This window comes from Cannabis sativa, chromosome 1, assembly GCF_029168945.1.
Source record: "Cannabis sativa cultivar Pink pepper isolate KNU-18-1 chromosome 1, ASM2916894v1, whole genome shotgun sequence".
NCBI lineage: Eukaryota > Viridiplantae > Streptophyta > Magnoliopsida > Rosales > Cannabaceae > Cannabis > Cannabis sativa.
The window spans coordinates 56,980,072-57,052,160 of NC_083601.1; the positions used below are offsets into that span (position 1 = coordinate 56,980,072).

Below are 72,089 nucleotides of genomic sequence, written 5' to 3' on the forward strand. Positions count from 1 at the left end.
TAGAATAATTTTTCCAGAATTTATTTTTATTTTATTTAAAAGCATTTTTTCGAAACTAGTATTCTTAAATACTTCAATTTTTCGAAATGCAATATATATTTATAGAAAATTAAATTTGAGTTGTAAATTAATTTAAATTAATTTTGTAACAACTTAAATTGAATATTTTTCTAAATATTTATTGGAAATTATTACTAAGATGGAAATATTCATTTTATTTTCATATCCATCTAAGTATAATTTATAAATATTAAATTAAAATTTATATTTAGAATTTTTCATTTTAAATTAGAAATTTTAATTAAATAAATATATATTTAAAATAAATTGATTAAAATAAATATTAGAAGAAAATACATTTTTTTTTTAAAAAATAATGAGCTTTAATATTATTAGGACATTCGATCTCCATTGTTGGTCTTACAATAGTTAAATGTTTTCAATATAACCTCGAGACACTAGACTTCGTCCCCCTTATGGATGGTTATTCGTTGAACGCATTTAACACCGTAACATCTTATTTGATAAGTGTTTTGTAAGTTTTCGTCTCTATTAGACTCTCCCCTACGGTGACTACTTAGAGATAAACTTATAAAACATAAAACAATGGTGGAAGCTCATAAAATGAGAATAACCTTGACTCTCGCCTACCGGGACAACGTTGGATTCTTATTTTGACCGAATAAAAGGTTGCTAGAATGGTTTGCATTTTAGATGAGCTGACAACTCTATTCAATGAATGATACTTTGACTCTCGCCTACTGGGACACTGTATCAGTTTGTTGGAAACCTTAGAAATTATTTAAGATGTGCCTGTTTTGTGTTTTCACATGTCTTTGTTATTTGCTATATGTTTGATAATTTTTGAATTGTGTATGAATTTATATTGAACCATGTTATTTTCTGTTATTCAATTGTAGTTTAATTTCGAATCTTCATTGTTGGTCTAACATGCTTTGTTGTTTTAATGGGACAAATCCCGAATGGATTTTCACCATTAGACATACATAATTGTGTTAGATCTCGAAAGATAAATATTGTAAATGCAGCATCTAGCTGTTCATCAATTGATGACACCTTAGACTAGTATTCACAATATGAAACAAGAAGATTGTATAAATAAGATTACTTTGTATCTCGCTAATCGAAGCATCGTTGGATTCTTATTTAAAAACAAAATTATCCTAATTCCTCTTAACTTATTCATTTCGAATTAGCTTAATACCATATCATTGGATGAATGGTCTATAAATCATTTCATGTCATTCTATTTTCTCTTAAGAAATTTAATGACGCAGATGATTATATTCCCGGAATTCTATCCCAAAATGATATAAATCCTCAATCTTAGAATCTCCTACTTGTATGGGAAAATCTGACTTAGAGTTAAAATTAGTAGTGGTGGTCCAAGAAAGAATTACTCATTATATTTGGTATAAATTTAAGTTTGACTTTAATTTTAGATTCCAAACAGAAATTTTCTTATATTTCTAATTCCAGAATACAATACAGTTACACTTTCACAAGTGTTTAATAACAATTTTTCTATTAATGGATTCAAAAACTGTATGTTAAAGTATGGATATGAATTTAATATTCTGTGACCACGATCCACTTAGACTATTCTAAGAACTCTTTGATGTAACTAAACTTAAGTCATCAAAAGACACAACCACACATTTTTAATCTATGACATTTGTATCTTGATCATAGTGGTTTTGACAAGATTAATCTCTGCAAAGAGTTAATATGCCTATATCCACTGAAAGTAGTTCATCTCATTCGCAGATGAATGTACGTTCAGGGGTGGATATGAGTTTTTCGTTGTATTCTTAAAACGATCACTCTAGATTTTACCTTATGCAAAAGAAATTTGAAATGTTTGAAATTTCATGAATTTCTAGCAATGGTGATAAACCATTAAGGTAAGTGGTTAAAGATCTTGCGAACTGATAGGGGTGGAGAAATAGTTAGTAGATATGCAGTTCAAAGATCATTAAATTGATTTTTGAATTATATTCAAACTTACCTCCCTAAAAATTTCGATTTGCATATTGATGATTAGTTACTAGTCGTTGCCTAAATCCTTCTATGGTAATACAATTTCAGAATGATGCAATGGTTGGGTACTTAGTGTAAATCATTACTAGATTCATGGATGACCTAATCAAAATCTTAAGAAAAGCTTGAACTGTTAACCATGGTTTGTTAAGCTATTCTAAGTGATTAGGGGTGGACCATCCCATAGTTAATAGATAAGAAAGTGTTTGTTTAAACAAATACTACTTTTCTAAGAAAATGACTAAGTCTGAAAATAAAGTAGAAAATAAAGGAGATATTTTCTTGATTCCAAAAGTGTTCTATTATCTTATTTAACATATGATGATCCCACTGCCTCTGTTGTCTTGTCACAACCGAAGAGATTAGTACCATTTAGTTTTCTTAGACATAATTCACGGTACCTTGTCGTAGTGGGAGAGTTTCAAGGAACTTCACTTCTTATAACTTGGAAGACACTAGTGATTAAAATCCATTGTGAGTTTAAACAAGTAATGGATTGTCAAGATAAGAAACTAAGAAGAAAAGCCAATAGAACTATGGTTTAATCCATTCACATGGAGTAACCTAAACTTTCTATTACAAGGACATAAAAGGAAATTTCGTGTATAAGTCTATTCAATGGACTTAACAAAACTTCTTATTCCTAGTATTATAGGTTTGAGTTTAACTAAACCTATGGCTTATGGTATACCTGGTAATTACTTACTCTAATGCAAGCAACTTACTTTAGTAAGATGCTGAAGCATTTTCTTTCTTATGGTAATCTATAGAAGCTTCTCGACTTCAAGGCATAGATTTTATTTATCTAAGGAAAAGTCTCAACTATTCCAGAAAAGATAAAGCCATGAAAGAATTTCCTAAATCAACAGTGAGAGGTCTTAGATATGCTTTAGTATGCCTTAGACCAGACATCTACTGTTGAGTGGGAGTAATGAGTAGGTATCAGATTAATCCAGGAGAAGAACATTGGAAGACAATCAAGTAAATCTTAAGATTAAGAAGAGGAACTATATGTTAGTCAATAAGAGTGTGTTTAAAACTCTTAGACTACACCACATGAGATTTCGAGACTTGTCTTTGTGCAAGAAAGTCTGCTGATAAGATGGTGATTACTCTAGGGGTGGAGTAGTGATTTTGGAGAAGTGTAAAAACCTATCTGAAATCTCTAGGTCTACCAGAGAGTGACTGTAACACCCTAACTAGCATAGGCGTATTACGTGATTTTTAAACATACTGTGCAGCTCGTTGCTAATCAACGAGGTTTATGGAAATCGTGAATAATTAAAATTTTTGGTTTTTAATTAAACTCATAAAATATTTATACAAAAATACTCGGGATCCCGATTACAAAACACTTTACAAAAGTTTACTGACTAAACAAAATACTTGTCGCCAAGCGACTAATTACAAAAAGCACTGTTGTCCCGAGGATCGTACGCTCCAGGCCTAACCGCCCCGACATGTACAATCTTCACCGGCTCGCTCTCACGGTTCTTCAGCCTTGGCCTTGCCCTTACCTACACATAAATATAGCATTGTGAGTCGACAGACTCAGTAAGAAAAGCATAAATCATAAACATACATAAATCCCGGGTTATGATCAGACGCCCATACCCCTGACCATAACCCTAACTACCGTGTCCCACACGATACTGAGTCCCGAACGTTCATAAGACGGTACTATTGACAAGTAACAGCCTATACTCGGTACACTGGTCATACTCCAACTGCTAGTCATACTCTAGCCTGTACCGATGTGTTACAGTATCAGCCTATACTCGGTTCACTGGTCATACTCCAGCTGCTAGTCATACTCTAGCCTAACCGATGTGATACGGTCACATAGTACTGTACCACCAACCCTAGTATCAGCTTATACTCGATATACTGGTCGTACTCCAGTTGCTAGTCATACTCTAGCCTAACCGATGTGATATGGTCAGATGGTACGAAGCCAACATACATATCTAATGTAATCTAACAGGCTTCCTAACATGCACGCTAAACATGTACTAATCTTACCTCAATTCCGAATTCAGGTGTGCCGGTCAACCTGACTGGAACGAACTGCACGGCGGTTTATAGGCTCCTAAACCATAACAATCACAACACTAATAAGTGATACGCTAAATCACTTCCCGGGGACTTAAACTAGAAACTAAAAGTTTCCCTATCGATAAAAAGCATGGCAATACCCCAAATAACATAAAAACGAGAAAATCTAGGGTTCCTAAAAATTTCCCAACCGGCAGACCGGTTGCACAACCGGAATTCCGGTTCTGGAAATTCCTGAACCCCTTCTGGAATTCCAGATGCACAACCGGAATTCCGGTTCCTCGCAGGAAACTTTCAAAAATTCATACTTTAATATCCCAGAAAATAAATAATATTTAAATGGACATATTTTATTAAATATGTAATTACTTGGAAAATGAAGTAGGATTATGATCTTACTTAGATGAATTTTTGAGAAATTATTTAATGAAATACGTTATTTTGGGCCCGGTAATTGTGGAAATTTAGCTATGTGGTTAGCAATGTCACGACATTAAATGAAAGAATTATTTTAAGAATATCCCGGATTAAGTCAGAATTTTATTAGAATGTCGGATTGGGGAATTAGTAAAATTACCAAAATGCCCCTAGGTTATAATTTTAGTTTAAGTTTTTTTTTAAGGGTAAATTAGTCATTTTTTTTCTTTCTTTGTTTTGACTTCTTGACTTTTCATTTGTTGGTGGCTGATTTGTTAGTAAAAGAAAAAAAAAAAAAAAAAAAAGAGAGATACCTTATTTAAGTTGCTTCCAAGGCAAGGAAGCAAGCAAAAACACAACTCCAAGCTTCTTTTCTTCTTCTCCTTCTGCCGATTCTTGTAGCAGCTGGAACCAAGGGAAAACTCATTTCTTTTTCTTCAATTTCTTGAGCTAAACCTAACCCTAGAAGCTAGCTAAGTGGAGGTATGGTTTCTACTCTTTTCTTGGTTGGTTTTTATGAGTTTAGTTTAGGTTTTGGTGAGGGTTTTCATGTAATTCAGAGCTGGGGTATAAACTGTAGTTAGGGTAGGTTCTTAGGGTGATTTGAAACTTGTGTGAATGAAGATTGAGTGAGATTAAGGGCTGTGCAATTATATAGGTGTTGAAAGAGATGTTTTTATGCAAATTATCAAGTGAGATGTTGATTTTGAGTTAAATGGTGAATTGTGATTAAATGATGTGTTGAATGTATTGTATTTGGTATATTGAACTGTTCTGGAAGTGCAAATTAGGTATGAAATGGTTTTGGTTCGAGCTGGAGGAGAAAAACCAGAGTTTTTCTGGTCTGGCAGCAACCGGTCGACCGGTTGGTTCTGCTATATCAGAACCGGTCGACCGGTTACAGCAGGGGAAAAATTCTCGGGTTTTTCTCTGATCCGTGTTTAGCTCGGGGTTGAACCTAGTACCTGCCTTTGAGTAATTTTGAGTTATTTGAATTATTATATTGATGGTGAAGGCTAAGTCTAATCGGTTTAGAATTAGGGTTTTAATCCGGAATATTATGTTAAGGTATTTATTGTGTTTCAATTGTCGTGACATAGGACCGGGATTGCCTAGCTTGTTTTTCCACCCAGGTCGGCCATATTCTTGACTTCTGAATTAAGGTAAGAAAAGTGGTAAGCACCGTATGTGGTTAAAAATCGATGAATGAATGGAGGTGACCTTAATTATTATTATGATGTTGACTAAAGCTTATTAAGCCTAGGTTATTACCTAGGGTTGGAAACGGTTATTACCGTTATGAGTAATTACTCTTGAAACCGCGGTTAGGTTTCTTACTTATCGTTTGCGTTATCGGGCAACGATAGTGACATATTCAGCTCGTATGTAACGAGTGGTAAAAGTGGTACTTTATTAAGTACCAGGAATGTATGATGTTTAAGGAAATGCTTATTATTATCGAATAGTGAGTAAACATAATAGCATGAGAATAAGTTGATAATCATTTTCTTTCAATTATTGTTTTAATCACTTTCTTGCTGAGTCTCTGTGACTCACTGGTGCTTTATGGTGCAGGTAAAGGAAAAGCTAAAGTCGAACAACCATGAGTTATGGTCACAGCAGCAATGTACATACCAGCCGCAGGCAGCCCAGTTTACAGGATGCTCTATTTTGATTGTATTTTGGAAAATGTAAAGCTTATGTTGTAAAATACTTTGAAACCAGTTTGTAAATATTTTGAAAACAGGGGGACCCCATAAATCATGTTACTTATCTGTTGTTAAACACTTTAAAGGTTGAGTTTTAACTATCAAAATTTTAATTACCCACACTTTTAGTATAATTACATCTTATATAATTATTGGTATTTTAAATAAAATGCACACACGTGGCGTCCCTGTTGGACAGGGCGTTACAACATGGTATCAGAGCGCCAAGGTTTTTAGATCCTGAAGACTGGTTTGATATGTACATTGGTTGCAAGGACCTGATCGACTCATGGTTTAGTAAGTTTTAAGTTAAAAGATAGCTTGTTAATTTTCTGATTACCTGGTTATTTGAATTATGTCGATATCAGAATGTTGTGGGAAGGATTATAATATATGGAAATACTTATCAGTATTGTTATTACTTGGAATGTGATCGCAGGTGTATAGTTATGCACCCAAGGCGGACTGGTAGGGGTGCCCGCGAGCTAGCTGGGCTCGGGGCTGCCGGTGAGGGTGAGAACCCTTTACCACCACCTAATTGGGAACAGTTATATGCTGCTATGCAAGAAACTATTCGGCAGCAGGGTGAGCAAATCAGAGAATTAAGAGAGCAGCGAGCTCAGCCTGCTCTAAATCGAATCTCGATCCTCCGGCACCCCTAGTAGTGCCACCGGATGCAGGGAATCGTTTGGAACCATTATATGAGCGGTTCAGGAAGCAGAACCCGCCAGTGTTTGAGGGTGGTGCTGATCCACTCAAAGCGGAGCAATGGATGAGTCTGATAACATCCATTTTTGATTTTATGCGAGTTGAAGATAATGACCGGGTCAGGTGTGCTACCTATATGCTACGAGATGATGCCCGTATTTGGTGGGAGATTGTATCTCAGGGCCATGATCTGAATAATATGACCTGGGAAACTTTTCGGGCCTTATTTTTTGAGAAGTATTATAATGAGTCTATTAAGGCAGCAAAGGCAGAAGAGTTTATACGGTTAACTCAGGGTAGTATGACTGTGACAGAGTATGCTACTAAGTTTGATCGACTGGCAAAGTTTGCCTCAGATGAGGTGGCTACTGAAGCTGCTAGGAAAGCAAATTTTATACGGGGGCTGGATGAACACATCGCCCGGGATGTGATTGTTGCTTCTAAACAACCGGGGGTTGCCCGAACTTATGCTCAGATAGTTGAGTTGGCTTTAGTTTCTGAGGGTGCAGAGGCTCAGATACGAAAGAAAAATATTGCCGAAGAGATTCATGGAAACAAACGGCAGTGTGCCGGTTCGGGTAGGGGTACCGATCTTGGTGACCGCAGAAAAGACCTAGTGAGACATGAGCAGCAGGCCCAAACAAAAGATTCCAGGGTAACCAAGGTTTCCGTCGTAGTGGGAATGAAAACTGGCGGACTTTTCCTGAATGTCCGAGGTGTAAAAAGCATCACCTGGGCGAGTGTCAGGCTAGGGCCTGTTTCCACTGTGGAATGGTGGGTCACATGAAGAGAAATTGTCCACAATTGCTACGGTTAGAGCAAAAGAAGGATGATACACCCGCTCCTGCCCGAGTGTTTGCCCTGACTCAAGCTGAGGCTGATGCTGGTCCTTCTGCGTGACAGTCGGCTTTTATTCCGGTACTTTATTGATCGTATTAATTGATTACGGTGCGACGCATTCTTATATTTCAAGTAGAATAATTGAGCAAATGAATAAACCTAGTGATGTGCTTTCTAGAGGTTTTGGAAACTTGTTGCCTACTGGGGAGTTGGTTATCTCCAGCAGGTGGGTTCGATCCCTTCCAGTGTTTGTGGAAGGAAGAGAGTTATCGATTGATGCGATAGAATTAAATCTGGAGGATTTTGATGTTATTTTGGGGATGGATTGGCTTGCTAAATACAACGCCACCATTGATTGTAAAAGGAAGATGGTAACTTTTCGGCTGAGGGCGAGGACCCTTTTGTATTTGTGGGTAAGATGCAAGGATCTCGGATTCCCTTAATTTCGGCCACTTAAGGCAAGGGATTTGTTGTGTGAGGGGTGCATTGGTTTCTTGGCAAGTGTTATAGATATTTCCAGGGAACCACTAGCGGGACCGGAGCATGTCCCAGTGGTTCGAGAATTTCTGGATGTGTTTCCAGAAGAGTTACCAGGGTTGCCACCAAAACGTGAAATTGATTTTGAGATTGATTTAATACCAGGAGCTGAGCCTGTATCGAAAGCTCCCTATAGGATGGCACCTGCAGAGCTGAAAGAGTTAAAAGTTCAGTTACAGGGAATGATGGATTTAAAATTTACTAGACCTAGTACTTCACCTTGGGGTGCACCAGTTTTGTTTGTGAAAAAGAAAGATGGAACATTACGAATGTGTATAGATTATCGGGAGTTAAATAAATTAACAGTGAAGAACAAGTACCCTTTGCCAAGAATAGATGATTTATTTGATCAGTTGCAGGGTAAAACTGTCTTTTCTAAAATTGATCTTCGATCTGGTTATCACCAACTGAGGATTCGGGAGGAGGATATTCCCAAGACAGCTTTTCGGACCCGGTATGGTCATTATGAATTCCTGGTAATGTCCTTCGGATTAACAAATGCCCCGGCAGCATTTATGGACTTGATGAACCGAGTGTTCAAAGATTTTCTGGATGATTTTGTTATTGTCTTTATCGATGATATTCTAATTTATTCAGACTCGGAAGAGACTCACGAAAGACATCTTCGAATGGTATTACAACGTCTCAGGGAGCATAAGTTGTATGCCAAGTTTAAGAAATGTGAATTCTGGTTACCTCAGGTGAGTTTCTTGGGGCATGTGGTGAGTAAAGATGGTATTTTAGTGGATCCAGTAAAGATTGAAGCAGTGCGTGACTGGCCTCGACCTAAGTCAGCAACTGAAGTTAGAAGTTTCCTGGGGTTAGCAGGGTATTACCGAAGATTTGTTGAGGGCTTTGCAAAGATTTCTACGCCTTTAACTGAGTTGACCCGAAAGAATTGTAAGTTTGTTTGGACTGACAAGTGTGAAGGTAGTTTCCAGGAATTGAAGCAAAGGTTGATTACCGCTCCTGTGCTAACCTTACCAAAAGGTGACGAAAAGTTTGTGATTTATTGTGATGCGTCCAAACAAGGGTTAGGTTGTGTTCTTATGCAGTCAGGGAAAGTGATTGCTTATGCATCCAGGCAATTGAAGGAGTATGAACAACGATATCCTACCCATGATATTGAATTAGCAGCGGTTGTCTTTGCATTAAAAGTTTGGCGTCACTATCTGTATGGTGAAAAGTGTGAAATTTATACAGATCACAAAAGCCTCAAGTACTTTTTCACTCAGAAGGATTTAAATATGAGGCAACGACGATGGTTAGAACTGGTCAAAGATTATGACTGCGAGATTCTCTACCACCCTGGTAAAGCAAATGTGGTAGCGGATGCTCTAAGTCGGAAAGGACCAGGGCAAGTTTGTGAACTAAAGGAAATTTCAGCCAAGTTGGCTGAGGATATGACGAGAGCGGGAATTGAATTTGTAATTGGAAAACTTGCTAATATCACCATACAATCTAATCTGTTGGAAAGAATTAGAGTAGCCCAACAAGGTGACCTTGAGCTACAGGGACATAAGGAGAAGTTAGAGGCTGGATTGACAAGAGACTTTTCATTCTTATCTGATGGGTTGTTGCGATATAAAAACAGAATCTGTGTACCGGTTGATAAAGAAATCAGACAAGAGATTCTTGATGAATCTCATACCACACCGTACTCCTTACACCCGGGAACAACCAAGATGTATCATGATGTGAAAGCTTTATACTGGTGGCCGGGTATGAAGAGGGATATTGTTGAATATGTGTCAAAATGCTTAACCTGTCAACAAATTAAAGCAGAACATCAAAGGCCGGCAGGTTTGCTTCAACCTCTAAAGATTCCTGAATGGAAATGGGAGGACATCACCATGGATTTTGTGGCAGGATTGCCCAGAACAGTAGGGTATTATGATTCTATTTGGGTGATAGTGGATCGATATACGAAGTCTGCTCACTTTCTCCCGGTGAGGACAACGTATACAGTGGATCAATATGCTGATTTGTATATTAAAGAGATAGTTCGACTTCATGGTGCCCCAAAATCGATAGTTTCAGATCGAGATCCAAAATTTACATCCATATTCTGGGAAAGTTTACAGCAAGCAATGGGTACTAAGTTGAAATTCAGTACAGCTTTTCATCCTCAAACTGATGGTCAATCTGAAAGAACTATCCAGATACTTGAGGATATGTTGAGGGCATGTATAATGGACTTTGAAGGTTCTTGGAACAAGTACCTACCTCTGATTGAGTTTTCTTATAACAATAGTTATCAGAGTACCATTGGCATGGCTCCGTATGAGATGCTTTATGGAAGGAAATGTCGATCACCTATTCACTGGGATGAGGCTGGTGAACGTAGGTACCTTGGACCTGAAGCTGTCCAAAGAACGAGCGAGGCTATTGAAAAGATTCGAGCTCGTATGCTTGCTTCCCAAAGTAGACAGAAAAGCTACGCAGATCCAAAGCGTAGAGATGTTGAATTCCAAGTTGGGGATTTTGTTTTTCTTCGGGTGTCTCCAATGAAAGGAATTCGAAGGTTCGGGAAGAAGGGAAAGTTGAGTCCCAGATTTATTGGTCCATTTGAGATTCTTGAGAAAGTAGGTCAGGTAGCTTATCGGTTGGCTCTACCTCCTGCTTTATCTGGGGTTCATAACGTGTTTCATGTCTCGATGCTTCGGAAATATGTATCTGATACAACTCATATTTTAAGTTATGAAGACATTGAGCTTCAAACCGACCTGTCATATGAAGAACAACCAGTACAGATCTTAGACAAGAAAGAAAAAGTGTTGCGAAACAAGACTATTTCACTAGTCAAAGTGTTGTGGCAGAACAGCAAAGTTGAAGAAGCGACTTGGGAATTAGAGTCGCAGATGCGGGAGTTGTATCCCGAACTTTTCAGGTAAATTTCGAGGACGAAATTCCTATAAGTGGGGGATAGTTGTAATATCCCAGAAAATAAATAATATTTAAATGGACATATTTTATTAAATATGTAATTACTTGGAAAATGAAGTAGGATTATGATCTTACTTAGATGAATTTTTGAGAAATTATTTAATGAAATACGTTATTTTGGGCCCGGTAATTGTGGAAATTTAGCTATGTGGTTAGCAATGTCACGACATTAAATGAAAGAATTATTTTAAGAATATCCCGGATTAAGTCAGAATTTTATTAGAATGTCGGATTGGGGAATTAGTAAAATTACCAAAATGCCCCTAGGTTATAATTTTAGTTTAAGTTTTTTTTTAAGGGTAAATTAGTCATTTTTTTTCTTTCTTTGTTTTGACTTCTTGACTTTTCATTTGTTGGTGGCTGATTTGTTAGTAAAAGAAAAAAAAAAAAAAAAAAAAGAGAGAGATACCTTATTTAAGTTGCTTCCAAGGCAAGGAAGCAAGCAAAAACACAACTCCAAGCTTCTTTTCTTCTTCTCCTTCTGCCGATTCTTGTAGCAGCTGGAACCAAGGGAAAACTCATTTCTTTTTCTTCAATTTCTTGAGCTAAACCTAACCCTAGAAGCTAGCTAAGTGGAGGTATGGTTTCTACTCTTTTCTTGGTTGGTTTTTATGAGTTTAGTTTAGGTTTTGGTGAGGGTTTTCATGTAATTCAGAGCTGGGGTATAAACTGTAGTTAGGGTAGGTTCTTAGGGTGATTTGAAACTTGTGTGAATGAAGATTGAGTGAGATTAAGGGCTGTGCAATTATATAGGTGTTGAAAGAGATGTTTTTTATGCAAATTATCAAGTGAGATGTTGATTTTGAGTTAAATGGTGAATTGTGATTAAATGATGTGTTGAATGTATTGTATTTGGTATATTGAACTGTTCTGGAAGTGCAAATTAGGTATGAAATGGTTTTGGTTCGAGCTGGAGGAGAAAAACCAGAGTTTTTCTGGTCTGGCAGCAACCGGTCGACCGGTTGGTTCTGCTATATCGAACCTGGTCGACCGGTTACGGCGGGGAAAAATTCTCGGGTTTTTCTCTGATCCGTGTTTAGCTCGGGGTTGAACCTAGTACCTGCCTTTGAGTAATTTTGAGTTATTTGAATTATTATATTGATGGTGAAGGCTAAGTCTAATCGGTTTAGAATTAGGGTTTTAATCCGGAATATTATGTTAAGGTATTTATTGTGTTTCAATTGTCGTGACATAGGACCGGGATTGCCTAGCTTGTTTTTCCACCCAGGTCGGCCATATTCTTGACTTCTGAATTAAGGTAAGAAAAGTGGTAAGCACCGTATGTGGTTAAAAATCGATGAATGAATGGAGGTGACCTTAATTATTATTATGATGTTGACTAAAGCTTATTAAGCCTAGGTTATTACCTAGGGTTGGAAACGGTTATTACCGTTATGAGTAATTACTCTTGAAACCGCGGTTAGGTTTCTTACTTATCGTTTGCGTTATCGGGCAACGATAGTGACATATTCAGCTCGTATGTAACGAGTGGTAAAAGTGGTACTTTATTAAGTACCAGGAATGTATGATGTTTAAGGAAATGCTTATTATTATCGAATAGTGAGTAAACATAATAGCATGAGAATAAGTTGATAATCATTTTCTTTCAATTATTGTTTTAATCACTTTCTTGCTGAGTCTCTGTGACTCACTGGTGCTTTATGGTGCAGGTAAAGGAAAAGCTAAAGTCGAACAACCATGAGTTATGGTCACAGCAGCAATGTACATACCAGCCGCAGGCAGCCCAGTTTACAGGATGCTCTATTTTGATTGTATTTTGGAAAATGTAAAGCTTATGTTGTAAAATACTTTGAAACCAGTTTGTAAATATTTTGAAAACAGGGGGACCCCATAAATCATGTTACTTATCTGTTGTTAAACACTTTAAAGGTTGAGTTTTAACTATCAAAATTTTAATTACCCACACTTTTAGTATAATTACATCTTATATAATTATTGGTATTTTAAATAAAATGCACACACGTGGCGTCCCTGTTGGACAGGGCGTTACACATACTATGCTCAAATCAATTCCAAACCACACCAAAACTTCCAGACCTGTTCTAAATACCCCAAAGAACAATACCAAAGCATCAAAACAGCCCAGAACACATAGATACTAAAAATGCCATGTGAGCTCCAAGCTTTGAGTTTCAAACTCAAACTTGGCTAAAGCTCACCTACAAGCATCAAAACTAGAAATCAAACTACATATTCATTCATAATAAAGCTGCAGAAACCATTCTCAAACATAACCAAACTTTACAGCAACTATCTTCACCTTTTCTCTTTGAAAAACCAAAGCTTTTGAACCAAAAATTCTCAAACTAAAACAAGGGTAACTAGCATGTATTTCAACCTATCTAATCCAATCAATTCAAGCATTTTAATCCAAGAAATAACAACAACAACTAACAGCAGCAACCACATCAAAAACCATGCATGCATTACTCATCTTTTCATAATTTTCAACAAACTAAAAGAAGAAATGATTAGAAGCTAACCTAGCTTGATTAGAACACCAAAAAGAGTTGAAATCACAAGGAAAATCCAAGAACCCTTGCTGCACAATGAGGCCGAAAGAGAGAGAGAGAGGCTAGAGAGGAAATGGTTTGATTTTCTTGATTTTTTTCTAACTTTTGAAAATAAAAGATAAATGAAATATTTAACTCTTTTATTCAGCCAACACATATCATTTAAAATTATATACTTTCATCACAAAATGTCCACTAAAGGACAAAACATGAATGGGGCAAAATGACCATTTTGCCCCTTCACACTAAAATAGCATAAAGAGCACTAAAGGGGGTATTTTTTGGGAAAATCTAAATTCCCGGCCAATCCCGACATTCCTAATGTCCCAATAACCGTCCCACAATACTAACATACTAAGTTATGATTTTACTGAGCCAAACACCGAGTTCCATGTTACCGGGCACCAGAAATGCAAAATTATGAAAATTACTAAATGACATAAAATGCATTTCAGAATTTAATAATAACAGCATAAATAATTATTTAAATATCTATAAATAATTTTTCCTTAATTAAATATAATTAACTGCTAATTTCCAAATTAAACTAAGCGGTCTTTACAGGGACTGAATGTTAAAGTTGCAGGAAAGGTACTTATTCAGTCTAAGGAAAATTCTATACAATTGTGGCACCGTTCCAACCTGTCTTAACTACTAGTGTTAATTTCCTGATTAACCAAAAGTAGTTGCCAAAGGTATAGAATCCGGTATCCCAAGAGAGTAGACATATAGAGAGGAATTTCACATTATCAATGATTTTGTGATTAAGGAAGAGTAATGGTGGAGAAAAGGTTGTGTTTAATTCAACCTGTCAGATCCTATTACGAGGAGTATACTACTACTACACTTGATTTGTATATCAAGGTGTTGAGATTATTTGAAATGCACATTTTATTTTATATTAGTGCAAGTGGGAGTTTGTTGGGTTTTATGCCCTAAATAAAACTCATTTCAATATAATCAGATTTACTTATTAATAAAGATCAGAAATAACATTTAATGTTGCATGGTTCACATGATTTATTTCATGATTATTTACATAATGTATGAATTCTATTTAAGTCCAGAACATATCAATTTGTTAATGATTATAGTGTTGTCAACACAGTGGAATATAATCTTAATTATATGTTCGAAAGTTTATTCCCTGATTTGTCAGTTCACTGGATTTAGACTAACATGATAATCAACGATAGGTATTCTTACACATTGGATAAGTGTTATGTCCTTTCCAGGACATTGGCAAAGTTTACCAGCATCGGATGTATGGAGTATACATCGGAAGGGACCGATATTGAACTTTGATTAGATATATTAAAATTTACCGTAATATCTATTCAATTCAATATCACCTGTTGATCCTAGATCAAATGATCTTAATCCTGATATGTTTAGGTTCGATCTCAAGAGTATTATACATGTTCTTTGATTTGTTAGTTAAGCCTACTTTTGGGTCAGGGTGATACGTACATTTTGGGAACATGATAGTATGATTGAGTGGGAGCGCTAACATAAATATGAAATCTATAACTTCTATAGGGATTTAGAAGTGAAACGATGATATCCTTCGAGCTTGGCTAAACAAAGATAAATGGTGGAGATCTCATTTCACTTCGCTGAAATATTATTTATGTGAAGCTAAGTGTTTTAAGGATAAAATACATTGAAGGTGTAACGGTAATTTAGTGTCTATTCAATGTAGATCATCTATTAGAGGATGATTGATCAAATTAGGATTATAACAATGGATAACTAATGACGTATCTATATCGTGGAACATATAGAGTGTTCTATATACTGAGAGTGAAATTCTAAGTTCTATGCGTGGATTCAACGAAGAATTAATAAGTCAGTGAATTTAAGATATAAATTCTTGATCTGCTTATTGGAAGCTCGGTTATATAGACCCATGGTCCCCATACTAGTTGAGACCATACTGCTTGTAAGACTCAATCAATTGATTTTGATTAATCAATTATAATTCTAAAGTTAGACTATGTCTACTTTATGAATTTTCACTAAGCAAGGGCGAAATTGTAAAGAAAAGAGATTCTAGGTTTATTTATTAATTAAGAGACTTTATATGTCTAATTAATAAATATATTAAATGACAATATTATTTAATAATTAATTTTTAGTTATTAAATAATTGGAATTGGCATTTAAATGGTTGAATTTGAAAATTGGCATTTTTGAGAAAATTAGATACAAGAATGATAAAACAGTAAAATTACATAAGTGAGGCCCATTATCCAAAGCCCATGGCCGGCAACACTTATAGGGTTTTATCATTTATTTTTTAATTATTTTAATGCCAAATAATTCTAACTTAAACCTAGGTGGTTACCTATAAATAGATAGTGATGGCTCTCATTTACACTTAATTCTGTCAGATGAAAACTGAGCCTCCTATTCCTTTCTCTATAGGTCGAATCACTTCTCTCTTCTTTTCTTCTCTAAATTTCGAAATCCTTGAGTGAATGAGTGAGTGCCCACACACATCAAGTGGTATCTCAATCATAGTGTGTAAGACTATAGAAAATCAACGAACAAGAAGGAGAATCAGGATCAAAGGAAGGAGAGAAAGAGATCTAGGTTCAGATCTTGGTGATGCTCTGCTACAGAAAGGAATCAAGGGCTAGAGATCTGAACGGAAGGAGTCATTATATTCCGCTGCACCCAATGTAAGGTTTCCTAAACTTTATATGTGTTTATTTCATTGTTTTAGAATTCATATTAGGATGTTAATGAAACATACTTGTTAGTAAATCTAGATCCTGGTAAAATATATCCAACACAAACTTCCATAACCCCTAGAGTTCCGGAAACTTGGGGTAAATGTTAAAGTTGGATACAACTCAATCACTTTAGGGCCGATAGCAGGCCCAACCAAGATAATGGGCCAGATCCATTAGCAAAGTCAACTCTTCCGAATGACAGACATACGACTCGTCCAGGCGAGATAATCCTCCAATACAACAAGAATCCGGAAGACATCATTTGAAGCGTCCGATAAAGTAGTTAGCAGAAGTCTGGATATCTAGCTCTGTGTCACATCTATTAATTACAAGATCCCACGATGTCAGAACTTAACTTCTAAGATCTCGTCCAAGGGTCATATCTCCCAATATGGAAAGATAGTAATTGACAATCAAATAATTAATGTGTCTTTATTCTCCACAAAAGTAAGATACGTTTTTGACAACTATCAACATGATGTGACATCCACATGAGCATACAGTCGATACCTCATGGGTCAGGCTCCACCAGATGGGCCCAAGTCAATATACTATTTGTATTTACCCCATCAATGGGCAAAGTCTAACGAATAAGAACCCTTGTACTATTAATATAAGAACATCTATTCAAGCAAAGAGTTAGAATCTCATTCCTCAATTGCTCAAGTTAAATTTAGGGTTCAAACACTTGTAAAAATTATAAAACTTTTCTAGTCGTAATATTGACATGTGGACTAAGACGTTAACGCTCCAATGCATAAATAGTGTTATTTTTTTTTTTTTTTATTATTTATCAATTTCTTTAGCTTTCACATTTATTTTATTGATTTTTGAAAAAAACAATAAATATAATAATTTATATGATTTTGAGAGCACGTAACAATGACTTATGGGATTAGAAAATTCAATATGTTAACAGCTTAATTCAAAGTGTGAAATTTGTAGTACTAACAAGAATTCATAGTACGCATACTCTGAAAATAAGAGATAAAGACAAAGATCACTTTGAGAATATTTGGAATTGTTGTAATAGAGAGGGTGGAAGCAAAAGGCTTACAAGAGGTTTCACTTGTAATTACTTATGTATATAATTGTTTCAAAAGTAATACAATCATCTTTTTTTTTTGTTAAGAAAAAGAAAAAATTACACCAAATAGTTTTCTCAAGGCTGCCCTGAGTTAATTTGAGCTCTAAAAAAAAATTTAAGCTCTTTTTATAATTATAAATAATATTTTTAAAAATTATTAAAAATATATGTATATTTATTATTATTCTTTTTATTTTGGTTCCTAATAAAAGTGAGTCCAAAACGTAGACCTAGTCCGATTTAGCCTAAAGTAGAGCCTGAGTTTTCTACGTAGAAATATTTATAAGAGCAAAATTATTTTTAAAGAGTTTTCTTAACACGAGTTAGTTAGGTTAGCCTACTTAAAATTTGTATTAAACATCTTTTCTTTAAGGATATGCTATAAATTTTTCAAAAAAAAAAAAAAAAATTATTTGAGTTTTGGTGTAGTTGTTTTGATTGATGACACAAGTAATTTGACAGATTACAGCTTTATTATTCTGACTAATTTAAAAGCTTAAAATAACATAAATATCAACCTCATCCTACTATTATAAATGAGATATTCCTTCAAAATAAAAATAATAAATAGGATAGTTTTTACTCAAATAAGTGACTCACTCTATAGGTGAAGACAATTAAATAGTGGCTTCTTTATTTATTATTATTATTATTTGAAAAGATTAAATATTGGCATGTATAAATATCTTATTCTATTTGTTTTGGAAAAAAAAAAAAATCTCTTCTATAGTTCTATTTCACCTAGTCATTTGATAAGAGATAATGATAGGTGACCTACCTTGCCTTGCCATGTGGCATGAGATGATTTAAGGGCATGGGCCAATGGCAGTATGATATATATATAAATATATTTTTGGGTAAATGGCGGCAAAACTTCTAATACTTTCGTTTTAGTTTCATTAAACCCCCACAACCCAAATTTCTACGGGTAAACCCCCAATACTCGGGTTCTGTTAGCAATTTAACACTTCCGTCCAAATTTAGTTGTTAACTGCCAGGTTGGATTGTCTACGTGGACACAATATACACGTAGCACAATTTTATTGGTCCACCTAAAAAATTATTTAAAAAAATTAATTTAAAATTAAAAAAAAATTAAAAATTAAAAATTAAATATATTTTTTTTCTTTCTTTTTTTTTCCCTTTCTTTCTTTTTCTTTTTCTTTCTTTTTTTTCTTTTTTCTTTTTCTTTCGTCTGAAACGAACCCTCTCTCTCTCTACATCACTCTCGCTCTATCACTCTCTCTCTCTCTCTCTCTCGATCTCCTCTCTCTCGATCTCCCCTCTCTTTCTCGTTTTCAATCTAGGGTTTTCGAAACCCCCTTGGGCGGCCACCGCAGTTCTCCACCCTCACGAGCCCCGCCTGACACCAAGGAGGAGATCGACAGATCTCCGATCTCACGAGCCCCACATCGACAGAACCCCACACCTCACGAGCCTCGTGTTCAGTAAGCCCTCTCTCTTTGATGTGTTTAGATCTGGATGTGGGGTTTTATTTGAATCTGAAAAAGAGGTTTCGGTGATGGTTTTGGTGTGTATATGTGGTTTTGGTGGTGTGGGCATTAGGGTTGTGGTGGGCAGATGTGGGCAGTGGTCTAGGCGGAGGAAGGGTGGTTGTGGTGTGGGCGGTGGTCTGGGCAGAGTGATAGAGCGAGAGTGATGGCTGAGAGAGAGAGGTGGGGATCGAGTGCTGAGAGAGAGGGGGATCGAGAAAGACAGTTTGCAAGAAAGAAAAGAAAAAAAAAAAAAGAAAGAAAGGAAAAAAATATTTAATTTTTTATTTATAATTTTTTTCTAATTTTAAATTAATTTTTTTTTATTTTTTTAAATAATTTTTTAGGTGGACCAATAAAATTGTGCCACGTGTATATTGTGTCCACGTGGACAATCGAACCTGGCAGTTAACAGCTAAATTTGGACGGAAGTGTTAAATTGCTAACAGAACCCGAGTATTGGGAGTTTACCTGTAAAAATTTGAGTTGTGGGGTTTAATGAAACTAAAACGAAAGTATTAAGAGTTTTGCTGCCATTTAGTCTTTTTTTTTTTTTTTTAGAGGGTGGCAATTTAATTAAGCACAACTTGTAAAAGAAAAACTAGCCAATTAACAAAAGAAATAGTGTTAAAAAAATAATTATGCCAAGTTTTAACATTTAAAAATACAAAATCCTTAAACATCAACTTAAGCCAAATATTTATAATTTTATAGGAATGTGACACTGAGTACATTGGCCGTGGCCCGATTCTTTCCAAGAAAATTCATATATTCATTGGGGAGTGTAAGTGGAGGTGTATCGGATAAGACCAATGACGTGTCTCCTTCTTAAGGATTGATGTTGATTGCCGCGTGGGCCCCATCTCAACCTTTTTGTCTCCCATCATTCCCACGCACCGCCAAACGTGGCACTCACTAGTCACTATCATTTCTCAAGCAAAGAAGGGAAAAAAGTGCACTAGCCAAATGACAATTTTATCCTCAACTCAACAAACCTTCCTACCCAATCCTAGGGGCAAAACCAGGTGACTTCAATCCGCTTTTCTGAATGGGCCACAAAATTAAGCTCATCTTCACCCCAATCCAAATCAACCAGCCACCTTTTGCTGACTCTCCTTGCTTTTCATTCGTAAATTGTCGTTTTCCTAAATAATTATTAGTGGCGTTCTTGTAATTTAATAATAAAGAAGGGCTATTTTTGTTAGGACACTGTATATATATACCCATTGATATTTCTCAACCTTATCTACTTTAACATCATCAGCTGGAATATCTTCATCTTCAACCTCAAGGTTCGTTCTTTCTCACATTCGTTCGCTCAGATCTCATAATCCCATTTGTAAAGACGAGATTTTAACAATGTTTTTTTATTTTTTGTATGTATATATGTAACAGAGTTTTGATTGAATGGCAATGGAAGTAATTTCTGGAAGATCGTCTTCTTCTACTTTGAATCCCAACGCTCCGATGTTCGTTCCCTTGGCTTATCGGACGGTGGAAGACTTCTCCGACGAGTGGTGGGTCCTCGTTCAGTCCAATCCTTGGTTCCAAGACTACTGGCTCCAGGAGCGCTTCTGTGATCCACAAACTGAGTCTTCCTTCCTTGATATTTACGATCCCGACCTCTCTGAATTCGATGCCCTATTCGATTACGAAGGTAAAAAAAACTGTAATAAACAACTCCAATCACCACAATTGAGTTGAATCGTTCCGATCTAACACGGTTTGCTTTTTAATCGTTGCAGATGAGAAAGTAGAGGGTGATGCAGATACTACGACGGACTTGATCAGTTTGGGAGCAGGGAAATGGCGGAAGGGCCGTGCTCCGGTGGAAGCTCCGAGGTACATCGAGAAAGCACCGAAGTTTGTGAAGCCGAAAATGAGTCCAAGGACGATTCAACAGCCGAGGTAGATTCGAGTCAATGTTCGACTCAGTGAGTTCGGTCGCGATTTCCTAACTTATCTGCAGTTTTTCTTTTTTTCTTTTCGTAATGTAAATCTTTCTTGTACAGAGTAATGACTTTAGTAGTTGGTACTCGTCGTAGTCCTAGTTTTTAATTTTACGACCGTTCTTGTAATTGCGACCTTTTATTGTGGAATAAATAGAAAAACAAATTTACAGAGTAAGAAAAATGGATAATATTTTAATGATGATGGAATATAAGGTTTCATTACATTAAAAATTTCATATGTAATCCAAGATTGTGCAAAATCCTAATGCTAGTTTATATTAATAACTCATAAGAGTCGTTTAGCTTCACTGGGTCTCTGGCTCTGCCTCCCAAGCTGTAGCAGACTTGCCAATCTTTTGAAGAGCTTTAATCACTTCTTCTGTAGTAACATTGCCCGTAACAATGACTTTGTTAAGCTGTTTATCAACGTCATATGTCTCAATGTCTGAAATAAACAAGAACAAGAAGTTGAAAACCCCAATTCAAGAAAAATGAATTAGAATCTAATTGCTCTTATAGAGTACTAACCTTGAATTTTCTTAATGGCCTTCAATATCTTCTTGATGCAATCAACACAATGTAAACCCACCTTCACTTCGACCACCTAATGTTTTTATTGAAAGGAAGGAAATTAAGCATATTAATTAGTGAAACTGACCACAAAAGCAGTGTGCACAAGAGTTTACTTACGTTAGGCATTGGTGAACTTAGAAGGAAGAGCTATCGTTTATTAGTAAAGAGAAGAGGGAAGAAGTGTTATTTTGAGGCTTATTAACTTCTTTTAGCTTCATAGTGAAACCGAACCTACATATAAACCAACAGTGGTGGGTGAAGAAAGGTATTGGATTCTTTACGCGGTGGAGGATAGCTAACTTTTTTTTTTTTTTTTGTCTTTATTGTTAAGTTGCTTTATTCTTGATTGACTTTATACGATAGAGCTAGCTTCCACTAACAGGGTCGGCACAAATCATTACCCCGCCGTTTCATGCTGCGTAAAAAGCTTTGTATATTATTGGTTTATAAATCAATTTCGGTGAAAAATGGTATATGAACTTTAGCAAAAGAAAATAGGCTACAATCACCAATGTAAGGCTTTGTTAAAGGTTCACAATAGGTGGAAGAACAGACACCGTCAAAGGATCTTTCTGAGAATTATTATCAGAATATTATATGATATCCATGATTCTAAATTTTGTACGGACGTGGTTTATTTATGGCAATTTGGGAAAGAGAGAGATGAGAGGCTCATCAACTCACCTTTGGTCCCAATTGAAGGGTTCAATTTCTTCAATTATCTATCCCACATATATAATCTCCATGAAAGGAATGATGAGAGACATAATTACTCTAAATCAGCTCTTTTAAGGCTCGGGTTAAGCAGATTTTGTGATTAGTAGCAACGGACAATATATCAGTTGCTCTAGTAGGAAAATAAAGAGAGTATGAGTAACCACAAAAATCTAGTGATGTGCTACGTTGGAAAACCACTTAAATTTTATAATTTGTAACATTCAACCTCATAAATTTATTTTTGATGTAAGTGCTACAGTGAATAACTTATGAGTACACAAATATACACGAAGTTGTTATAGTGCCAATTTTTCACTTGAAAAATACGAGAGCAAACTCATATAAGATTGACACGTGGATCAGTTCCCGATGGTAAATGTGTGTTATTTGATAACTATTGTGGACATTGTCCCACATAGAATAAATGGTAGAGAATTGAGCCATATATAAGAACATGGGCTACTCCACTCATTGCCAATTGGTTTTGAGATGGAACTCCATGATTCTCAACATGGTATCAGAGCGTGATCATATCCGATCCGCACCTATACAGATAGTGACCGTGTCCACTCTGATACGATTCAAGATTGATGAGCAAAAAATAGCAGTCAATGATAAGCAGGACCTAAAGGATTTGATACTGATTGCGCATATACACATTATATGTGATGACCAAGTAGATCTCTCCTGCGACTAGTAAAAATCATTTCTCTACATAGGATTGGTCCAAAGGACTAAAGTGTTTGACAACTTGTCAGGAACTCGCATGTTTCACAGTATCAACACATAGAATGTCCATTTATGCGATCAAAGGTAAACGCAGATATCCAAACAAAGGGCTCGAAGACCACCGTACGAGTACAAACACCCTAGAGCATGCGAGCTCTTGTGTTGGAATATGAACAAGCAACTCGTGACTTACCAAGTCACATACGTTGCTATACTATATACAAGAATGGATTAAAACGTTCTTCATTTACTCTTTGAACATTTACTTCAATTAAAGTTGTTATTTAATATAAAAACGGCTCAGAAACCAATTAATTATATAAATCTAAATGACATTTGCTTTCTATGTAAAAGAGTGATCTAAATCAAATAAACCAATTAAAAAATTTTGTAACAGTGGACTAAGCAAACCAAACTCTGATTGAACTACTATAATCCTCTTATGTTCTTTTTATTTTATGCTTTTATTTCATCTGTTTAGTAGCCAATTCAGTACACACACATTTTTAGTTGAGTGTTCTTATTTGCATTGAATACTCACATAAATTTAATGTTGTCTAAATTCTTCTGACAACATTTGGAGCCGTTTATGAGAAACACATATATTTGATGATTTCTAGAGGAGAATCAACATAGCTACGGATCAGACAAATGTGAACAACAATATTATATCTTTCGACGTTGAGACTCTTAATGTTCCTATCCATGGTGGAGGAGCAGCATCTAGCGGAGGAACATCCCCTGGTGGAGGAACAATGTCTAAAGGAGGAACAACTCTTGTTGAAGCTACACCATTTGCTAATTTTAAATTAAGCACCATCAACTATATTCGTTAGGTTTAAAAAAAACTTTTATTTGAAATCTACACCTATAAAAGTCAATCTAAAGTTCAAAAGTTCAAGAATCAAAATCAAAATTACATAGTGTATGTGTAGTATAGTAATAGTAAGTAAGAAAGATTGTGATTGTATTAGTGTGTCATGTGACTACTACACACTATACAATACACAACATATTATACTATTAAAGTTCATACCATAGTCCATAATATTACTACATATTCATAGTTATAATGTTCAAATTAAAAATATACTTATATATTTAATGTCCATATAATTATTTATAAAATAAATACATGGATTGGTGCCTCGGCTCCTCAATATTAAAACATGAATTTGAAACGTTCCTTGGAGCTTAGGCTTTGACTCCTCTTCTTTTTTTCATGATATTATCTGTATTCCAAACAGGACCAGCCCTAGGCTAAGGCGGATTAGGCCCGCGCCTAGGGCTCACTTTTATTAGGGGTCCAAATAAAAAAAAATTAACTTTTAATAATAAATATATATTTTTTTTTAATAATTTTTAAAAATATTATTTATTGTTATAAAAAGTGTCCAAAAAAATTATTTTTTAGGACCCAAATTAACTTAGAGTCGGCCCTAATTCTAAAGTTTCGCATCTTTCATAATCAAAATCAATAATCAAAGAATTAAAACCTTAAGTAGCTATATTTAAAAAATATTTACTTAATTAATACTTATTTCTTACTATTAAATTCCAAGTTGATTGCACTGATAAATTGGAGTTGCCTAAGGTAGTGGGCGAAGCAATGGCGGTTAAAATCAAACAAATGACAATACCTAATAATACATTAATGCATATTTTAATATTTATACATATGCAATATCTATATATAAAGGAGAGGAATAGAACGATGACATAACACTCTATAATCGATCTCTCCAAAGTTATTTTTTTTCTCTCATTAATTCTCTCATTTTTAATATTTTATTAGAGCATAAATTTAATATTTTACTATTATTTTAATAAATTTTTTATAAAAAATATCTAGCATAAACTAATTATGTTTTTTAAAAAAACTATGTATATAATACTATACGTTATTATTATTATTATTATCATGTTTTTTTAAATAAATAAATTTATATATTTATATCACAATTAATAAAAAATAATAACTACTTTTAAAATAAATAAATTATAAAAACATATATTTTTTTAAAATATCATTCATCAAAAAATTACTCACATTATAATTAATATATATCATATATTTCTCTAATTCTTTTCACCGCCATATATATATATATACTAGCAAAAAGTTATGTACGAGCCACGTATACTAAATTTTATACTAGATTTTTTTTACGTTATTTAAAAGTGATACAATTAAAAATTAAAAAAAATATAATAATTAGTTATTAGGTGAAATTATTATTATGTGTATCTAAATACTATCATTTATAATTTTTGACAATTAAAAGTAAATACCGGATGCAATATATTAGTGTACACTGTATTCTTTGTGGAGTTCTTATCTTGTTGTGCAGTAGTGACTGGTCAAATCAAAACTCTAACAATAAATGTTGTTTTTGCTCTTGATAAAACTATATATAAGTGAAAAGCTTATTGGGGTAATTTAATATTTGGCCTATACTTTTTTAATCATTGCAAAACTTAAATCTTATAAAAAACTGAGTTTGTTTAAACGGAAAGCCACTATTTTAAAACAAGGATGTGGTAGAGAAATAGGGGAAGTAGAAACTTGATGATGAGTGTGCTTTATTTTTATAGTGTGAAAAGTTAATGACTTGTATAATTATTAATGAAACTAATAATAAGGAGTTAATTACTTTTGTTTAAAAGGAAAATTAAACAACTGGGAAGATGCAGATTAACAGTGCTACTAATCGACCGTATGAGTTTGACTAATAATATAGTATTCTTTTGATATTTGAGGGTTTCTATTGAAAAGACCGAAATTGATTGAACATAAGAGAAGTTTGGTCACAAAAGCCTCAGAAAAGTAATACTAATAAGGAGACATAATAAGAGACAAAGGAAGAGTGATGATGTGGATTTCTAGTCTTGGTCCTATATGTCAAAACAAAACAAGGTATCAATGACTTCTGCATCAATTATTTCTATCCAAACAAAAAGAAGAGTTTCCTGTTTTCCAATCTCATTAGCAGATTAAAAACTTAAAACCCTAAGTACAGTACCTGTTTTCCAATGAGTGAATATACATAAAACTTCAAAGTGAGCAGTGCAAACTCCAAATCTAATGAATTGAGTAACATTTTGTTCTTGAAAATTAGTGATGCATTAGGGGTATTGAATATAGTCATATAAATAAAGAGCAGAGAAAAATCCAATTCGATTAAAAAAACATCAACGAAGATTTCTCACTAACCATACTTCTCAATCATATATGGAGAAGAGATTGTACATGTAAATTTTTTACAAAGCTTCCAAATGCCCAAATCGACTCTACTGCCGATCGCAGATCTTCCATCTTCAATCGACTCATCCATATGGCCAAATTACTCTATCAGCCCAAATGGCAAGTTATACTTGGAGACTGAGGGGCCAACAATGGCTACGGGGTTTTTTCATGAGCACAATTAGTATATCTAGTCTTAAAACATAAATCCATTGTTTCATGTGAGCAACACATAATTCAATGCCATTACGAGAAATAGTTGAAATAGAACTCGAAAAATTCAATTTAAAACTTTGTGTTTGTAAACATGAAACACTAATCAAGTTTCTACTAAAATTTAGAATAAACAAAATATTGTCTAATAACAAAAATTTATTCTGAAACTTGAGGCGAGCTTTTCCTCTAGCTTGGACCGATACTAATTCACCATTACCAACCTTGAGCTTCAACTCCCCTGAATTTAAGTAATCCCAAGTTTCAATCAGCTGCAATGAAGAGCAAACATAGTTAGTAGATCCAGAATCAACAATCCAAATAGATTTGTCATTCTCTAAAATATATGATTCAAAAACAAAAGTGTTACTTTTGTTCTTATGGTTTAGAAGTCTGGAACATCTTGCTTTAAAATGTCCCTTCTCTCCACAATGAGAACATAGAAGAATACGTCTGCTTAGTTGTTCCTTGTTTGTCTCTATTACTAGTTCAATTTGAATTCTAGCTTTCATAATTGAACTCAAAGTTGCAGCATTGTCAGAGAAATCATTCTCAATATCTTCAGCTTTCCTTTTGCCCTTATCTGTAATACTAGAGTGGGCCCTCCTTGCAAGTGACAATGTCCTTTCATAAGCACGCAGTTCAGCGTCCAACTTATCCATGTTGGATAAGTTCCAATTGTTGATCATATAAGATACAACAATTTTTTTATACTCAGGTGATAGGCTGTTGAGAATAAATTGAACCCATTGCTCTTTTGATAGGATAATTCCCAACACTTCTGCTTTCTGAAATTTCAAGTTCATCAAAAGTAAGTGTGTGAAGTGATACTCTAACCAGGAGTCATCTTCACACTATGGAGTTCATTTGCAAAGGCATATAATAGTTGAGGATTGGGGTGAGAGTTGTTCATTTTGACACTTCAAATATCAATAAACAGAAATAAATTACTTGGTTCAAATAAATTCATACACAAATTCAGAAAATAACAAGTAAAGAAAATATGTTTGCAAAATACCAAAAATAAAACATATTCAATTATTTTTTAAGGTTTCCAACAAACTGATACAATGTCCCGTTTAGGCGAGAGTCAAAGATATCATTCATTGAATAGAGTAGCCAGCTCATCAAAAATGAATAGTACCATTCTAGTAACCTTTTATTCGATCATAAAGAGAATCCAACGTTGTCCCGTTTAGGCGAGAGTCAAGGTCATTCCTATTTCATGAGCTTCTACTATTGTTTCATACTTTGTAAGCTCTACTCTTAATTAGCAGTTACTATTGGGGGTGATCTTTACTAAGAATAAAAGACTCACAATAATACTTATCTTTCGAGATTCTATGACGTTAAATTGCTAATGAATGAACATCTATTAGGGATGAATCTCATTAAAACAAGAACTATGTAGGACCAATAATAGAGATCGAATGTCCTTATGATTAAAGCTCATTATTTAAAAAATATATTTTTAATTAATCATTTATTTTAATATATATATTTTAATAATAAAAATTACTTAATTTAAGTTGGTCTAAAATTAATTTTTCATTGTGATTTAATTTTCAAGTTAAATTTCGAAAATCTAAATATATATATATATAATATATATAATTTCAAAATTTAATTTAAAATATAATAAAACAAATACCTGAAAATATTTAATTTAAGTTGTTATAAAATAAATAATATTTCAACTTAAATAATTTTTAAAAATTTAATTAAATAAAAAATTAAGTATCTTGAACTAATCACCTTAATTTGAATAATATCCAAATTTAAGTTGATCTAAAATTAATAAATTTTTAACTTAAATATATTTTCAAAGAATATCTAAATAACTAATTTTCTAAAAAAAAATCTAATTAGTTATAACTTTTTTTTTAATTAAGTACATCAAAATACATATAGTTTATCTTGAATTAAGTTCATTAAACTAAGTGTGTTTTTCTTAAATTAATTTTAAAATAATCCGATGAAAAATAAATTTCATGTATTTTGAAAATTAATTATGTTGCTAATCAATTTTATTAGGTTAAACTAATATAATTAACCTATTACAATTATTCAAATAAGGCAAATGAGCCTTCACTGTTGGGGTTATTCATGTGAGGGAGGGTTGGGTTCAGTGTATTGTACCCACTACAAATAGCCCCCTAACTCTCACACAAGGCCCAAAAGAGAGAAATTTAACCTTAATTAAATAATTATTATTCATTGAATAAACCCAGTACTAATTGGGCTTAAATAAAACTATCAAAAGTGATATTTTTATTTTAGCAATCTAGTCCATTTCTTTTTCAAAAAAAAAAAAAAAAATCTAGTCCATTTTAATTATTAAAATTAAATGGGTTCATTATATACATCTAGGCCCAAAGCAAATATATAGGCACAGATACACACAATGATATGAATTATGCTATCGTGTTACTAGATTTACACACAAATGAAAGAAGATTATAAAATTTACATATTACAAATTATTTATTTGATCTATTGGCAATTGGACTATGGTTAAAATCAGATTATTGGATTTGTCAACAAGTTAACCATAACAATTTAGATCAAACAATACTAAATTTTATAAAATAAGTTTGAATAAAAAATAAATAAAATATACATGTAACAACATTGGATAGTTGGTTAATTATATGATTTATTTACTTTAAATTAAATAAATAATTAATTAAATTTTGAAAATCCAAAATAAACAAATATTTATTTCAAAAAATTATTAAATAATTAATTTAAAATTAAACCTATAATTGAAAAATTAGGTTTATAACAAACTTAAATATAAACTAACTTAAAATTATCAAAATTATCAACTAACTTTTATGTTATTTTTCAAATTTAAATTAAATGTCTAATAAAATAAAATGATAAATAAATATCATTTATTTGATTTTATAATTTAATTTAAATAAAATAAAAAACTTTTGAAAAATTGATAAATATCTGGTTATTTTCAAAATAATGTAGATTATTTTATAAAAATATATCATATTTTTAAATTTCAAATAAGGTCATTTTATAAAAAAAATTTATTGAAACATCTAAAATATAAAATGCCTGACCTTAAATTTAAAAATAAGATAAAATAATTAAATTTTAAAATTAAAATAACTAATTAAGCAAAAAATGTAAAAATGATCATTTTTCAAGTTTAAAATATACTAATATCTATAATTAATAAACAAAAAAAATTAATTTTTAACCTGATAATTAGATTTGAGATTTAAAAAATAAAAATCTACATAAAAAATTACACAAAAAATCAAAAAATAAATTACATGAAAAAATATGAAAAAAAAAAATGAAAAATTTGAAAAATTTAAAATATTTTGGATCGATTTGGTGCGAATAACATGCAATACATACCATCCGCACGCGTGCACCAAGAAGGCTGGCCGAGAAACCTCGACGTTGGAGGCTACATACAGTATTTCCGTGCGTGCAACGTCATCAGACAAGCTCGATCGAACTTTCTTGAACAAAAAAATTATATATCCTATGCAATATATTTGCATCCATGGCATTATATTTACATTATATAAATATACATATATTCTTATATATAAGATAAAATTATAGTAGGGATGCTACTTTTTTTCCTACCGTTAGAGGGACATCGATGTTTTTGATATTTCAAAAAGTTATAATTTAATATTTACATAACATTGTACATTATAGTATGTAGTAGGCAGATATCTCATCATTTTTCAAAAATTCTAAATATAAGATGTTTAAAATAAAGTTTAAAGATTCAATTGAACTCGTGTTGTCTCTTTTTGCATGCATGCTTACAATTGAATGTTTGAATTTTGTTATTGATACTATAAATTATTTTAAATATTTTTGAAAATAAGTTTTTTTTTTTTTTTGAAAGAACTTTTTGTTCATTAAGTAGAAAAAGTGATGGGAACAACAGGGGGCATTCCCTCCCCTTGATACAAAACATCAAGAAAACTAGACAATCTAGCGTTCTTTGCAACACCATCAGCAACAATATTTAAACTACGACTTATAAAAATAAACCTGCTAACTAACAGCTTCCTAGATAGATTAATAACTGAAAAAAACAGACTTGCACATTTCCAATCAGGACATCCCTCATTTGCCGAAAGAGAATTCACAGCAATCTTAGAATCCGAGAGAATGAGGATTTTCATCTTCTTTTCTGCAACAGCCCACTGCAGAGCCATCTCTATGGCTTTAAATTCTGCTTCCAAGGAACATGAAGCTGTGGTTTTCCTAGCCTTCACGAGCCAATTCCCCTCAGTCATGTTGATGATGATTGCTGCAACACCAGTCTCTCCCTTGTCCCATGAAGCATCGGTGAAAACAACATAATCAACTTGCTCATGATGCATACAAGTGGGAGCATCAGGATACACCGTAGCCTCAAGGCTAGGAGTGGGGACTAGAGATTCCTTTGCTGAATCCATTATCAACACTTTAAAATCAGTTAAGGCCTTGCCAACATTCCATAGAGCTTGAGTTGGATTACCTGTGGCATTACGAATGCAGGAAGCATTCCTCTGATTCCATATTTCATTGCACAAGCAACCGAAGAAGAAGACAAGATCAATCCTACAGGAGTCAGGGAAGATTGATATTAAATTTTCCAGAAAAATTACCATTGATTCCCCTGGAATGTTATCATTCCTCAGTGGATACTGACTTCCCATCCACATAGCCTTAGTGAAGCTACAACTTCGAAATAGGTGGAGAGCCGATTCTCCTTCCTTTCCACATAAACTACAATCTTTGATTGGGATAAAAGGCAACTTGTTCTTGGTCGGAATTGCTTCGTTTAAGATACGCCAAAGGAAAATCGAGATCCTTGGATGTATTCTTCCATCCCAAATCCATTTCCAAATTCGTTGGCCAGGTTCAAATCGCCATTTTTGATCCACAACATACGCCGACTTAACTGAGAATTTTCCATTGCGATTTTCCTTCCAGAACATTTGGTCAGGGAAAGGGCTTGGAATTCTCGGTATATTAAGAATTCGTTCCCCCAATTCATGACCGAATATCTGGATAATCACTTCTTCATTCCACCTGTTCCCCAGAGACACATCTGCTAACGTTTTAATTGTGTACCTTCTTTCTCCAAGCAGCTGCATCAGATCAAGAAACTCTCTGTATTCCATCCAGGGTATCCACGGTTGCTTCCAGAAGTTAATTGATTCTCCCGAAGCAGCAGTTGCCATGGAGCCTTGGAGTAACACTTCCCTTGAGCCTAAAACACTTTTCCAAAGAGGGGAGTCATTGGATTTCTGGTTTACACACCAGAAGCTGTCGTGCTTGCAATACTTTTCCAGCATACATGTAACCCACGGTCTCTCCATTTTACTTCCAAGGCACCAAGCCAGTTTTGTCATGAGCGCCTTGTTCATGTCTTCGCACCTTCTCAACCCCAGCCCCCCCATAGACTTTGGAGTACAAATCTTATCCCAGGCTCTATACGCCATGTATCTATCCTTTTCTACACTTCCTTTCCACCAATACTTCCTCATTAAAGAATCTAAGTCTCGACAAGTGGATATAGGAACCTTCTGAGTGGACATGGCATAAATTGGGATGGAGGCCGCAACTGACTTGATGAGAGTTAACCTTCCAGCATAGGATAGCGATTTCATCCTCCAACCCTCCAGCTTTGATCTCATACTATCCTTGAGCCTATTATAATCTTCTGCTTTTCTCCTTTTGAAAATGAATGGATTTCCTAAATGTTTCTCTTCTCCACTGACTTGATTAATATTAAGGATGTTGAGGATATTATTTTTCAAGCCAGCATTGGTATTCTTAGAGAAAAGAATCCCAGACTTTGGTTTGCTACAAGTCTGACCCGACCAACTCTCATAATCGGATAGGTACTTGAGAAGGTTCCTTGCATTTGTTTCATTTGCTCTAGCGAAAAGGATAGTATCGTCTGCGAACATTAGATGAGAAATCGAGGGGCTAGACTGTGCAATCTTGATTCCTTGAATGTAACCTTCCTCTTCCGCCTGAGTAATCATTTTGGATAGCACGTCTTGACAAAGGAGAAACAGGAATGGCGAAATCGGATCCCCTTGTCTCAACCCTCGTTGAGGATACAACTTCTTTAGAGGACAGCCATTCAACAGAACAGAGTAGGAGACACTAGTCACGCAAGCCATAAGGAGCCTAATACTCTTGCCATTAAAACCATTCTTACTTAGTACTTTTTGGATGAAACTCCATTCCATCTTGTCATATGCTTTGTGCATATCCAGCTTTATTGCCATAAGACCTCCCCTGCCTCTTTTCGCCTTGATTTTGTGAACTAGCTCTTGGGTAAGGATTGAAGATTCGGCAATCCATCTGCCTGGGATGAAGGCCGATTGGAACGGGGAAACCAACTCCTCCATGAGAGGTCGCATCCTATTTGAAAGGATCTTTGCTATTACCTTATAAGAAAAGTTGCATAAGCTAATTGGGCGATATTGATCAACACCCAACGCAAATTCAACTTTTGGAATAAGGCACACAAAGGTATTATTGATTCTTGGATCAATCACCCCCGTCTCGAAGGCTTCTTGAACCGAGGAGCACAGACAAGGGCCGACAATGTCCCAGAATTTTCTGAAAAAACATCCCGAAAATCCATCCGGTCCCGGGGCTTTGAGAGGGTGAAGGCTGAATACTGCACTTTTAATCTCCTCGACACTAGGAGTTCTTGACAATTCCTCATTTTCAGAATGGGATATGCTCTTCACCTCTAGATTTTCCAACTTATCATCGAATACCGGTCTCGTTGAAGTGTACAATTCTGTGAAGTGAGCATTTATGACCTTGCCAATATTCATCTTGTCCTTCCAAATTCTTCCCTCTTTATCTTTGATGGCCCAAATGCTATTCCTTCTTCTTCTGATGTTAGTCGCAGTATGGAAAAATTTTGTATTCCGATCTCCCAAAGCTAGCCAAGTTTCCCTTGATCGTTGTCTCCACATGCTTTCTTGTTTAGACCACGAGATTATCAATTGATCTTGAATGAGAGCTTCTTCTCTTTTCAGGTCAGTCGAGATGGGCTGTTGTTGGATCCATTCTAACCTTTTTTCCATTGCTTTGATGTCTGTGTCTGTTACTCCTTGAATCTTTTTCTTCCATCCTTGGAGCGCTTTTCTCGTATTACTGACATTTCGAACTAGAGCTGTTGTGGCTTCAGTACTTGGACAGCACCAAGCCCTTTCAATTTCTCCCCTACACGAGCTTTCCCAGGACCATGCTTCATAAAATCGGAAGGGAATGAAACCTTTGGTAGCAAACAAGTGAGTATCCAGAATGATAGGAGCATGGTCCGAAATAGTGATAGGTAGATTAAGGACCCCTGAGTAATCATAATTATTCATCCAGTCTCCCGAACAGAGCGCTCTATCCAATCTTTCCCTAATTAAACCACCATGAAATCTCTTGTTTTGCCATGTGAATTTGTTACCGATAAAACGAAGATCTACGCATCCCGTATTATCTTGAAAATTCCTCAGCCAACGTAAATCTGTCACAGTAACCTTAGACCCCCCAACTTTCTCTTCCTTACTTCCAATACAATTTAGATCACCCAAAATAACCCACGGCAAGTGGAAGTGGTTTGCCTCAGTCTCAAGATAATTCCAGAAATTCTCTTTATCTCGAACATAAGGCGTTCCATAAACCGCCACCAGCTTCCAAAGAAATTGGGTATTCATATCACAAACTGTTGCTTCAAAGTATCCATCAACCGCATAATTCACATGAAGATTTATATTTTTATTCCATAACAAACAAGAACCTCCAGCCAAACCTCTTGCACTCATACAAACCGCACCAGTAAATCCCAAATTTTGAGCCAAGTTCTCCATCCTTTCCTTACTAACTTTCGTTTCCATAAGAAAAATACAATCAACATTGTATTTTCTAGCCCAAACCTTTAAGGCTTGGGTTGTCGGGTCTCTTGCGAGTCCCCGACAATTCCAAGATAGGCACTTCATGGGGCTGGTGGGGGCTTGATAAGGGCCGCCTCCTCGCCCGGAATAAAATTTTGTGTGCTCTCTACTTGGACTTCTATAAGATTCAGTGATTCAATCAAATTCCTTTGAGCCTCCTCCGATGTCAACTCTCCTTTTTTACTAGTAATTTTAGCAGCGGGTGCCGATTTCAACCTAGAACTTTTCCTTCTCTTCTTTTCATTTTTTGTGGATGAGGAAGTTCCCCCTGATCCCATTTTGAAAGGAGTATCTAAGGATTGGGAAAAGCTAGGAAGATTTGGTATCTCCTGAGAAAACTCCATAGTATTTTCGGGAGTATGTTGGACGTATGGAACTAAGGTCAAACTAGCTTTTCTTTTTCTTTGCTGGGGACAAGGGTGGATTAATTCAGTAACATCAACTGGGTCATGAAACAGGGTTGGTGTGGGCTCAAACTTGTCTACTTGGGCAGGACCCATTAATTCTTCCACTAACCCAATTTCTTCAGCATATATGGGCCAAGGAAAGTGAGTGGGCTCTGGATGTTTATGGGGTTGCCTAGAGCTACACACTTCAACATGGGCCTTATCTATCATTTGGTCATAAGTGGGTCCTGTTTGGGCCATAATGGTAGTGAGAATGCCGTTATCAGCTGGGTTGGGTGGGGGTCTGGATGAGAAGTTCTTTATAATATCATTTTCTGAGATTAAAGTTGAGTTACCTTGTTTGTGTAATCTCAGAGCACTGGGGGATACTGACCTTGCTAGTCTTCCTCTTTCCCTTCTTCTTATAGATTGATGGTCAGGAGGCATGCGAAGCTTTTCAAGGACCGATGGGTAATCTCTTTTATCCTCAACTACTTTCAAATTTTTTCCAATAATGGTACCTGAGGTATTATCCCTGACCCTGATGACTTTCTTCCTTGGTTTGTTATTGACAATCGACTGCACCTCTGGTTCTCTGCACGTTTCATCGACTGGTGCCTTCCCCTTGTCCTTGTTCCTCGAGACTGTTGCCGGAGGGCTCTTGACCGGAAGAGGAGTCCGGTTTGTATCATCCCTGAAGTACTCCAGTTGATTACGAGTATTAAAGCAGCTAAATACTGCCGATTCTGCCTTAATCCATGGTCCATAAGCAGGGACCGCACTACCTTGGGGGGGATAAGCAAGGTAAGTAGATCGGAAACACGCCTTCTTATCGTGTCCGAGGTAGCCGCAATTGTAACATACCTTCGGGAGTTTGAGATAACGGAACTGAATCCACAATGTGCAATCTATTTTTTTCTCTCTAGATGAGAGTGTTGGAAATCCAACTTGACTCAATGTCAACCTTTCGAGTTTTATACTGTTTTCCCTAAAGAAGAAAAAAATCTTTTGTTTTTTTTTTTTGTCTTTTCTAAAGAAATACTATTATGGATTACGTACATTATTAGAACTTTTTTTGTGTGTAATAATTATTAATTAGAACTTGTTTATAATTTAGTTTGGTTTTAAATATTATCATGAAGCGTAGATATCGCGTATCTAGCCATTGCTTATTTAAGCGCTATTACATGGTTAGCGTGTTCTTCCTCCAAAATTGATATTTTACTCATCTTCTAATGGAAGCTCCAAAACCGTTGACTTGTGACATCTAACCTCCCAAACAGCTAAGAAATATACATAAACAAACATGCTTAGATCTCTTTTTCTTTTATTGTAAATTTAAAAAGAACAAAGTCACCAAAGTAAACTGTAAAAACGGCCATGTCTAATCAAGATTAGCCACGTGTCCTACTTTAGCCTCCGAGTCTATTCCTTGTTTGCTTTCTCTCCATCCTCATTGGTCCTCAATTCTCATTCCCAATCCCAAAAATGATTCTACTTCCATATTAATCCTTAACTCATACATTGTCTCAAAAACTCTTTATTCTTTCTCTCAAGTCTCTAAACAGATCGACGAGATTATGGGTAACGTTTTAAGATTATTGTACGGACATTGTTGTAAGCCGGCCACCACTACTACAGGATCCCACGGCGTCTCCGCCCTTACCCATGATATCTTCCAATTCGAGACCACTTCTGAGGTACGGTAATTGTTTTCTGCTAATAAGATTGATATGCATATCATTATAAACTTTCTTCTGATCTTTCTTTTTTCTTCTTTACATATGTTTCTGATTATGTTTAGTGTATGGAATTGTCGTTTAATTAATTAGGTCCCAGATGGACTGAGTAAGCATGTTGTGTCGTCCAAGAAGGCTCAAGCTAACTGGTAATCTGCTCATGCCAATGATCCTGTTTTAAATTCATACATTGACAAATTGTTGTTGATAAACATAAGCTGTGTGTAATTCTATATATTTATATAAAATAAAGGTATGGAAAACTATCTGAGGCATGGAGAGGAGCCAACCCACCTCCAAAGACAGCTGAAGAAGCAACTAGGCTTGTCGTCCAAACCTTGAAAAGACACCAAAAGAAAGATGTTGAGGTATAAATAAATATATATATTGCTAATCAAGAAATATGATCATTAACTGAGTTATAATTCTTGAAGCTTATATTACCAATTTAATGGGCTGTGTAGGGTTTATTGGCTTTCTATGGTTTGCCTCTTCCTCATACTCTTGTTGAAGTTCCTGTTGGGGTCCCAACTTCAACACCTGCTGGAGTAAAGTTCGAATTGCAATCACTACCGGTAAGGACACAATTCTCTTTTGTGAAAAAAAAATAAAAGGAAAAATAATAATAATAAAAGCTTAATTTATGAGCAGTGAAACGGAATTTTAGACAACATAAATAGAACTTTTGCTCACCCAATCATTATCACTTTCAAATGGTATTCTCTCAAAATATTACCACTACAATTGTGCTCTATGTTTAAAATTTGGGGATACTCAGAGTATGGAAAGGTTATCGGTTAATGTATGCTAAATTAGCTCTTTTTTTTAAAACTCAAGACTATTTTTAATAATACAAAAAATTATTTTTATCTCAAAACTAACTGGGAATGAGATTAGAAATTTGTGCTCTAATTTTGATGATGATTTGGAATGTTTTGATGAAAACCAGATCGATGCCAAGTCAATTGCGGATGGAGATACAGTGACTGTTTATGTCAGCACAACAGACCCTAGAGAATCATCATGTCTTCCGAGAGACGTACAAAAGGCTGCTGATGAAAGATCCAAAGCGCGTGCCGTTAAGAACTATACAAAGGCAGATGCACTTCACAAGCAAATAGTTGATGCTGGATACAGGTAATAAGAGATCTGAAATAGTAGAACTTTGTTAACAGATCAGTAGATTTGTTACTTGTACTAGGCTTTTACAAGATGATTGAGTTTTTTCATGGTTTCATCAATTGCAGGGTGATCAGTCTTCAGAATAATGAGGAAGTTCTAGCCAAAAAGTATAGAATTCGACTGAGGTAATTTTTTATCTTCTTTTTGCATAAATTTGGCCTAATATTTATATTAAGTAATTGGATTTGAATGAAATACGTTGTGTAACCAAATAGGGGAATAGATGCACCAGAAAGTAAAATGCCATATGGTAAAGAAGCCAAGGAAGAGCTAGCTAAGCTTGTCCAAGGAAAGTGTCTAAGAGTCCTTGTCTATGATCAAGATCGTTATGGCCGTTGTGTTGGTGATATTTATTCCAATGGAGTATTTGTACAGGTATTAAAACCATGACTGTTCAATACTTTACACTCTGTATAGATAGAAATATGACCGTTTAACATTTGACTCAACGTACATATTAACCAGGAAACGTTGCTCAAGAAAGGGTTTGCTTGGCATTACTCTGCCTACGACCAACGCCAAGAACTTGCAAAAGTGAGTAATAATAATTAATAAATCATCAATGTTTCTCATTTTTTAACTTCCCATGTTCTTAAACTCTTTTCTAAAGTCTATAATATTAATGGATAATGATAATTATGAATCTATGATGACAGTGGGAAAATGAAGCTCGTGCAAAGAGAGTGGGTTTGTGGGCTTCCTCAAACCCTGAGAAGCCATGGGATTGGAGAAAGGACAGACGAGAAGGAAGATAGTTCCTTTCTAGACAGAGTAATGCAACTGAACACATATATACAGTAAAAGACAGAAAACTGAGGAAAGTGTATATTTATGTACGAGTCATTTTTTATGTACATGTATTTCGTCCAGCTTATGGATTTGTTGTATTAATTGCAATTTATATGAATTCTGTAATTTATCAAACATTCATTGAATATCAATGCCAATTAATAATAATAATAATAATAATAATAATAAACAAAAGGTTTATGTAGTTCAACAAGCTGTAAGCAATTTTCTTAGAGAAATAATCATTCAAAAAAGAAAAAAAAGGTGAGCAATATGTTTCAGTCTTCAGCGAAACATACAAGACTCCTTGCAGAAGCAAAAGAGCATACCTAAACTCAAAAGAAAAAGCTCTATGATATGACCATCTCTGAAGAAAATCTCAATGAGATGCTTATAGCATTCACTTATCTTGTGGAATATTCAGCTACTTACGACTAAGAAAAGAGGGGACCCTCTTAAGTCAAAACATGAACTTTTAAGTCAGAGATAAACAGCAGTACAATATTACAAGAATGCCTCATAACAGAACCCAATTAGAAAAGAAAAAAAGAAAAAAATACTCCACAAAACTATTCAGCTGTCTTTTTCATTTTGATGTCTCCTTATCTGTGTAATACTACATTTGCTTCAGATCTTTTGGTTGAGATAATGGCCATATCCTCATTAACAATTTACTGGGAGAAAAGGATCCAATATGAAACCTATTTGATATTTTTAGAATCATCGTTCGGATCATCAGAATCTGAATCACTTGCATTGTAGCCTAATGAACAATAAAGCACCAAGATTATAATATGCAAAACCATAACAGTGATTCAACCAAAGAAACAAAGACTTGGGTGCTGAGATAGAGAATACCTGGGTGTTTATCACCTACTTTCCAAACAGAAGATCGAGTTTTTGATGCTCTACCGATCCAAGAACGTCCCTGCAAAGTCATTGATAGTAGAATGAACATAGTTGGCAATTGGTATTAACAAAATCACAACCCCAGTGACAAAATAACGAACACATTAATAACCAATTATATACCCAGAGTTCTAGTTGAAGTGACCAAATCATAAAGATGAAGAACCCAAAATAAACATGAGCTCCACAATAGCATATCCAAGATTCAATAACCGTATTGGTATGCATATTTCAAGTAATTATATTGAACAAAACAAAGCAAGAATATCACTCAATTGAAAAAGAGTTGGTACACAACATGATTAATATCCTTGTATCCAAATTTAGCTGGTGTCTAATGCAGCTTCTATTTGAACCCCCAATTATATGATAATGTGAAACATAAAAATTCAATTTCAGATAAAGAACATCAAAGTATGGAACTAAAATCGAAACCCAAAACAATAAAAAGAAGAATAAACCTTCTGAGGATCTTTAGCAACACCATAGCCGTTGAAATACATTTGGCCCACCAAGACCTGCATAGCGGTATCACCAGTCTTGGCTTCCTTGAGCGTGTCCTGAAACCATCGCTTAACACAGTCGGCCACCACCAGAGACAGCGGCTGAGTCTGAGTCTGGCCACTACGGCTCTGACCCTCGGAGCTCTCCATCCTCCTTGACTTTTGCTGATCCGAGTCAACTCGGAAACTGTCCGATTTGACTGTTCCGGGCGAAGAAACTCGGATTTGAGATATGGGTTTTGCACGCTTTGACTTTTGGAGCTTGTCTGATGAGATTACTCTCGTGAATTCTTGGAGTCTGGTCGTAGATGGAAGTGACTTTCCCATAAAAACAGAGCACGCAACAGGGAAATGAGATAACGATGAAACTAGATTATATTAATAAATAATAAATAAAAAAGATTTTAAAAAGTATGTAAAAAAATATAGGTTAATAATAACAACAATAATTTAATAATGAAGAAGGTGGGCGAGGATGTGATTTAGGTTACTTTTGTTATCTGGATTTCATGTTGGGGGTTTAATATGTTGTTTTGAGATGAACTCAATTCAATACTAAAAGCAAAGGAATGTATTTTCCATGGAACAGAGTATGGTACTTTTCTTTTGTCGGGATATCTAGCCCAAATGTAAACGCATTCGGCCCAAAACGAAATGTTTCACAAGCTCTACAAAGAGAATTGGACAAATCCTGAAACAGATTTGAAAAATACACTACTAATAAATAATTACAATAAATACCATATTCATATACAGATTTGCTAAAATGCAGATACAATGATTTACCTCTTCTAACGCGAATCTAGAACAACTAACTAGGCAATGTAGGCCATTTGATCATCGGTGGAGCATGGTTACTTGTCATTCGGCTTACATGGTGCGGCAGTTTCACCCGATAATTTCAATCAATGGTGGACACAAAGTGGTGTAGGTTCGTTGCTTGGAGCGGTGCGAGGTTTGGTTTCAGACAATCCTAGTTTAGGCTACTATTGGTTACATTTCGAAAAAACACACCAGTTCCGAACCAAGAACTGAATATTTTTGCAAGTTTTGATGGTTGATACCAACTTACTAGCACATTCTACAAAATTAGTCCTGCATTACTATCAAGTGATACATTCAGCTAGTGATATTTTTCAATTTAGTTACAATACAGTTAGTTTATAGCATTCTTTTGGGCTGTTGCATAAGCCTATTATCTATAGTGGTTTTTACGAAAAATATTGAATTTTGAGCAAGAATTTATAATTTTACTCACACGGATTTTTTTTTTATAAAAATACTGTCTTTTTATAAAACAACCGTAAAATAACAAAACAGAACAATTAAAACAACAGTAGAACAATAAAAAATAACCGTAGAACAACCGTCAAAACTTAACACAATACATAGTATAAAACTTACACAATATTTTTAAAAATAAGCAAAACATTTTTGAAAAATGTTCCACCCCATAGTAAAAAAAGAAAAAAGTTAAAAATTTCAATATATAGTGTAAAAATTCCTTATCTATACAAGGGCTAATACCTTCTTTTGTACATTATATGGAAACATAAACTAAATAAAGATATTTTTTTCCTAATATGGTATCAGTACACATTTAGGATTTCCACCTCTCCTCTTCTGTCTTCTCCTTTAAAGCTTTCATCCATGAGGAAGACGTGCAGCTCATTGTCTTCAAAGACCTTCAGCTCCATCACGCTTGTCGGATCAAAGAGAAAGAATCCTCTGCCTGCATACGATTCTCTGGGCCTTCATAACCCCCTTCTTCCGCCAGCCAAAATGTTCTCCTCAACTAAAACTCTTATTTGATCCTCTCAAGAAGATCACAATCCATACTTCCTAGGCTCTAGTGATCATCCAGGTTTTCTTTTATCAACTACTCTTCTCATAGGTCAAGAACACTACCAATCTTGAAAGAGAGCTGCTCTGATTTCCATTGGTGTGAAGAATAAGACTCCATTCATCGATGGATCTCTTCTTTGTCCACTTACTGATGATCTAATTTTATGTTATTGGCTTTGTTGCAACAATATGGTTATGGCATGGATACTCCAGTCTGTTTCAAAGGAGATTTCCGCCAGTATTATGTTTCAATATTGTGCTGTGAAGATGTGGAATGACCTTGCTAAGCGTTTCAATCAACGAAGTAGCACTCGAAATCTTCCAACTAAAAACTACTCTTCACATTATTACACAAGGAGACAAAGATGTCAATGCCTATTTTACCACACTCAAAGCTCTCTGGGATGAACTCAATGAGTTCCAACCATACACTCCCTGCACATGTGGTTGTACTTGTGGCGTTATGAAGAAGCTCGTCGATTACTTTGCTTGTGATCAGATCCTTTAATTTTTCACAGGACTCAATGAGTCGTACGCTGCAATCAGGGCTTAAATTCTTGTAATACCTAGATTAAAATAGTATTTAATTTTTTTTCTTTTCTCTTGAGATATTAATTGTGCGAGGATAATTATATCATTTATCTATGTTGTTAGTGAGTTGAAATTATTTATGGAGTAATTGTATTAATTTTTTAGAGAGAAATAAAATTGTATTAACTACGAAAGTAAAATATTATAGTATTTTTACAAGTTAAGTAATTACTTATAATTAAAGTCCAATATAAAAGTACATTTTAGTTTTTGTTAGTGAATTTAATTGATTATATGAGTGATATTACATAAAATTATTATGGAATTTTCAAAGGAATAAGTTTTGAATTAATAGCACTATTTGAAGATATAAAAATATTGTAATTGGCGTTAAAATTTAGATGATGGCTAGAGTCGGTAACTTTGTGATATGTAATGTATCATGTGTATCACTCTTGGAGATTTAGTTTGTTATATTATTTTATATAATATAATATTTAGATTAAATAATTAAGTTATACATAATTAAGTGTGACAAAGTATTAATTTTGTCAAATTGTAATACACATTATGGAGTTACAAAATGTGCAGAATGATCACAAAATAGGAGTTGCAAATCCTTTAAATTTGATGATCCCTGGAATATATAACTCTCTTCTCTTTTTCACTCTTTAATTAGTAAAAGATGTTACTAATTGTTATGAATGTGAATGAATGATAGCTATTAAAAATAAAGCTGCTGGAGACTTGATTTATTCATTTATAAGGTGTATAAAGAGTTCAAAATCAAGTGGAAGTGATTTGGAACACTTTGGAAAAGAATTAGCTAAAGCTGAAAAAAAAATAGTAAATAGTAACTAGTTACTTTTTTTTCAGCATACAAGCACAAACGTTTTTAAGTCTTTCTAACATCCCAAAACTCCTCCAAATCACCCAATTAATACTATAAATGCCCAATTTATAATTGGTAACATCCAAGGGCTTTATGGTAGTCATTCATGTTCATATGGGAGTGCAAAAATTCTATAAATAGAGGCCATATTGTTCACTTGAAAGAGAAGTAGTTGAAACCATTTTGTTGTGGTTAGAACCTTGTGAGGATATGATCATCCCTTAGACACTAGGCTGAGCATATGAGGCTTGATAAATCATTAAGAGCATTTCTAGAGTTTCCCTAAGTGTCCATATGAGGGAGGAAATGACTTTTAGGACAAAGGTCCTTGAGCCTTGGTCAAGCTTTGTGTGTATAATTATTCTTCTTTAGCTTTCTTGTAATCTTAATGAAATACTTCTATTTTTATTTTGAGTATTTTGATTGTAATTCTCCTATTCTCTATTGGAATGAGAACTTTTCCAATAATCTAAAAGTCATTTCTATGGCATATTCTTCTTTCTTAAAGACTTGCCATGGAGGTCATTTAATCAAAGGAAATTATCCATGGGGAGAGCAGGGGGCGGACCCACATTGTAGCAAGGGGGGGGGGCGAGTACGAAAAAAAATCGAGAAAAAAATTTATATGTATTTTAATTAGTTACAATATATATTTGTATTAAAAAATAATATTTATAGACATAATAGTAAGCGTGGTGTAATGGTTAAGGTAAATGCAAATATGTTAGAGGGTAAATGTTCAAATCCCACTAACTACACTTTATATTTCTCATTTTCAATTTATTTATGCCCTCCTTCCTTTTACAAAAAAAAAAAAAAAAAAATTACGCCCCCCCTCACTTTAAATTCTGGGTCCACCACTTGGGGAGAGTATCAATCAAGATCATGAGAATAAAAACATGTGGTGAGAGATTCAAGCCATCCATGGGTATGTATGGTAGATTTATTTTGTGATATACTATTTATTTAATAGTAATATATTAACATATTCATATGATGAGATATGATATTTTGGTATAAATTTTTTACATGTTAATATATATGATATGTGTGTATATATTATATTATTATATATAGTGATATATAATATTATAATTGAGATTATAAATAACATATTATGTGTATATATGTGAGAGAGATATATATCATATAACATGTGACATATGTGAGTTATATGTACATGGGAAATTTGAATTTCTATGCATGCATTAGGGGATAATTTTTTCCCTAAACTTAAAATAGGGAGTATTGGTAAAATGGGATAACATCTACTTAATTCCCATAATACCCCCCCCCCCCATTTGAAACCTGCTGCCCTCTCTCTCTCTCTCTCTCTCTCTCTCTCTCTCTCTCTCTCTCTCTCTCTCTCTCTCGCACCCACACACGCAGACCACCCACCCACGTCCGACTACCCACGGCCGACCGCCCTACGTGACCCATATCACCCACGCCGACCGTCCAGACCACCCAAAATGTCTAAGATAATTTTTTTTTCAATTTTTTCCTTTAATTTTTTGTGCTTAAATTCATGAAATAGAATAATATGTTGCAATTTTATGTGAAATCTATTAGTTAAGGTTAGATTTAGGAAGATTAGGAAGAGATTTGTCGAAAATGGAATTTTTTTAATCGGGCTCGATGGGGCCCGATGCCCATCTGATGGTCGGGTCCGATGGGAGCATGGCTGGAAGTTGAAGATGACAATCTGATGGGCCCGATGGCCCGATATATGGGGTCTGATGGGGCCGATATAGGAGGGTCCGATGGGCCCGACGGATCAGATTCTTTGGGCCCGATGGGTCCGATTTACGTTTAGGGGAAAAGATGGGAAGATAGGAGTTGATGTAATTTGGGGAGGGTATTTTAGGGAAAACAATAAAGTTGTCATATATTAAAAATATTGGTAAGTATAAGTTTAAGAATTTTTTTTTAAAGTAATGTAAGCATAGAAATTCAAATTTCCCATGTACATTATATGATGAGCATAACATATAATTACATATATATATATTTGTGAGAATAAATATGTAGAAATATTTCTATATACATGCATATATGATATATATATTATGTGTATTTGATATATATATATTGTGTATATGTATATTAATGTATTTGTATGTTATATATAGGATATGTAACATATATATATATATGTTACCCTTAATTTAGTCCAAATTACGTGGACCAATGTAACTACGACATGTGGATTTGAGGGATATGGTTTTAAGATAATTTGGCTAAGTCTTCGTAAGTCAAGAGGATCAACAAGAAACCTACCTCCCGGAGAAAGCGTGAGGGGTCCACGTACTCCCAGAGGGCAAAGCTATAGCAAAGCACCTCCGGGAGGTATCAAACCCCATCTGAACAGTCACCTCGCATTTAATGTCGCATGGGAGAAGGCGTATTGGAACTGCCATAAATATTAATTCTGACGGCGTAACCCCCCTTCTGCAGCTATTACGCAATGATTAATGTAGCTAGTGACGACTACTTTATGAGGGATCACATCAGTCAAGAAGGGATAATGGATTACATCCACCTAACCCCTAAGATACTTAGGGTATAGACCATGCATTTCCTATTTTACGCTTGTTGGGAATGTGTGCCCCTATTGAAAAATACAGAAAGACATGTAGCTCGGTTCTAGGGATCACCCCACAAAACACTATAAATACCCCCTAAACACATTAAGGCAGGGGTCGAGAATGCTGGGTTTCATAAGAACTAAAGAGAGAAAAGCTACCAAGAACATTCTCTGTAATAAATACTCTCATAAATACTAAAGACTCGTGGACTAAGGCTCATTAATGCCCCAAACACGTAAAAATCTCCTGCATTAATCTTCCTACAACTTTCTTACATATTATTAAATTGGTTGTTGAAAATCTCGGTCAATATTTTGGTGCTTTCATTGAGAGCTGAAGGAAGCTTCTGCAAATAGACAACAACCTTATAAACTAAAAACAACAATGGTGGAAACTCGTAACGCGCATCAACCCCGTCCTCCTCAAGACGCCCAAGATCCTGAAGATGAGGAAGTGGCTTCAAGGGTTAACGTGGGCTCTGAGGTAGGAGAAGAAACCCACGACGACGAATACGAAACAAACTTCGACGAGTACGACGTCTATGACGAAGGTAGTTACACAGAACTAGTGCTCTTAAGGCAAAAGGCTGCTGATCATGAAGCTGAGATCACAGGCCAAAAAGAGCAAAACAAAAAGATGCAAGAGGTGATGCTCGCCATGCAGAAAGCCATGGAGGCAGCAGGGATCCATGTGCATCCTAAAGCCATCCCTGCAGGACTTGGAGAAACACCAGAAGAGTCCTCACCAAGCACCCAAAAGCCTAAGTCTAGGGAACCTAGCCCTATAAGGTATCCCTCTGAAGGGAACCAGTAGAAAAATCCTACTTCCACTCCCGGGAAAGAGAAAAAGGTGCAGGACCCGCGAAAGGTTCGCTCAGATTTCCCGAAAGGGAAAGGTCCACAGAGGGGCAAACTCTAAAAAGGGAGTCTTGGCCCTCAGGATCGAGAGGACCGAAAGAGCGTTTCTGTGCACCAGGAACCCTGAGGGAGAGGAAAAAGGAGCCAAAGATACCCTCCCGTCGATCTGAGACATCAGATTAACGGAAAGCACGGTGACCTCCAGGATCACCTAGACCAAAGGAAACATACGCCAGCGGTTTCCACGGGAACGCTGAACGAGGGAATCATGGCTGAGCTGGCCATACTACGTAAAGACATTGCTCCGGTCTCCCGGAGACAAAAAGGTGATGACTCCGACTCTGACTATGAAGACCGCGAGCCATGTGCCAGGCACATCCTGGAGGCGGAGCTCCCCAAAAATTTTAAGATGCTCGAAATGGCAGCTTATACCGGGAACTCGGACCCTAGCAATCACCTGTCACGGTTCAACCGAGTAATGACGTTCATGAGAGTCAGCAATGACGCCAAATGTTTATGCTTCCCGCTAACATTAAGCGGGTCCGCGGAGGAATGGTTCAAGAAGCTGGAACCAGGATCAGTGGACTGCTGGAACAAGTTGCAAGTTAATTTTTGGAGGCAGTTTGTCGCCGCAAGAAAGGTTAATCTGGAGGTCAGTGCCCTAACTAACATCAAGCAGCTGCCTACGGAGACATTGAAAAATTTCATAAAGAGGTTTAAGGAAGAAGCCTCGAAGACTAAGAAAGTTGATGACGGATAACATCTTGCACTTCTTCAAGTAGGGATCCGCACAGGGACTCCATTCTGGAACGAGTTACAGCAAGAAGGAGCCTCCAACCTTCAAGATTTCCAGAAAAGAGTCCAAAAGTACATCAACTTAGAAGAGGCCCAAATAGTAGCTTACGGGGGGTACTATCCGACCAGAATAGCGAGGTATGTACTCGGAGACCAGCTCTCGAGAACCCTACAACCAACTACTCCACCAATGAGCGGCATACAATTTTCTGCCACTCCGGGATATAACAGAATCAGGCATTGGCTCCTGCATCTTCTCACTATGGGAATCCCTCCAGGGTAAGTGGACAAATCCCATCTCACACTACTCCTACTGCAAGCCTAGCAGGTGTTGGAAATATTTTACCAGGATCTAGATTTACTACCAAGTATGTTTTATTAACATCCTAATATGAATCTAAAATAATGAAATAAACACATAAGAGTTTAAGAAAACCTTACATTGGGTGCAGCGGAATATAATGACTCCTTCCATTCAGATCTCTAGCCATTGATTCCTTTCTGTAGCAGAGCATAATCAAGATCTGAATCTGGATCTCTTTCTCTCCTTCTTTGATGCTGATTTTCCATAGTCTTACATACTATGATTGAGGTACCACTTGATGTGTGTGGGCACTACTCTATCACTCAAGGTATTTCGAAATTAGAAGAGAAGAAAAGAGAGAGAAGGGGCGGCTTGGCTTTTCTCTGAAGGAAACAATGTTCAAAGTTATGAGTTTCCTGAAGCCAACACTTTCTATTTATAGAATGCCCTCTAGGTTTAGGTTAGAATTGTATGGCATTAAAATAATGGAAATATAAAATGGTAAAAGCTTTTGCATTGTTAACCGAGATTCCAATAAGTCGAGCCAAATTTACCAAGTAAATTCCCTAACTTATTAATTCCTTATTGAATCCACTCTTAGAACTTGGAATTGCACTCTCAGTCATATAGAACGCTCTATATGTTCCACGATATAGATACGTCATTAGTTATCCATTGTTATAATCCTAATTTGATCAATGATCCTCTATATAGATGATTTACACTGTAAAGGGATTAAATTACCGTAACACCCTACAATGTATTTTATCCTTAAAACACTTAACCCTGTATAAATGATATTTCAGCTAAGTGAAATGAGTACTCCACCATTTATTTTCGTTTGGTTGAGCTCGAAGGAAATCATCCTTTACTTTCTATTCGCCAGATAGAAGCTATAGATTCCATATTTATGTTAGCGGTCCCACTCAATTGCACTACCGTGTTCCCAAAATGTACGTATCACCCTGACCCAAAAGTAGGCTTAACTAACAAATCAAAGAACACGAATAACACTCTTGAGATTGAACCTAATCATATCAGGATTAAGATCATTTGATCTAGGATCAACAGGTGATATTGAATTGAATAGATATTACGGTAAATTCTAATATATCTAATCAAAGTTCAATATCGGTCCCTTCCAATGTATACTCCATACATCCGATACTGGTAAACTTTGCCAATGTCCTGGAAAGGACATAACACTTTTCCAAGGTGTAAGAATGCCTATCGCTGATTATACCATGTCAGTCTAAATCCAGTGTTCTGACAAATCAGGGAATAAACTTTTGAACATATAATTAAGATTATATTCCACTGTGCTGACAACACTATAATCATTAACAAATTCATATGTTCTGGACTCAAATGGAATTCATACATTATATATAATCATTAAATAAATGATGTGAACCATGCAACATAAAATGTTATTTCTGATCTTTATTAATAAGTAAATCTGATTATATTGAAATGAGTTTTATTTAGGGTAAAAAAACCCAACGAACTCCCACTTGCACTAATATAAAACAAAATGTGCATTTAAAATAATCTCAACACCTTGATATACAAATCAAGTGTAATAGTAGTAAACTCCTCGTAATAGGATCTGACAGGTTGAATTAAACACAACCTCTTCTCCACCATTACTCTTCCTTAATCACAAAATCCTTCATAATGTGAAATTCCTCTCTATATGTCTACTCTCTTGGGATACCGGATTCTATACTTTTGGCAACTACTTCTTGGTTATTTAGGAAGTAACACTAGTAGTTAAGGCAACTTGGAACAGTGCCACAAATGTATAGAACTTTCCTTAGACTGAATAAGTACCTTTCCTGCAACTTTAACATTCAGTCTCTCTCTGGTAGACCAAGAGATTTCAGATAGGTTTTTACACTTCTCCAAAATTACTACTCCACCCCTAGAGTAATCACCATCTTATCAGCAGACTTTGTAGCACAAAGGCAAGTCTCGAAAACTGATGTGATGTAGTCTAAGAGTTTTAAACACACCCTTATTGACTAACATATAGTACCTCTCCTTAATCTTAAGATTTACTTGATTGTCTTCCCATGTTCCTCTCCTGGATTAATCTGATACCTACTCATTACTCCCACTTAACAACAGGTGTCTAATCTACGGCATACTAAAGCATATCTGAGACCTCTCACTGTTGATTTAAGAAATTCTTTCATGGCTTTACCTTTTCTAGAATAGTTGAGACTTTTCCTTAGATAAATAAAATCTATGCTTAGAAGTTGTGAAGCTTCTATAGATTGCTATTGGAAAGAAAATGCTTCAGCATCTTATTAAAGTAAGTTGCTTGCATTAGAGTAAGTAATTACCAGGTATACCACAAGCCATAGGTTTAGATAAACTCAAACCTATAATACTAGGAACATGAAGTTTTGTTAAGTCCATTGAATAGACTTATTAACAAAAATTTCCTTTTATGTCCTTGTAATAGAAAACTTTAGGTTACTCCATGTGAATGGATCAAACTATAATTCTCTTGGCTTTTCTTCTTAGTTTCTTATCTTGACAATCTATTACTTGTTTAAACTCACAATAGATTTTAATCACTGGTGTCTTCCAAGTCATAAGAAGGTGAGTTCCTAGAAACTCTCCCACTACGACAAGGTACCGTGAACTATGTCTAAGAAAACTAAATGGTATTGACCTCTTCGGTTGTGTCAAGACAACAGAGGCAGTTAAATCATCATATGTAGAATAAGATGATAGAACACTTTTGGAATCAAGAAAATTATCTCCTTTATCTGCTACTTTATTTTCAGACTTAGTCATTTTCTTAGAAAAATAGTATTTGTTTAAACAAACACTTTCTTATCTATTGACTATGGGATGTTCCACCCTTAATCACTTAGAATAGTTAAAAAACATGCAAACCAGGGTTAACAGTTCTAGTTTTTCTTAAGATTTCGATTAGGTCATCCATGAATCTAGTAATGATTTACATTAAGTATACAACCATTGCATCATTCTGAAATTGTATTACCATAGAAGGACTTAGGCAATGACTAGTAACTAATGATCAATATGCAAATCGAATTTCTGGGGAGGTAAGTTTGGATATAATTCAAAAATCAAATTAATGATCTTTGAACTGCATATCAACTAACTATTTCTCCACCCCTATCAGTTCGCAAGATCTTTAACCACTTACCTTGATAGTTTTTCACCATTGCTAGAAATTCATGAAAATTTTCAAACATTTTAAATTTCTTTTGCATAAGGTAAAATCTAGAGTAATCGTTTTAAGAATACAACGAAAACTCATATCCACCCCTGAATGTACATCCATCTGCGAATGAGATGAACTTACTTTCAGTGGATATAGGCATCTTAACTCTTTGCAGAGATTGATCTTGTCAAAACCACTATGAACAAGATACAAATGCCATATATTTATAAAATATGTGGTTGTATCTTTTGATGACTTAAGTTTAGTTACATCAAAGAGTTCTTAGAATAGTGCAAGTGGATTCTGGTCACAGAATACTAAACTCATACAGTTTGAATCCATTGATAGAAAATGGTTATGAAACACTTGTGAAAGTGTAACTGTATGATGAGTAATTCTTTCTTGGACCACCACTACTACTTTTACTCTAAGTTGATTTGCCCATACAAGTAGGAGATTTCTAAGATTGAGGATTTATATCATTTCGGGATAGAATGACTTTATATGATTTATAGACCATTCATCCAATGATATGTCATTGAGCTAATTCGAAATGAATAAGCTAAGAGGAATTAGGATAATTTCGTTTTAAATAAGAATCCAACGATGCTCCGATTAGCGAGAGTTAATCTTCTTGTTTCATATTGTAAAATACTATTCTAAGGTGTCATCAATTGATGAACAACTAGATGTTGCATATACAATATTTATCTTTCGAGATCTAACACTATTATGTTTGTCTAATGGTGAAAATCCATTAAGGATTTATCTCATTAGAAAAACAAACCAAGTTAGACCAACAATGAAGATTCAAAATTAAACTACAATTTAATAACAGAAAATAACATGGTTCAATATAATTTCATACACATTTCAGAAATTATTAATCACATAGCAAGTAGGAATGACAAGTGAAAATACTAAAACATACAATCCTAAATAATTTCCAAGGTCTTCAACAAACTGATATCAGTGTCCCGTTTAGGCGAGAGTCAGTGATACCATCCATTGAATAGAGTTGTCAGCTCATCTAAAATGATAATCATTCTAGCAACCTTTTATTCGATCAAGATTGGAATCCAGCGTTGTCCCGTTTAGGCGAGAGTCAAGGCTATTCTATCTTATGAGCTTCCACCATTGTTTCATATTTTGTAAGTCAAATACAGTCGCCACCATTAGGGTGATCAATACTATATAAAACACTTACAAATATACTTATCTTTCGAGATTAAACGGTGCTAACTTGCTAATGAACGTTCCTCCATTAGGGAGGATTACTCACTAAAACAATAGCTATGTAAAACCAACAATGGAGATCGAATATCCTAATAATAAAGCTCATTATTTAATGAAAGCTGTATTTTGTTCTGAAACTTACTTTAATTTATTTTTTTTTAAATATATATATATTTATTTAATTAAAATTTCCAATTTACAATGAAAAATTCTAAATATAAATTTTAATTTAACATTTATAAATTATACTTAGATGGATATGGAAATAACGTGAATTATTCCATCTTAGTAATAATTTCCAATAAATATTTCGAAAATTATTCAATTTAAGTTTTTTCAAGATTAATTTAAATTAATTTACAACTCAAATTTAATTTTCTATAAATATATATTGCATTTCGAAAAAAGAAGTGTATAAGAATACTACTTTCGAAAATGCTTTAAAATAAAATAAAATAAATCTTGGAAAAATTATTCTAATTTTATGTTGGCCCAAAATTAATTTACAACAAAACTATAATTTTCCTATTTAATTAAATATTTAAGAAAAATTTTAAATATTTAAGTATCATGATTAATGTCAACTTAAATATTAATTTTCTATTTAATTAAATACACTAGAAAAATACTTCAAGCAAAACAGATAATAACTATCTAGACTTTCATAGACTAATTAATTCAATATCTAATTATAATATATTTTAGTTCATTTATTTAATTAATCATTAAATGAAAAAATCATTGATTTAAGTTGGTCCAAAATTAAATAAATAATTTTCAACTTTAATCTATTTTTCAAATAAAATTCGAAATTTCTGCATTAAAGAAATGCAATTTCGAAATTTTGGGAAAAAGATTAATAAAATAAAATAAAATATATTTTGAAAATTATTCAGATTTAAGTTATTCTGAAATAAGATTCCAAACTTAAGATAATTTTCAACTTTAATTAAATAACATGAAAATAACAATAAATAAGTATCATGATGAAAATCAACTTAGATATTGAAATTTCCAATTTAATTAAATGTATTAAATTCAAGAAATAAATAATTAAGTATAGAGGAAACTTAATTATTAATTCTAGTTTAATACTAGGAAAATATACTAAACTTAGATTGTACCAAAATTAGTTATTAAATAATTAATTTCACAATCAATGATATTTTCCTATTTTAATATTAGAAATAATAATTAGTACTAGAAATAACTATCTAGAATATATATCATTAACTAAGTGTTTTTCTAAAATTCACTTTAAAATATTAAATGAAAAATAAATTTCATATATTTTAAAAGTTAATTATGTTGCTAATTCAATTTTAATTAGGTTAGACTAATATAATTAACATAATACAATTATTTAAATAAGGCAAATGGGCCTTCACAATTGGGGTAGTTCATGTGAGGGGGAGCTGGGTTCAGTATGTCGTACCCACTTCTATTGGCCCCCAACTCTCACACAAGACCCAAAAGAGAGAAATTTAACCTTTAAATAAACAATTGTTATTCATTGAATAAGCCCAAATCTAATTGGGCCTAAATAAAATTACTTATGTCAAATTTTATTTTAGCAACCTAGTCCATTTACTTAGTAAAACTTAAATGGACTTCCTATATGCATCTAAGCCCAATAGTAAACATATAGGCTCACACAGGGCAAATGATTTGGATGGGCCCTATCATGTTACTAGGTTTACACAGATGAAAAAAGTACAAAATTTACCTGTTACAAATTATTTATAAGGTCTATTGACAATTGGACTATGATTAAAATCAGAATATTGGATCTGTCAACAAGTTAATCATAGCAATTTAGATCAGATAAATAATAGGTTTGTTAAAAAAAATTTGAATAAACAATATAAAATTAAAGAAACAAACATTGTCCATGATGTGAAATAAGATATTAATATAATTAAATTATTATTCTTCAACTAACCAAATAAATTTTGAAAATTTAAGGTTGTTAAAACAAACCTTAAAATCTCAAAATAAAGGAAACTAATTTTAAAATATCTAAGTTTATTGAATCAAACTAAATTAAATATAAAATAAGATCAATGATTTGAAAGAAAGAATCTTCAATATCACTTTCAAATCTTATAATTTAATAAAATAAACCAATTTTAAAATAAATTTGGTTAGATAATTATTATTTTAGGAATAAAATAATAATTACCATAATTTTATGTAAAAATATCTCAAATTAAGCAATATTCAAATTTCTACAAAATATCTAAGTTATTTAAATATTTAAGATATGATTTATAAATTTCCAATAAGGAAAAAAAATGATATATACAGAAAAATATCATTTTTAAACTTATAATTTATAAATAATTAAATATTTAACAAAATAACAAATTTTGAATTTGAAAATATATATGGTAAGTGTATCTATAAAAATATCTATGTTAATTTTAAATTTATTAATTATTTAATTTGTCATATAAGATAATTTTAATATAATATTTTAAATAAAAAGACAAAATTATCTCTTAATTTAAAATATGTTAAATATCAAATTTTTTAATCTTAAAATTAAATAATATATAAATATTAAAGAAGTTAACAAATTTTTAAATCTGACCATAATAGGAAATATTTAAAATTGGAAATATTTAAAAAGGAAATATTTCAAATTTGAAAATATTTAAAATTGGAAATATTTCAAATTGGAAAAATCTAAAATTGGAAATATAAGAGATTTTGGGAAACAATCCCATAAAAAATTGGATTTTTGGGGAAAAACCCACAAAATTCGCAATTTGTAGGGGACTGCGAGGATAGGCTGCATGGAGCAGCCATGATTTCCAATCTTCCAAAATTTATATCTTCTTCGTTTTTCATCGGAATTAAGTTCCGTAAAAAAGAAAATTGCTTAATTTTTAACAAGAAATCTAAATAAAATATTTTCAAAAATAGAAAAAATATTTTTTATGGAAAAAATTCGTACAACATATACATTCATCACATAAGCACATAAACCAACATGAAACCATCCAAATCAACACAAAATATATAAAATATCGTTTTAATTCATAATACATGAAAGTAAATCTTTACCATGGTTCTGGTGCCAGTAGTTGGAAATATTTTACCAGGATCTAGATTTACTACCAAGTATATTTTATTAAGATCTGAATCTGGATCTCTTTCTCTCCTTCTTTGATGCTGATTTTCCATAGTCTTACATACTATGATTGAGGTACCACTTGATGTGTGTGGGCACTACTCTATCACTCAAGGTATTTCGAAATTAGAAGAGAAGAAAAGAGAGAGAAGGGGCGGCTTGGCTTTTCTTTGAAGGAAACAATGTTCAAAGTTATGAGTTTCCTGAAGCCAACACTTTCTATTTATAGAATGACCTCTAGGTTTAGGTTAGAATTGTATGGCATTAAAATAATGGAAAAATAAAATGGTAAAAGCCTATGCATAGTGGGCGGCCCATAAAAGGAAATTGGGCCTCACTTTGCAACTTTCCAATTTTGTTATTTTTCATTCATATTTTCTCAAAAATGCCAATTTTCCAATTTAACTATTCAAATGCCAATTATAATTATTTAATAACTTAAAAATAATTATTAAATAATATTGCCATTTAATATATTTATTAATTTAGACATATAAAGTATCTTAATTAATAAATAAACCTAGAATCTTTTTTCTGTACAATTTCGCCCTTGCTTAGTGAAAATTCATAAAGTATACATAGTCTAACTTTTAGAATTATAATTGATTAATTAACATCAATTAACTGAGTCTTACAAGCAGTATGGTCTCAACTAGTATGGGGACCATGGGTCTATATAACCGAGCTTCCAATAAGTCGAACCGAATTTACCAAGTAAATTCCCTAACTTATTACTTCCTTATTGAATCCACTCTTAGAACTTGGAATTGCACTCTTAGTCATATAGAACGCTCTATATGTTCTACGATATAGATACGTCATTAGTTATCCATTGTTATAATCCTAATTTGATCAATGATCCTCTATATAGATGATTTACACTGTAAAGGGATTAAATTACCGTAACACCCTACAATGTATTTTATCCTTAAAACACTTAACCCTGTATAAATGATATTTCAGCTAAGTGAAATGAGTACTCCACCATTTATTTTTGTTTGGTTAAGCTCGAAGGAAATCATCCTTTACTTTCTATTCGCCAGATAGAAGCTATAGATTCCATATTTATGTTAGCGCTCCCACTCAATTGCACTACCGTGTTCCCAAAATGTACGTATCACCGTGACCCAAAAGTAGGATTAACTAACAAATCAAAGAACACGAATAACACTCTTGAGATTGAACCTAATCATATCAGGATTAAGATCATTTGATCTAGGATCAACAGGTGACATTGAATTGAATAGATATTATGGTAAATTCTAATATATCTAATCAAAGTTCAATATCGGTCCCTTCCGATGTATACTCCATACATCCGATACTGGTAAACTTTGCCAATGTCCTGGAAAGGACATAACACTTTTCCAAGGTGTAAGAATACCTATCGCTGATTATACCATGTCAGTCTAAATCCAGTGTTCTGACAAATCAGGGAATAAACTTTCGAACATATAATTAAGATTATATTCCACTGTGCTGACAACACTATAATCATTAACAAATTCATATGTTCTGGACTTAAATGTAATTCATACATTAGATATATAATCATGAAATAAATCTTGTGAACCATGCAACATAAAATGTTATTTTTGATCTTTATTAATAAGTAAATCTGATTATATTGAAATGGGTTTTGTTGACCGAGGTTTTTGGCAACCAATAAAATAATATAAGATTAGAGAACTGTAAGAAATTAAGAGAAGGATTTTTACGTGGTTGGGACGTTAATAAGCCTTAGTCCACGAGTCTGTGTATTTATGAATGTATTGAATACAGAGAATGTTCTTGGTGAGTATTTACTCTTCTTGCACTTATGCAACCCAAAATTCTCGACCCCATTTAATGAGCTTTGAGGGGGTATTTATAGTGTTTTTGGTGGGGTGATCCGTAGGATTATTGTACATGTGTCTCTATAAATATCCATAGAGATGGGCATTCCCAATGAATATACCATGAGTAATGCATGGTCAAATCCCTAGGTGCTGTAGGGCTTTTATGTGGAATGTCCTTATTGTCTTTTGACTGACGTGACTCTTCACAGTGTAGCCGTCAATAGACTTAAATGATCATTACTTCGCAGTTGCAAATTGGGGGTTGTGCCGTCAGACTTTATTGCATGTAACAGTCCTAACACGTTTCCTCCCATGCGGCATTAAATGCAAAATGACTGCTCAGGGGAAGCCTGACACCTCGCGGAAATGCTTTAATGTTACTTAGGCTTCCGGGAGCATAGGGGGCTCCGTATGCCTTCTCCGGGAGGCATGTCCCGGATGCTGCCTTATTTCACAAGGACTTAGCAAATAATTCAAGTATTAAGATGTTTTGTTTCACGTGTCCCTGTCCGGTTGGTCCACGTATATTGGGCATAATCAGGGGCAACATTTACCCCCAAGCCTTGTTTATTTAAAAAATAAAACAAGGCTTGTTCAAGTGCTTCCGGTTGACTCCTCGGTTTCCTGGCACGTGCTTTGGGCGCGTGAAGGTGCATTTAATGATCACCATTAATGCAGTGATTCACTTTTTGCAGACGTCGATTCGTTTCATGCCCATTGATTGATACGACGCATTAATGGTGTCAGACGGATACTCAAACGTTTCCACCGCCTTAATTACGAACCAATCCAACTGTTGATTCATGGGAATTCGAATCGTGTGCCTCCCCAACCGTTCAATTGGTAGGTGATAGCGCCTGTTCCTCATGCACTTTGGCCTATAAAAGCCACCACCTTTCCTTCATTTGGTTACTTTCCTTTTTTCGCCAACTTTCTTCAGACCAAAAAACCTTCAAACATTTTACACATTTCTTTGCTATCCTTCGCTCACTACTGTCAGTTTATACTTCTTTGTTTGATCGACAGCAAACCCCCAGTTCTAACACTTCATTGTAAGTTTCTCGCATCCCTCACTTTACTGTTTGTGTTTATAGAATGCTTTACTATCTGTTTGTTTTTCTGGGTTTGTGTTTGAAGTTTCTTGGAATGTATTCGCTTGAGTTTTTCACGTAATAGGTCTAGATTCACCTTCTCTGGTGTTAGGGTTACTCTTGTTACGAACTGTTGCTATATTTTGTAAAGGACCATGTACTCTTCGTGTGATGGCCTTCAAGGGCATAGAGAAGACTTCGTTTTTCTCGATTTTTTGCGCTTCTTTCTTTTTCTTCCATGCGCAATGTCACCATCTGTGAGATCTTTGCAGCCGACTTTTGTCCAGGATATCCTTCTAAGGCTTTCTTGTTGACAGTTGTACGGAGGGGGCTTCTTTCCAGCGGTTAGGGGACCCCCATTCCCTTTTTTGATTTAGGGTTTGGTATGGGACCTAATTTCTGGAATTTTAACTCTTTTTCAGAATAAAAAAATGTCCGCATCTGGCTCAAAATCTTCTAAGAACGGGGGTAAGCGTCTGGCTACCCTAGAAGACGTCATGCTGGGTCCCGTTGCCCAGGAGGGGTACAAACCTCGTGCTACGGGATGGGAAGCGGCCGAGCTTCACTCCACTCTAACTTGCCCTCACCAGTTGGAGAACATCGTGGAGGTGGCTGGAATCAAGCCCGCGACGTCCGGGACGTACCACCGGCCGCCCCGAGACGCGGAGACGCCTAACCATAACTACGGAGGCTTCGGGGCTTGGAGCCAGACGCATCTGATGTCCGGGGCCATGCTTCCCCTTCAAGATTATTTTATTAACTTTCTTGTATTTGTCGGCCTTGCGCCATACCAACTAATTCCCCAAGCTTACCGCCTGCTTTCAGGCTTAATTATTTTTTACTCCGCCCAGGGATGGGGCTCTCCTAGTCCGGCGGAGATTTTGTACTTTTATGAACTTATTTCCGTCCCCAAAAAGGGGGACAAACTTAAAGACGATTTTTATGGTTTCCGGGCCCACCCTTCAAATGATGGCGTGGTCCCTTATAATCGGCAAACCCACGTCAAGGAATATTGCCATTGCTTTTTCTTCTCCTCCGGATTCCGAACTGTGGAGCACCCGGAGCTTCTCACAGAGTGGGTTAAGATTCCTCCATACGAGCGGACCGCGCCTACTCAGATTTTTCTTCAGCGGGCTCAGGTCTTTGCGACTTATGATCGGGCGGATCTCGACGTCGGGGGCTTGGTCACGACAGAGAACTGCCAGAAGGCCAAGCTGATCCTGCCGCACCAGTTAGTGGAGGACTCTAACCTTTCTAAGGTTATCTGTCCGAACGTGAGGGTGCCTGCCGCGGAGAAGAAATTCCGGGATGATCTTATTGCCACCGCGGAGAAGAAGTACCAGGAGTATCTCTACCGGAAGGCCCTAGAGAAGGCTTATACCAAGGCCCAGGCGGCTTCCGGGAGGCCCCTTCGCTTGGGGAGCCCGGTCGAGAGGAGAAGCCAAACGATTGCTGGGAAGTCCCTTCGCATTGGGAGCCCGGTTGAGAGGAGGGCTCCAAGGCCAAAGCTTCGGTTCAGGTGCCGAATACAGGGGCTCCTGATGCCAGTACTTCCGGCTCCGGTAAGTCTCCTTTAGCAGTACATTACGTTCCTTCTGTTAGCGAATATGCCAGCCTTAGGCCTGTAGGGTTCGATGAACGTCTCCTTAGGTTTAGGATGCGCTCGACCCGGTGGGGAGATCACGCCAAGAATTATTATTTTGCCAACTTAGGAGATTTCCTAGGTCAGTCCCGGATGGGTTCTAGACCTCCGGAGCCCGTTCCCTTGGACCCTTCGGCCTATCTTTCTTCTAGCTGGTTCCGGCCCTCGGATAGCTATCTCGGGGATGATGCAGCCAGCATTAAGATTCGGAACTTTGCTAGGGCCGAATTAGAGAGTCAGGGTAGGACTAGCTTGATTGCTCTTTTGAGCGTTTACTGCTTTCATAGATATTCTAACACTTGACTCTTTTCTTTTGTTGTAGCAATTAATTCTATGGATGCCATTTTGGCTGCCCTTGCCGGAGCTCACACTCCTGACGCTCCCCTTCCTTTAACTTCTTCCCAAGTGGCCACTCCCTTGAAAGCTTCTTCCAGTGCCCCTACAGACACTATTGACTTAGTGGATGAGGAGGAGGCGCTTCCTGAGGAAGCTAAAGAAGGTCAAGAAGAGCAATGGGCTCTTCTTGAGGAAGTTGAAGAAAGTGAAGAAGAGCAAGAGGTTGCTCTGATTCGCAAACGCAAGGGCAAGATGGTAGCCGAGGAGGTGCCCAAACGGTAGCAGAGAGTGGACACTCCGGCCCCTAGCCCTGATTTCGGGATCCCTTCCGAGGCGGAGGAATATACAGTGCCTCCCAACATAGTACTGACTCCGGTTCCTGGAGATGAGGCGAGGCAGGAGCTCCGGATAGCCAAACATAATTACGCCGTGGACGAGTACTCCCGGGGGCATGCTGATGTGGAGGCTTTGAGGAGGGTTTTGCGAGATGAAATGCAAAATACCCTTAACGATCAGAACTACCAGAACCCGTGGGATCTAAACTTGGACCCCCTGTCAGATTGGTTCAATCGTTTCCTCGGGCCCACCTTGGCTCCCTTTGCCGCGGAGATCATGTTAGGTTTTATGCCCTAAATAAAACTCCATTTCAATGTAATCTATTTTATTCAACATCAATGAAGAAACAGAAGTACTTTTCATTCATTTGTGTATGTTTTGGTTCACTTTATCAATTGCTTGTCTATTTGATTTATAAATTCATCTTAAACCCTTTTCACATACTTGATCCTGTTTATTGTGTCGTCAACACATTGGAAAGTAAACATGACTATGTGAATAAAGTTTCCTAGATTTATCAGACACAGGGTTTTACTGATATGATAATCTACAACAAGAGTTTACTTGCATTTGGAGAAATGCTATGTTCTTTCCAGAACATTGGTTAAAGTAAAGCTCAGGTTGGATGCATGGAGTATGCATCGGAAGGGATCGATATTGAACTTTGACTTAGATTTAATTAAACCTACCGTAAAATCTATTCAAGTCAATATCGCCAAGTTGATCCTAGATTAAATGTTCTTAATCCTGTTATGATTAGGCTCAATCTTGAAAGGCTATTCGTGTTCTTTGATTTGTTAGTTAAGCCTAATTTTAGGTCAGGGTGATACGTACATTTTGGGAACACGGTAGTGCAATTGAGTGGGAGCGCTAGCATAAACATGGAATCTATAGCTTCTATCTGGCGAATAGTAAGCAAAGGATGATCTCCTTCGAGCTTGACCAAACGAACATAAATGGTGGAGTACTCATTTCACATAAAGCTGAAATATCATTTATACGGGGTCAAGTGTTTTAAGGATAAAATACATAGTAGGGTGTTACGGTAATCTAATCTCTTTCGAGTGTAGATTTTCATAAAGGGGATCATTGATCAAATTAGGATTATAACAATGGATAACTAATGATGCGTCTATATGGCGGAACATATAGAGCATTCTATATACTGAGAGTGCAATTCTAAGTTCTATGCGTGGATTCAACGAAGAATTAATAAGTTAGTGAATTTTAGTGCTAAATTCTTGATCTACTTATTGGAAGCTCGGTTATATAGACCCATGGTCCCCGCACTAGTTGAGATAATATTGTTTGTAAGACTCATGTAATTGGTTTTGATTAATAAATTATAATTCTCAAATTAGACTATGTCTATTTGTGAAATTTTCACCAAGTAAGGGCGAAATTGTAAAGAAAGAGTTATTAGGGGCATATTTGTTAATTATGATACTTTGTACGGTTCAATTAATAAATATGATAAATGACAATATTATTTAATAATTATTTATAGTTATTAAATAATTAGAATTGGCATTTAAATGGTTGAATTAGAAAATTGGCATTTTTGAGAAAATCAGATACAAAAGTGTTAAAATTGCAAAATTGCAAAAAGCAAGGCTCAAATCCATCAAGCCACGGCCGACCACTTTTGTAGGCATTTTAAACTGATATTTTCATTATTTTAATGCCAAATAATTCAAACCTAACCCTAGTGGAATGCTATAAATAGATAGTGAAGGCTTCAGGAAAATTACACTTATGAATCAGAAAAACTGAGCCTTTCTCTCTCTACCTTGGCCGCCACCCTCTCTCTCTCTTTTTCCTTCACATTCCGAAATTACCTTAGTGATTAGAGTAGTGCCCACACACAGCAAGCAATACCTCAATCATAGTGAGGAAGATCGTGAAGAAAGATCATCAGCTAAGGAGTTTCAACATCAAGGATTCAGAGAAAGAGATCCAGGTTCAGATCTTAATAATACTCTGCTACAGAAAGGATACAAGGGCTAGAGATCTGAACGGAAGGAGTCATTTAATTCCGCTGCACCCAATGTAAGGTTTCTTAAACTTTATACGTGTTTATTTCATCATTTTAGAAAATTCATATTTAGGGTGTTAATAAACATACTTGTGAGTAGATTTAAGATCCTGGTAAAATAATTTCCAACAACTGGTATCAGAGCCATGGTAATTGATTTTCTTGCAAGAAATTTGGACTTTAAAATGATTGTTTGTTTTGTTTTTGGATGGTATCATGTTGTATTGAGTGTTATTTGATGATTGATTGATGTTTGTGAATTTTCGTGAAAAATAATTGAATATCTGTTTCTGAAATTATTTTTATTGGATATTATGGAAAAAATTAAGCAAGTTACTTTTTTACAGAACTCAATTTCGATTTAATTTGAATTAGTTATGATTTTTTGAAGTTTCAAAAATATCGGGGTTGAGCAACAAGGACACGCGCGCGCATGAGGCTTGTGCCTCGGGCAGCACGCGCTCAGACAGGATTTTTGTCTGAATCACTGGGCTCCGTGCACGGAGAGGCTGCACACAGCCTCCTGCGTCGAGCTCTCTCGCCCATGCTCCCCATCCTGCGCGCGCGGACAGTATGCAATGCATACTGTCCGTACAGCTCGCAAATTTTTCGTTTTTCTTCGTTTTTGCATGCTTTTTCATGGAATTAACTTTCGAGTTTTTGTGTAGTTCTGTATTTATACTATTACTATTCCTAATTCAATTCAATTCTAATTATCATAATGAATTAATTTAATATTTTTAAAATTTAATTCAAGATATTAGTGTAATTTGAATTTAAAAATAGTTAGTATCTATCTTTTTTGCTTAATAATCTATTTTTTTTTTTTAAAAAAATTTTGATTATATCTTATTTTATTTTTAAATTTAAGGTCAGATTTTAAATATTTTAAATTAATTTTTTTTAAATAATTTGACCTTATTTAAATTTAAAATAAGATAACTATAATCATTTAATTTAAAATTAAATAAATCCTACATCCAACTATCCAACTAACCTTGTTGCAGGAGTATGTGTTTTAGCTTGTGTGTAAGTTTTCAAAACTTATTATTACTTGATTGCAAATAGCCATAGTTACCTTTTGCCAGATCTAATGATCTGATGGTTCCCTTGGTCAAGTAAATAATTTGTAACAGGTATATTTACAATCTTCTTTCATCTGTGTATGACCTAGCAACATGATAGGACCCATACAAAGTGTGCCTGTGTGAGCCTATGTGTTTAATTTCATTATAGATGCATATAGGTTGATGTTGCTAAATAAATTATCATAGTTCTTGATGGATTTTATTTAGGCCCATTTAGTTTTTGGGCCTATTCAATTAATAACAGTTGTTCATTTTACGGTTAAATTCCTCTCTTTTGGGCCTTGTGTGAAAGTTGGGAGCCATAGAAGTGGGTACGACATACTGAACCCAACACCCCCTCACTGAACCACCCCAATTGTGAAGGCCCATTTGCCTGATTTGAACAACTGTACTAGGTTAATTACACTAGTTTAACCTAATAAAATTGATTAGCAACATAATTAATTTCATTTATTTTGAAATTAATTTAAGAAAACCATAGTTTAAAGAATTTTATATTCTAAGCTAAACTATATGTATTTTCTTGTATTTAATTAAATATAGAATTATAACCATCTAGATTCTTTCTGAAACTTAATTTAAATTTTTCATTAAATATTCCTATTTAAGTTGATATTTTGTTATCTACAACTAACCAACTTAAATCTGAATATCTTTTGGATTTAAAATTTCAAAATTAAGTTGAGGAATTTTAGGCATTGGTTATTAAGATTCTTTAGATATTTTTTAAGTTAATATCTTTTCGAATATTAACTTAAAATGGAATATTTTAGATATTTTTTTAGGTTAATATCTTTTCGAATATTAACTTAAAATAGAATATCTTCAAATTAAGTGGTTATAACTTAATTTTAATTTTATTAAATCTGATTTGAAAGATATTTAAGTTGATTTTTTAGATTATTCTAAAACAACTTAAACAGGATATTTTAAAATTTGTTCCATTTTCAATTCGAATTTATTTCTCGAATTTAAATAATAATTGAAATTTAATTAAAGTTTATTTTTTATTTAAACCAACTTTGATTTGTAATTTTTCATTATTATAATATGGAACCTGTTTGATATTTATTCGAATTTATTTTTCGAATTAAATAATAATTGAAAATTAATTGAAGTTGTTTTTTTTATTTAAACCAACTTTAATTTGTAATTTTTCATTATTATAATATCGAATAAAATGATTATACAAAATACATATATTATTTTTTAAATAATGAGCTTTTAATCAAAAGATATTCAATCTCCATTGTTGGTCTTACAATAGTTAAATTTTTTCAATATAACCTCGAGACGCTAGACTTTGTCCCCCTATGGATGGTTATTCGTTGAACACTTTTAACACCGTAAGATTTCAGTTGATAAGTGTTTTGTGAGTTTTCGTCTCTATTTAGACTCTCCCCTACGGTGACTACTTAGAGATAAACTCATAAAACATGAAACAATGGTGGAAGCTCATAAAATGAGAATAACCTTGACTCTCGCCTACCGGGATAACGTTGGATTCTCATTTTGATCGAATAAAAGGTTGCTAAAATGTTTAATTTTAGATGAGCTGACAACTCTATTCAACTAATGTTATCTTTGACTCTCGCCTACCGGGACACTGTATTTCATTATGTTGGAAACCTTGGAAAATAAACTATGTTAGATTTAGTATATCTATAACATATGTCATTACTTGTTATTTTCTGAACTTGTGTATGAATTTTGAACCAAAACCTTACTTCTGTTTTATTGATGTGTTGTAGTGTCTATAATCCCCTTCCCATTCCACTCCTAGTTAATATCTTAGCAATTGAACTTGAAGTTATAAACTCCTTGTCAGAGTAATACTTCACATATGCTCATGATGGACTTTAAATTCCAGAAAGCAGGTAAGCTGGGAATTGTTCACTCTGAAGAGCAAAGAGTTCATAACTCCATAAATCCTACTACTTCAAGCTTAGTTGAGAAGATAAGAGAAAGTGATTCCACTTCCTCAAGTTATACTTCACAACAAAATGAACTAGCTGTTGGAAATTATTTTACCAGGATCTTAGATCTACTCACAAGTATGTTTATTAACACCCCAAATATGAACTTTCTAAAACGATGAAATAAACACGTATAAAGTTTAGGAAACCTTACATTGGGTGAAGCGGAATTAAATGACTCCTTCCGTTCAGATATCTAGCCCTTGATTCCTTTCTGTAGCAGAGCATTATCAATATCTGAACCTGGATCTCTTTCTCTGAATCTTTGATGCTGAAACTCCTTTTGCTGAATGTCTTTCTTCACGATCTTCCTCACTATGATTGAGGTATCACTTGCTGTGTGTGGGCACTACTCTTACACTAAGAATTTCGAAATTGAAGAGGGAAGGAGAAAGAGAAGGGTCAGCCAAAGATAGGGAGAGAGAAGGCTCAGTTTTTTCTGAATGAAAAAGTAGAAAATTTAAGTGTAATTTTTCTGAAGCCTTCACTATCTATTTATAGCATTCCACTAGGGTTAGGTTTGAATTATTTGGCATTAAAATAATGAAAATATCAGAGGGAAAACCCTACAAAAGTGGCGGGCCCTACAAAGTGGATTTGGGCCTCACTTTTGCAATTTTGCAGTTTTATCTTTTCTGCATCTGATTTTCTCAAAAACGCCAATTTTCTAATTCAACCATTTAAATGCCAATTCTATCTATTGTATAACTATAAATAATTATTAAATAATATTGTCATTTATCATATTTATTAATTGAACCATACAAAGTATCATAATTAACAAATATGCCCCTAAAACTCTTTCTTTACAATTTTGCCCTTACTTAGTGAAAAATTCACAAATAGACATAGTCTAAATTGAGAATTATAATTGATTAATCAAAACCAATTATATGAGTCTTACAAGCAATATTATCTCAACTAGTGCGGGGACCATGGGTCTATATAACCGAGCTTCCAATAAGTAGATCAAGAATTTAGCACTAAAATTCACTAACTTATTAATTCTTCGTTGAATCCACGCATAGAACTTAGAATTGCACTCTCAGTATATAGAATGCTCTATATGTTCCACCATATAGACACATCATTAGTTATCCATTGTTATAATCCTAATGTGATCAATGATCCTCTATATGAATGATCTACACTGTAAAGGGATTAAATTACCGTTACACCCTACAATGTATTTATTCCTTAAAACACTTGACCCCGTATAAATGATATTTCAGCTTATGTGAAATGAGTACTCCACCATTTATGTTCGTTTGGTCAAGCTCGAAGGAGATCATCCTTTGCTTACTATTCGCCAGATAGAAGCTATAGATTCCATGTTTATGCTAGCGCTCCCACTCAATTGCACTACCGTGTTCCCAAAATGTACGTATCACCCTGACCTAAAAGTAAGCTTAACTAACAAATCAAAGAACACGAATAGCCTTTCAAGATTGAGCCTAATCATATCAGGATTAAGATCATTTGATCTAGGATCAACTAGGCGATATTGACTTGAATAGATATTACGATAAGTTTAATAAATCTAAGTCAAAGTTCAATATCGGTCCCTTCCGATGCATACTCCATGCATCCAACCTGAGCTTTACTTTAACCAATGCTCTGGAAAGAACATAGCATTTCTCTAAATGCAAGTAAACTCTGTTGTAGATTATCATATCAGTAAAACCCTATGTCTGATAAATCTAGGAAACTTTATTCACATAGTCATGTTTACTTTCCAATGTGTTGACGACACAATAAACATGATCAAGTATGTGAAAAGGGTTTCAGATGAATTTATACATTATGTACATATAATCATGAAATAAATCATGTGAACCATGCAACATTAAATGTTATTTCTGATCCATATTAATAAGTAAATCTGATTATATTGAAATGAGTTTTATTTTGGGAATAAAACCCAACAAACTCCCACTTGCACTAATATAAAACAAAAAGTGTGTTTCAAATAATCTCAACACCTTGATATACAAATCAAGTGTAGTAGTAGTAAACTCCTCGTAATAGGATCTGAAAGGTTGAATTAACCACAACCTTTCCTCCACTATTACTCTTCCTTAATCACAAAATCATTGATAATGTGAAATTCCTCTCTATATGTCTACTCTCTTGGGATACTGGATTCTATACCTTTGGCAACTACTTTTGGTTAATCAGGAAATCAACACTAGTAGTTTAAGGCAATTTGGAATGGTGCCAAAGATGTATAGAACTTTCCTTAGACTGAATAAGTACCTTTCCTGTAGCTTTAACATTCAGTCTCTCTCTGGTAGACCTAGAGACTTCAGATAGGTTTTTACACTTCTCCAAAATCACTATTCCACCCCAAGAGTAACCACCATCTTATCAGAAAGATTTACTAGCACAAAGGCAAATTTCGAAATCTGATATGGTGTAGTCTAAGAGTTTTAAACACACCCTTATAGACTAACATATAGTTCCTCTTCTTAATCTTAAGATTTACTTGATTGTCTTCCAATGTTCTTCTCCTGGATTAATCTGATACCTACTCGTTACTCCCACTCAACAGTAGGTGTCTGGTCTAAGGCATACAAAAGCATATCTAAGACCTCTCACTGTTGATATAAGAAATTCTTTCATGGCTTTATCTTTTTTGGAATAGTTGAGACTTTTCCTTAGATAAATAAAATCTACACCTAAGAAGTTGTGAAGCTTCTATAGATTGCCATTAGAAAGAAAATGCTTCAGCATCTTACTAAAGTAAGTTGCTTGCATTAGAGTAAGTAATTACCAGGTATACCACAAGCCATAGGTTTAGATAAACTCAAACCTATAATACTAGGAACAGGAAGATTGTTAAGTCCATTGAATAGACTTATAAACTAAAATTTCCTTTTATGTCCTTGTAATAGAAAACTTTAGGTTACTCCATGTGAATGGATTAAACCATAGTTCTATTGGCTTTCTTCTTAGTTTCTTATCTTGACAATCCATTACTTGTTTAAACTCACAATGGATTTTAATCACTAGTGTCCCCAAGTCATGCGAAAGTGAGTTCCTAGAAACTCTCCCACTACGACAAGGTACCGTGAATTATGTCTAAGAAAACTAAATGGTATTGATCTCTTCGGTTGTGACAAGACAACAAAGGCAGTGGGATCATCATATGTTATATAAGATGATAGAACACTTTTGGAATCAAGAAAAAATATCTCCTTTATTTGCTACTTGTTTTCAGACTTAGTCATTATCTTAGAAAAGTAGTATTTGTTTGAACAAACACTTTCTTATCTATTGACTATGGGATGGTCCACCCCTAATCATTTAGAATAGCTAACAAACCATGGTTAACAGTTCTAACTTTTCTTAAGATTTTGATTAGGTCATCCATGAATCTAGTAATGATTTACATTAAGTATACAACCATTACATCATTCTAAAATTGTATTACCATAGAAGGATTTAGGCAACGACTAGTAACTAATCATCAATATGCAAATCGAAATTTCTGGGGAGGTAAGTTTGGATATAATTCAAAAATCAAATTAATGATCTTTGAACTGCATATCTACTAACTATTTCTCCACCCATATCAGTTCGCAAGATCTTTAACCACTTACCTTAATGGTTTTAACCATTGCTAGAAATTAATGAAATATTTAAACATTTCAAATTTCTTGCTAAAAGGTATAATCTAGACTTATCGTTTTAAGAATACAACGAAAAACTCATCTCCACCCCTGAATGTACATCCATCTACGAATGGGATGAACTACTTTCAGTGGATATAGGCATATTAACTCTTTGCAGAGATTGATCTTGTCAAATCCACTATCAACAAGATACAAATGCCATAGATTAAAAAAAATGTGGTTGAGTCTTTTGATGATTTAGGTTTAGTTACATCAAAGAGTTCTTAGAATACTGCAAGTGGATCCTGGTCACAGAATACCTAACTCATATTCCATACAGTTTTAATCCATTAATAGAAGATGGATATTAAACACTTGAGAAAGTGTAACTGTAATGTATTCTGGAATTAGAAATATAAGAAAATTTCTATTTGGAATCCAAAATTAAAGTCAAAGACTTAAATTTATATCAAATATAATGAGTAATTCTATCTTGGACCACCACTACTAATTTAACTCTAAGTCTGATTTGCCCATACAAGTAGGAGATTTCTAAGATTGAGGATTTATATCAATTGGGAATAGAATTTCAGGATTATAATCATATGCGTCATTTAATTTCTTAAGAGAAAATATAATGACATGAAATGATTTATAGACCATTCATCCAATGATATGTTTTGAAGCTAATTCGAAATGAATAAGCTAAGAGGAATTAGGATAATTTCGTTTATAAATAAGAATCCAACGATGCTTCGATTAGCGAAAGACAAAGTAATCTTATTTATGTAATCTTCTTGTTTCATATTGTAAAAATACTAGTCTATGGTGTCATCAATTGATGAACAGCTAGATGTTGCATATACAATATTTATCTTCCGAGATCTTACACTATTATGTATGTCTAATGGTGAAAATCCATTAGGGATTTATCTCATTAGAAAAACAAACATGTTAGACCAACAATGAAGATTCGAAATTAAACTACAATTTAATAACAGAAATTAACATGGTTCAATATAAATTCATACACAATTCAGAAATTATTAAACATATAGCAAGTAGGAATGACCAGTGAAAATACTAAAACATACAATCCTAAATAATTTCCAAGGTTTTCAACAAACTGATACAGTGTCCCGGTAGGCGAGAGTCAAAGTATCATTTATTGAATAGAGTTGTCAGCTCATCTAAAATAGAAACCATTCTAGCAACCTTTTATTCGATCAAAATAAGAATCCAACGTTGTCCCGGTAGGCGAGAGTCAAGGTTATTCTCATTTTATGAGCTTCCACCATTGTTTCATGTTTCATAAGTTTATCTCTAAGTAGTCACCGTAGGGGAGAGTTTAATAGAGACGAAAACTTACAAAACACTTATCAAATGAGATTTTATGGTGTTAAATGCGTTCAACGAATAACCATCCATAGGGGGACGAAGTCTAGCGTCTCGAGGTTATATTGAAAACATTTAACTTTTGTAAGACCAACAATGGAGATCGAATATCTTAATAATAATCAAGCTCATTATTTAAAGTGAGTTGTATTTTCTTTGATTCTCTTTTAATCTATTTATTTTAAATATATATATTTATTAAAATTTCCAATTTAGAATGAAAAATTCTAAATATAAATTTTAATTTAATATTTATAAATTTTACTTAGATGGATATGAAAATAAAATGTATTTCTTCCATCTTAGTAATAATTTCCAATAAATATTTAGAAAAATATTCAATTTAAGTTGTTACAAAATTAATATAAATTAATTTACAACTCAAATTTAATTTTCTATAAATATATATTGCATTTCGAAAAATTAAAGTATTTAAGAATACAATTTTTCGAAAATGCATGTTAAAATAAAAAATTAATCCTGGAAAAATTATTCTAATTTAATGTTGGCCCAAAATTAATTAATAAAATTAATTTACAACAAAAAATATAATTTTCCTATTTAATTAAATATACAAGAAAAATTTCAAATATTTAAGTATGATGATGAAAATAAACTTAAATATTAATTTTCTATTTAATTAAATACACTACAAAAATACTTCAAGCAAAAATATCATCTATCTAGATTTTCCTTTGACTAATTAATTCAATTTCTAATAATATACTTTAATTCAATTTATTTTAAATTAATCAATAAATGAAAAAATCATTCATTTAAGTTGATCCAAGAATTAATTAAAATAAATAATTAATTTACAACTTAATCTATTTTTCAAGATAAAATTCGAAATTCTAGCATTTAAGAAATGCAATTTCGAAAATTGATTAATAAAATAAAGAAAAAATATATTTTGAAAATTATTTAAATTTAGTTGAAAAAAATAAATTTCAACTAAAAATAATTTTCTATTTAATTAAGTGTCATGAAAAAGAAATATTTAAGTATGATGATGAAAATCAACTTAGATATTTAATTTTCAAATTAATTAAATGTATTAAATTCAAGAAATAAATAATTAAGTGTAGAGAAGGCTTAATTATTAGTCTCTAGTTTAATACTAGGAAAAATATACTTAAAATAAATTGTACCAAAATTAATTATATAAATAATTAATTTCATAATGTATAATATTTTCCTATTTAATATTCGAAAAGATATCAACTTAAAAAATATCTAAAGAATCTTAATAACCAATGCCTAAAATTCCTCAACTTAATTTTGAGATTTGAAATTCAAAAGATATTCAGATTTAAGTTGGTTAGTTGTAGAT

General features: G+C 34.2%; 5 protein-coding genes across 5 annotated transcripts; 2 read left to right on the forward strand and 3 right to left on the reverse strand.

The window, feature by feature from the left end:
* Positions 1-20,532: 20,532 nt before the first annotated feature.
* LOC115705570 (protein EARLY RESPONSIVE TO DEHYDRATION 15) lies at positions 20,533-21,258 on the forward strand. The gene is made up of 2 exons (XM_030632938.2): positions 20,533-20,782; positions 20,871-21,258. The coding sequence occupies exons 1-2, from the start codon at positions 20,533-20,535 to the stop codon at positions 21,035-21,037; spliced, it is 417 nt and encodes a 138-aa protein (XP_030488798.2). The 3' UTR covers positions 21,038-21,258.
* LOC115705571 (copper transport protein ATX1) lies at positions 21,123-21,926 on the reverse strand. Its single transcript, XM_030632939.2, has 3 exons — positions 21,768-21,926; positions 21,606-21,681; positions 21,123-21,522 (listed from the first exon to the last, which is right to left on the reverse strand). Exons 1-3 carry the CDS (start codon positions 21,774-21,776, stop codon positions 21,383-21,385), a joined length of 225 nt encoding a protein of 74 aa, XP_030488799.1. The 5' UTR covers positions 21,777-21,926; the 3' UTR covers positions 21,123-21,382.
* An 8,529-nt stretch (positions 21,927-30,455) lies between these two features.
* LOC133035292 (uncharacterized) lies at positions 30,456-34,424 on the reverse strand. The gene has a single exon (XM_061111094.1). The coding sequence runs from the start codon at positions 34,422-34,424 to the stop codon at positions 30,456-30,458; it is 3,969 nt and encodes a 1,322-aa protein (XP_060967077.1).
* Positions 34,425-36,093: 1,669 nt separating this feature from the next.
* On the forward strand, positions 36,094-38,793 carry LOC133033636 (staphylococcal-like nuclease CAN1). The gene is made up of 9 exons (XM_061108629.1): positions 36,094-36,594; positions 36,727-36,782; positions 36,887-37,001; positions 37,098-37,208; positions 37,583-37,770; positions 37,881-37,940; positions 38,031-38,190; positions 38,281-38,349; positions 38,472-38,793. The coding sequence occupies exons 1-9, from the start codon at positions 36,475-36,477 to the stop codon at positions 38,568-38,570; spliced, it is 978 nt and encodes a 325-aa protein (XP_060964612.1). The 5' UTR covers positions 36,094-36,474; the 3' UTR covers positions 38,571-38,793.
* A 27-nt stretch (positions 38,794-38,820) lies between these two features.
* LOC133033637 (uncharacterized) lies at positions 38,821-40,545 on the reverse strand. Its single transcript, XM_061108630.1, has 3 exons — positions 39,975-40,545; positions 39,463-39,532; positions 38,821-39,367 (listed from the first exon to the last, which is right to left on the reverse strand). Exons 1-3 carry the CDS (start codon positions 40,341-40,343, stop codon positions 39,306-39,308), a joined length of 501 nt encoding a protein of 166 aa, XP_060964613.1. The 5' UTR covers positions 40,344-40,545; the 3' UTR covers positions 38,821-39,305.
* Positions 40,546-72,089: the final 31,544 nt, after the last annotated feature.

What these genes read in the sequence shown, in the direction of transcription:
- LOC115705570 (XM_030632938.2), top strand. Translation starts at nt 20,533, where the DNA reads ATGGCAATGGAAGTAATTTCTGGAAGATCGTCTTCTTCTACTTTGAAT. An exon ending in TGCCCTATTCGATTACGAAG is followed by an intron (nt 20,783 to 20,870) that starts GTAAAAAAAACT and finishes TAATCGTTGCAG; the next exon opens with ATGAGAAAGTAGAGGGTGAT.
- LOC115705571 (XM_030632939.2), bottom strand. An exon ending in GGCCATTAAGAAAATTCAAG is followed by an intron (nt 21,523 to 21,605) that starts GTTAGTACTCTA and finishes TGTTTATTTCAG; the next exon opens with ACATTGAGACATATGACGTT.
- LOC133035292 (XM_061111094.1), bottom strand. Translation starts at nt 34,424, where the DNA reads ATGGAGAACTTGGCTCAAAATTTGGGATTTACTGGTGCGGTTTGTATG.
- LOC133033636 (XM_061108629.1), top strand. Translation starts at nt 36,475, where the DNA reads ATGGGTAACGTTTTAAGATTATTGTACGGACATTGTTGTAAGCCGGCC. An exon ending in AAGAAGGCTCAAGCTAACTG is followed by an intron (nt 36,783 to 36,886) that starts GTAATCTGCTCA and finishes TATAAAATAAAG; the next exon opens with GTATGGAAAACTATCTGAGG. An exon ending in TCGAATTGCAATCACTACCG is followed by an intron (nt 37,209 to 37,582) that starts GTAAGGACACAA and finishes GATGAAAACCAG; the next exon opens with ATCGATGCCAAGTCAATTGC.
- LOC133033637 (XM_061108630.1), bottom strand. Translation starts at nt 40,343, where the DNA reads ATGGGAAAGTCACTTCCATCTACGACCAGACTCCAAGAATTCACGAGA. An exon ending in TTGCTAAAGATCCTCAGAAG is followed by an intron (nt 39,533 to 39,974) that starts GTTTATTCTTCT and finishes ATGACTTTGCAG; the next exon opens with GGACGTTCTTGGATCGGTAG. An exon ending in AGTAGGTGATAAACACCCAG is followed by an intron (nt 39,368 to 39,462) that starts GTATTCTCTATC and finishes ATTGTTCATTAG; the next exon opens with GCTACAATGCAAGTGATTCA.